At 35.0% G+C, this 72,089-nt stretch overlaps 1 long non-coding RNA gene across 1 annotated transcript; it reads left to right on the top strand.

The window, feature by feature from the left end:
- Nucleotides 1–54,852: 54,852 nt before the first annotated feature.
- On the top strand, nucleotides 54,853–55,385 carry LOC142224339 (uncharacterized). Its single transcript, XR_012719122.1, has 3 exons — nucleotides 54,853–54,940; nucleotides 55,008–55,100; nucleotides 55,152–55,385. It is a non-coding gene; the product is annotated as an uncharacterized LOC142224339 (long non-coding RNA).
- Nucleotides 55,386–72,089: the final 16,704 nt, after the last annotated feature.

The raw sequence follows: 72,089 nt of genomic DNA, 5'->3' as shown, positions 1-72,089 counted from the left end.
TTGAAATTTGTAAATTTATATATGTTTACATTCACACATATTATTTTTATGAAATATTCATGCCCCAAACATAATATATTCTAATATATTAACATATGTGTCCCAAACATTTTGTGTTAGTTTAGGAACATTACATGTTTGTACTTAAATGTATTGTGTTTAAAAATTGTGCCCGAAACACATTTTGTTTATATCGGAACATATGAAAAACATATTTTTCTAACAGTGTGAAGGGTATAAATATGGAAAATATTTAAATTGCATAAAATTTCGCAAATCTGCATTTATGATTTATAGGTCGATTTATACGAATCAGTGTATAGGTAAATTTTAATAATTTTTGCGAGTTTTCGACTTAACAGTGACGATTTTACACAAAACATGTGGGCCATATTTGATAAAACCGGACTAACATATATATGGAGGCTTTATCTAATTCTGAACCGATTTGGATAAAATTTGACACACATTGCTAAAATTTTAATTGACCTCTCAGTGCAAAACTTCGAAATGAGACTTTTGCTTCCGTGGTCATATGAATCTAAATCGGACGAATGCATATGAAAGTTATATCTAAATCTGAACCGATTTTGACCAAATTAGGCATGTGTAGCAAGAATGTTAGTCCTACTATGTGTGCAAAACCTCAAGTAAGTCGGAGTTAAATTTTGACCTCTGGGGCCATATTGGACGAAAGATATATATAGCAGCTGATAATTCCCCGGTCTGACACATAGATAGTGTCGCTAGTATTAAGTGCATATTATTTTTATATAGCACCAACCTTCAAATGATTCGTGTCAAAATTTGACGTCTGTAAGTCATTGATTGTTATGCAAAATTCAAGCGTGGTGAAATGAGCACGGAGGACGGTGAACACAGTGGACGCCCGAAAGAGGTGGTTACCGACGAAAACATCAAAAAAATCCAAAAAATTATTTTGAATGACCGTAAAATGAAGTTGATCGAGATAGCAGAGGTCTTAAAGATATCAAAGGAACGTGTTGGTATATCATTCATCAATATTTGGATATGAGGAAGCTCTCTGCAAAATGGGTGCCGCGCGAGCTCACATTTTACCAAAAACAACAACGTGTTGATGATTCTGAGCGGCGTTTGCAGCTGTTAACTCGTAATACACCCGAGTTTTCCCCTCGATATGTGACAATGGATGAAACATGGCTCCATCACTACACTCATGAGTCCAATCGACAGTCGGCTGAGTGGACAGCGACCGATGAACCGTCTCCGAAGCGTGGAAAGACTCAAAAGTCCCCTGGCAAAGTAATGGCCTCTGTTTTTTGGGATGCGCATGGAATAATTTTTATCGATTATCTTGAGAAGGGAAAAACCATCAACAGTGACTATTATATGGCGTTATTAGAGCATTTGAAGGTCGAAATCGCGGCAAAACGGCCCCATATGAAGAAGAAACAAGTATATACGGCCGCAAGTTCGGCCAGGCCGAATCTTATGTACCTACCACCATGGATTGCGTAGAAACTTCTACGAAAGACTGTCATCCACAATCGAATTATTTGGGTTGTGGTATCTTAAAACTTCTTATTCCTGCATGGTTGTTGGATACCATATGCTAACATCACGTACCAAATTTCAACCGAATGTGAAGAATTTTGCCCTTCCAAGGGACTCTGGAGATCAAATCTGGGATCGGTTTATATGGGGCCTATATATAATTATGGACCGATATCGACCAATTTTTGCATGGGAGTTTGAGGCCATATATTAACACCACGTACCAAATTTCAACTGAATCAGATGAATTTTGGTCTTCCAAGAGGTTCCGGAGGTCAAATCTGGTGATCGGTTTATATGGGGGCTATATATAATTGTGAACCAATGTGGACCAATTTTTGCATGGTTGTTAGAGACCATATACCAACACCATGTACCAAATTTCAGCCGGATCGGATGAAATTTGCTTCTATTAGAGGCCTCGCAAGCCAAATCGGGGGATCGGTTTATATGGGGGCTATATATAATTAAGGACCGATGTGGACCAATTTTTGCATGGTTCTTAGAGACCATATACTGACACCATGTACCAAATTTCAGCCGGATCGGATGAAATTTGCTTCTCTTAGAGGCCTCGCAAGCCAAATCGGGGGATCGGTTTATATGGGGGCTATATATAATTATGGACCGATGTGGACCAGTTTTTGCATGGTTGTTCGAGACCATATACCAACACCATGTACCAAATTTCAGCCGGATCGGATGAAATTTGCTTCTCTTAGAGGCCTCGCAAGCCAAATCGGGGGATCGGTTTATATGGGGGCTATATATAATTAAGGACCGATGTGGACCAATTTTTGCATGGTTCTTAGAGACCATATACTGACACCATGTACCAAATTTCAGCCGGATCGGATGAAATTTGCTTCTCTTAGGGGCCTCGCAAGCAAAATCGGGGGATCGGTTTATATGGGGGCTATATATAATTATGGACCGATGTGGACCAATTTTTGCATGGTTGTTAGAGACCATACACTAACACCATGTACCAAATTTCAGCCGGATCGGATGAAATTTGCTCCTCTTAGGGGCCTCGCAAACCAAATCGGGGGATCGGTTTATATGGGGGCTATATATAATTATGGACCGATGTGGACCAATTTTTTCATGGTTGTTAGAGACCATATACTAACACCATGTACCAAATTTCAGCCGGATCGGATGAAATTTGCTTCTCTTAGAGGCCTCGCAAGCCAAATTTTGGGGTCCGTTTATATGGGGGCTATACGTAAAAGTGGACCGATATGGCCCATTTGCAATACCATCCGACCTACATCAATAACAACTACTTGTGCTAAGTTTCAAGTCGATAGCTTGTTTCGTTCGGAAGTTAGCGTGATTTCAACAGACGGACGGACGGACATGCTCAGATCGACTCAGAATTTCACCACGACCCAGAATATATATACTTTATGGGGTCTTAGAGCAATATTTCGATGTGTTACAAACGGAATGACGAAGTTAATATACCCCCCATCCTATGGTGGTGGGTATAAAAAGTGTTGTTCCACCAAGACAACGCACCGTGCCACAAGTCAATGAGAACGTTGGCAAAAATTCATGAATTGGGCTTCGAATTGCTTCCCCACCCACCGTATTCTTCAGATCTGGCCCTCAGCGAATTTTTTTTTTGTTCTCGGACCTCAAAAGGATGCTCGCAGGGAAAAAATTAGGCTGCAATGAAGAGGTGATCGCTGAAACTGAGGCCTATTTTGAGGCAAAACCGAAGGAGTACTACCAAAATGGTATCAAAAAATTGGAAGGTCGTTATAATCGTTGTATCGCTATTGAAGGGAATGAATAATAAAAACGAATTTTGACAAAAAAAAATGTGTTTTTCTTTGATAGACCGGGAACTTTTCAGCCAACCTGTTATTATACCCAGTATCACAGTAGTGGTGAAGGGTATAATAAAGAAAATTTCGTTGAACTGGGTAAAATTTCTTAATATTTTCTCATAAAAATAACAAGGGACTTTTTACTGTGTAGTTTAAATATTAGTAATATAGTTTCGAATTTCATAAGTGCCATTAGTATCAGTAATGCATGAAGTACACTCAATTTAATTGCGATTAGTTTTCTATGTAATAGTTGCTACTTTAATAATCCAGCAATTTATTTATTATTTACCAAGGATCCATATCGTAACATAAATATCTACTCCACCTATCAACCACCATTCGGAGATTTACATATAACGAATTTAAATAATTCCATTTTCCCATTAATCTTTGTTCGATGCCTCAAGGTTATACTACTCAAATAGTTTGTTTTTGTTTATTAAAAACATTTTCACATTTGCCATGGTAAAATACATTAATTAAAAACCATCAATGATTATTTCAGCAAATGATAATATATGTTTACGATAGCTAGCATAACCCAGCGAAGTATTTGGGTTATTGCTATTTATGTTTGCCTATAATGGCGAGAAGAGAAAGATAATATAATAATATTTTAGAAGAATTTGAGAAAGGATCAGGTAAAATCCACCAACTGGAAAAGGATCAGCCCCAGTGCAAGGATCTGTCCCGGTTTTGGTCAAAACGTATAGAAGTGACTGATCACTTTAACATGGGGTTGTCATTGACATACAAAATTTATACTTTACGACATGACTTGGACCAAATTCCAAAGTACACGTCCTGGAATTAGTCATTAGACAGGTCGCCATCACCTCTCCAGTACCTGTTTTATATGTGTTTCTCATTTCAAAAGTAGACTATCGATTTCTTTCACAATCGATGTTCGACTCTAATTCGTTGACAACATACTCCTCCTTCAAACCTAACTCCTCAACTTCAAACCAAACTCCTTGTTGATGTTTCTCACTTATTTTACTGGGTTACTACTTGACCACTGTAAGATACAGCAATGACCAATAAGTGAGGATATGTTGCCCCTGTTTCGTATGATGATATATTTATTGAATATGGATAAATGTGAATACTCGTATGTATAAGTAGTAGTTGGTTGGAAAATTTGTACTTGTAACCTGAAACGTTTTATCCCCCGAACGGAGTAAATTGTGGAAGTAGCAGGAGCCACATTTCTGTTTTTGCACTGATTGCTGGCTGGCAGGCAGGCAGTCAGGATAGCAAGGCTTTCTGTCCATACGAATGCTATATTTTCTACTTCATCTTCTGGTGGTGTTTTGCAATTTATTTAATTTGTTTGGTTTCTTTGGCTCTCCAAATGAATGTCTCCACTATCATTTGTGGCTACGGAACCTGCGGTTGTGTTTACAATCATTTAAGCAATTAATTCCTTTTTCAATTTCATTCCGCAAAAAAAAAACGACAACGAAATAAAAGAAACTACATCTGCAACAAAAAAATGACAACAAAAGATATTCCAATGTACTGAATGGTCATGGGGGCCATCCTACCACATTGAAATTTATAGTGCACGTTTTTTACATTTTCAGTTTTTTTTTTCTGTCGATACTGATGACTGTTTGTATTTTTTTAGTTATTTCTTCGTTAACTCAAAAAAGGTGTATACGAGGAGTAACCTTTTAAATGTCCATTTACTTGCCATTTTCCATGTTACTGTATCATTTATTTTGCCAATTGACAACTCAATGATATTACAAGCGATGATCTCGATGAAATTTTTCGAATTGATGAAGATATTATATTGTTATTTTATGCACTGAATATTCTTTAATTAAAACACAAAACAAAAATTGTGAAAATTATCCAAAAACTTTTTTTTTTTTATAATGACCTCAATATGTAAAATAATAATTAAATTGTTTATTTTAATTTAGGTGGATCAATCCAATAAATCACAGAAAAACTAGTAATTATTGCAACAAAGTGGGAAATGCGTGGGATGTTAGGACGCACGGACGAAATTTAAAAATTTTACCACCAGCAAAAATGAATTGGGACATAATACAGGTTCGTAGAGTTCTTTTTCCACAGAGGTACCAGTACTAAAAAACCCGCAGGCCCTGTTTCAAAGACTTTGTCTTTACAATAATGATTTTGGTACTGACTCTGAGCCAATGAAGCGAAAAATTGAAGTTATGACACATTTAAGATACAATTTTATTTTAAGTCTGAATTTTGCGCAATTGATTCTAGGAAACAAATTTTTGATTCATTCGTGTTTTTAGTTTATTGCTTAATGTGCTATCAAGGTCATCTAAAAGAGTGTTAACGACAACTTAAATTTCCAAATTTGACTTCAAGTAAAAATTATGTTATGTTTCAAGTAAAAACGTCTTTATGATAAAGTATTGCAAAGCATCTCCTATTTTGAAACGCTTTTTTCTTTCAAGTCAAACAACAAAAGGCAAGAAATTTAAAGACGATTTAAATAAATTAAAAGTGTTACAGACTTTTGTACAAGGAAACAACTTAACAGGTTGGCTGATAAGTCCCCGGTCTGACACATAGATGGCGTCGCTAGTATTAAATGCATATTATTTTTATATAGTACCAACCTTCAAATGATTCGTGTCAAAATTTGACGTCTGTAAGTCAATTAGTTTGTGAGATAGAGCGTCTTTTGTGAAGCAACTTTTGTCATTGTGAAAAAAATGGAAAAAAGGAATTTCGTCTTTTTATAAAATACGGGTTTCTGAAGGGAAAAAATACGGCGGAAGCAAAAACTTGGCTTTATAATGAGTTTCCGGACTCTACCCCAGGGAAATCAACAATAATTGATTGGTATGCAAAATTCAAGCGTGGTGAAATGAGCACGGAGGATGGTGGACGCCCGAAAGAGGTGGTTACCGACGAAAACATAAAAAAAAAATCCTCAAAAAGGACTTTGAATGACCGTAAAATGAAGTTGATCGGGATAGCAGAGGCCTTAAAGATATCAAAGGAACGTGTTGGTCATATAATTCATCAATATTTGGGTATGCGGAAACTCTGTGCGAAATGGGTGCCGCGCGAGCTCACATTTGACCAAAAACAACGTGCTGATGATTCTGAGCGGTGTTTGCAGCTGTTAACTCGTAATACACCCGAGTTTTTCAGTCGATGTGTGACAATGGATGAAACATGGCTCCATCACTACTCTCCTGAGTCCAATCGACAGTAGTCTGTGTGGACAGCGACCGGTGAAACGTCTCCGAAGCTTGGAAAAAATCAAAAGTCTGCTGGCAAAGTAATGGCCTCTTTTTTTTTGGGATGCGCATGGAATAATTTTTATCGATTATCTTGAGAAGGGAAAAACCATCAACAGTGACTATTATATGGCGTTATTGGAGCCTTTGAAGGTCGAAATCGCGGCAAAACGGCCCCATATGAATAAGAAAAAAGTGTTGTTCCACCAAGACAACGCACCGTGCCACAAGCCATTGAAAACGATGGCAAAAATTCGTGAATCGGGCTTCGAATTGCTACCCCACCCACCGTATTCTACAGATCTGGCCCCCAGCGACTTTTTCTTGTTCTCAGAGCTCAAAAGGATGCTCGTAGGGAAAACATTTGCGTGCAATGAAGAGGTGATCGCCTATTTTGAAGCAAAACCGAAGGAGGACTACCAAAATGGTATCAAAAAATTGGAAGGTCGTTACAATCGTTGTATCGCTCTTGAAGGGAACTATGTTGAATAAAAAAACGAATTTTGACAAAAAATGTGTTTTTCTTTGTTAGACCGGGGACTTATCAGCCAACCTGTTAAGGTCAGAAAAATGCGTTGAGCAAAATTCCCATTCGTATTTTAAGGACATGAAATCTTTGGCATCACGAAAATATTTTTTTTTTTCATAAAAAGGTCTTCACTGAAGCGATGATAAAAGAATATCATCATTGCAAAAAAATAAGAGATATGGAGGAGTAAGAACGAAAGGATGGACGGAATAGGACGATTCAAACTTCCCAACAATCAAGAATAGATAGGGTCGTAACGTACGTTCGTAGAGTTTTGTCCACAGAGGTACCCATATTCCAAGTTTTTGATAAATAAACAAGTAAGGAAAGTCTAAAGTCGGGCGGGGCAGACTATATTATACCCTGCACCACTTTATAGATCTAAATTTCGATACCATATCACATCCGTCAAATGTGTTGGGGGCTATATATAAAGGTTTGTCCCAAATACATACATTTAAATATAACTCGATCTGGAAGAATTTGATAGACTTCTACAAAATCTATATACTCAAAATTTAAGTCGGCTAATGCACTTGGGTGGAACACAATTTTAGTAAAAAAATATGTGAAACATTTAAATCTGAAGCAATTTTAATGAAACTTCGCAAAAGTTTATTTATGATATATATGTATTAGAAGTTTAGGAAAATTAGGGTCATTTTTACAACTTTTCGACTAAGCATTGGCGATTTTACAAGGAAAATTTTGGTATTTTGACCATTTTTGTCGAAATCAGAAAAACATATATATGGGAGCTATATCTAAATCTGAACCGATTTCAACCAAATTTTGCACGCATAGCTACAATGCTAATTCTACTCCCTGTGCAAAATTTCAACTAAATCGGAGCAAAAAATTAGCCTCTGTGGTCATATGAGTGTAAATCGGGCGAAAGCTATTTATGGGAGCTATATCTAAATCTGAACCGATTTCCACCAAATTTGGCACGCATAGCTACAATGCTAATTCTACTCCCTGTGCAAAATTTCAATCAAATTGGGGTAAAACTCTGGCTTCTGGGACCGTTTTAGTCCATATCGGGTGAAAGATATATATGGGAGCTATATCTAATTCTGAACCGATTTCAATAAAATTTGGCACACTTGACTATACTACTAATTGTTCTTTTTGTGCAAAATTTTAAGTAAATTAGGGTAAAACTCTGGCTTCTGGGGCCATATAAGTCCATATCGGGCGAAATATATATATGGGAGTAACATCTAAATCTGAGCCAAAACACATACTTGTGCCAAATTTGAAGTCGATTGGACTAAAACTGCGACCTAGACTTTGATGACAAAAATGTGTTCACGGACAGACGGACATGGCTATATCGACTCAGGAGCCCACCCTGAGCATTTTTGCCAAAGACACCATGTGTCTATCTCGTCTCCTTCTGGGTGTTGCAAACATATGCACTAACTTATAATACCCTGTTCCACAGTGTGGAGCAGGGTATAAAAATTTTGACAAAAATGGGTATAGAAATAAAATTTTGATAAAAATTGTCTATAACAATAAAATTTTGACAAAATTTTCTATTGAAATAAAATTTTGATAGATTATTTTTGGGGATCGACTATATATAACTATAGACCGATATGGGCCAATTCTGGCAAGGTTGTTAGTGGCCATATACTGGCGCAATATACCAAATTTCAACCGGGTCGGATGAATTTTGCTCCTCCAATAGCTCCGGAGGTCAGATCTGGGGATCGATTTAAATGGGGCTTATATATAATTAAGACCAGTGTGGACCAATTTTTGCATGTTTGTTATAGACCTTGTACTAACACCATGTACCAAATTTCAGCAGATCGGATGAAATTTGCTTCTCTTAGAGGCTCCGCAAACCAAATCTGGGGATCGGTTTATATGGGGGCTATATATAATTATGGACCGATTTGAACCAATTTTGTGGGAGACCATATAAAACACTATGTACCAAATTTCAACCGGATCGGATGAATTTTGCTCCTCCAAGAGGCTCCGCAAGCCAAATCTGGGGATCGGTTTATATAGGGGCTATACGTAACAGTCGTCCGATATGGCCCATTTTCAATACCATCTGACCTACAATAACAACTACTTGTGCCAAGTTTTAAGTCGATAGCTTGTTTCGTTCGGAAGTTAGCGTGATTTCAAAAGACGGACGGACGGACGGACAAGCTTAGATCGACTCAGAATTTCACCACGACCTAGAATATATATACTTTATGGGGTCTTAGAGCAATATTTCGATGTGTTACAAACGGAATGAAAAAGTTAATATACCCCCCATCCTATGATGGAGGGTATAAAAACCCAGGGACCCATCATTCGAATAAATAAGTTCTCACTCACCAAACAAAAGTTAAAAATTCTTCACAATATTTTTATGTCGTCGGAGATCATTGCTTCGATGTGTTATTAAGTTCATATGCCATCCTGATTGACGGTATTCTTTTACCCGAATTTTATATTTTTCATATATAGAGTGCTAAATCCATGCATCCAAATTCCAAAGACCACACACATCGGGTTATAGCATATTAAACATTTTAGTGCTTCCTTTTTTTAATTTCTCCATTAATACTCTCAACTTCATATGTCTCGCCAGAAGTCATAAAACTTCAATAGCACCATTGCAGTGTTTTTTTTTAATTATCATTTCATCACCATCAGTGCCATGAACCAAGAGGGAGGCATCCTTCTGGGAATACCGTATACATGTTATAAGCAATGCATCTGTGAAGGCTAACACTTTCACTTAGAGTAATTTTTCCACCAAAAAAAAAAAACATTTAGATACGGCCGAAAGTTCGGTCAAGTCGAATCTCTTATATACGCTATACCATAGATTGCGTTCAAAGTATAAGTAAAGGCTATTATCCATAATCTATTTTCGCACTACAATTAGAGAGTCAAATTTCAAAGGAATAAAATTAAATGGGTTCTTCCATGAGGCTACCGAAGTCAAATTTTGGCGATCGGTTTATATGGGGGCTACATATAATTTTGAACCGAAATGGACAAATTTTTACATGATTAGTAGTAAGCATAAAGGGTGATACGGTCAAAATTTGGCCAATATAAACTTGACGTATTTCTTTCAATTTTGCATTTAAAAAACCTGAACGCCCCTCATTTTGAAGGTGTGTGTGTGTGTAGAATGTTGCTCCTATTTTGATTTTGGAATTCACTATTCAGTTGTCAAAATGCCGTCCAAGCAAGAAGAGCAGCGTATCAAAAATTTGCTCGCGCATCGCGAAAATCCGAGCTACTCGCACGCAAAGCTGGCAAAAAGTTGCCAAATCAACCGTTACAAATGTAATTAAAGTGTTTGGGGAACGTTTGTCGACAGCCAGGAAGTCTGGATCGGGGGGAAATCGAAAACCGGAAGCCGCTGAGACGACAAAGAGAGTTGCCGGTAGTTTCAAGCGAAACCCTAACCTCTCTCTCCGAGATGCCGCAAATAAGCTGGGTGTATCGTCTACAAACGTGCATCGAGCCAAAAAACGAGCAGGACTATCGACTTACAAGAAGGTAGTGACTCCAAATCGCGATAATAAACAAAATACGACGGCCAAAACGCGATCCCGGAGGCTGTACACGACGATGCTGACGAAGTTTGACTGCGTGGTAATGGACTACGAAACCTACGTCAAAGCCGACTACAAGCAGCTTCCGGGACAGGAGTTTTATACGGCAAAAGGAAGGGGAAAGGTAGAAGATATTTTCAAGCACATAAAACTGTAAAGGTTCGCAAAGAAATATCTGGTTTGGCAAGCCATCTGTACCTGTGGCTTGAAAAGCAGCATTTTCATAGCTTCCGGGACTGTCAACCAAGAAATTTACGTGAAAGAGTGTTTGAATAAACGTCTGCTGCCTTTCCTGAAGAAACACGGTTGTTCTGTACTGTTTCGGCCGGATTTGGCATCATGCCATTACGGTAAAAAGGCCATGGAGTGGTACGCCGCCAACAACGTGCAGGTGGTTCTCAAGGACAAGAACCCTCCCAACACTTCAGAGCTCCACCCAATTGAGAAATACTGGGATATTGTCAAGCGGAACCTAAAGAAGACCAAAAAAACTGCTAAGGACGAGCAGCAGTTCAAGGCAAACTGGCTTTCTGGGGCGAAGAAGGTGGACAAGGTGGCTGTACAAAATCTGATGGCAGGTGTCAAGCGTGAGGATTTAGAAAAGCGAAAGCCTAACTGAATATTTTTCCTGATTTTATACTAATTGAACTTGAAAAAGAAATTTAATTTGATTTTTTAAATAAACGATTTCACCGATTTACACGCGTTTTCCCTTGACCAAATTTTAACCGTATCACCCTTTATACTGACATCACGTACCAAATTTCAATCGGATCGAAAAAAATTTGCTTTTCCGGGAGGCTCAAGAAGTAAAATCTGGGCCTAGGTTTATATGAGGGCTATATATACCCATGGACCGATATGGACCAATTTTGGCATGATTTTAGAAAGCATATACAGACATCACATACCAAATTTCCACCGGATCTGATGAATTCTGCTCCTCCAGCAGGCTCCAGAAGTGTGGGATATAGTGGCTATAACCAATTATGAACAGATATGGACAAAAAATAAATTTCGGAATAAGTTCGCTCCCCCAAGAAGTTTCAGAAATCAAATACAAGTGACCTAATATGGCCCAGTTCTAATAGCATTCGACTTACATCAATATCAACTGCTTTGGCCAAGTCCGTCTTGATGACCGTCCATCCGTCTGTGTGTCGATTTGTAACGAATTTAAATTACAAGAGGAATCGACTCTTACTAATTGGAGGAATGTTATAAAGATATTTCGGGCTGACAACTGTAACGAGCCCGACAGTACTAATATTGAGATGAAGGAACTTATTTGATTTCGATACAGTGCCCCATGTTGGGCGTTACTAACTATGTAATGACCCCTTTGCTCGTGCTATATAATCCGCGCGGCTTTATTTTCTTGCTCTGGCTGCGCATAGTATATGCGCGTCAATTATTCAAAGTTTTTAAAAAGTCGAAATGTTGAAGTGTTAACATTTGGAAAAAATCGAAAAGTCAATTGTGATCTAAGTAGGGGACTTCTCTTTGCTGTCCGATTCTATACATAGAAGAATATTAACCTGATATGAAAGACCACGCAATCTAAATTTTAGGATACGCAATTTACAAAATATTACGGATGATTTCTTAAAATAATATAATAAAGAAATTTTAATTAAAAAAGTTCATAATCGTTTTCATTACGAATCGTTGAGTTTTGGTCACCTATTAAACTCTTATGCCTTTAAAGTAATTCAAATTTCTCCTAATTTCAAGAAAAACATCTTTGATTTAAAGAAATATGGCCATATATAAAACAATTTATTGGTAGTTTATCTAATGAATTTATATGGCAAAAGCAGACTTGAAGTTTTCTTTAAATTTTTTGTATAGGGGTTTAAACTTTAAATAAATGGGGGGGGGGGAGATATTGAATCACTTGATTGAAACTAAACAAGTAAGGAAAGTCTAAAGTCGGGCGGGGCCGACTATATTATACCCTGCAACACATTGTAGATCTAAATTTTCGATACCATATCACATCCGTCAAATGTGTTGGGTGCTATATATAAAGGTTTGTCCCAAATACATACATTTAAATATCACTCGATCTAGAAATAATTTGATAGACATCTACAAAATCTATAGACTAAAAATTTAAGTCGGCTAATGCACTAGGGTGGAACACAATTTTAGTAAAAAATGAAAGAAATTAAAAATATGGGAAACATTTAAATCTGAAGCAATTTTAAGGAAACTTCGCAAAAGTTTATTTATCGCTCGAAATATATGTATTAGAAGTTTAGGAAAATTAGAGTCATTTTTACAACTTTTCGACTAAGCAGTGGCGATTTAACAAGGAAAATGTTGGTATTTTGACCATTTCTGTCGAAATCAGAAAAACATATATATATGGGAGCTATATCTAAATCTGAACCGATTTCAATCAAATTTGGCACTCAGGACTATGTTACTAATTGTACTCCTAGTGCAAAATTTTCAACCAAATTCGACCAAAACTCTGGCTTCTGGGGCCATATAAGTCCATATCGGGCGAAAAATATATATGGAAGCTATATCTAAATCTGAGCCGATTTCAATCAAATTTGGTACACATGGCTATACTAGCAATTGTACTCCTTGTGCAAAATTTCAAGCTAATCGGTAAAAAACTCTGGCTGCTGGGTCCATATTAGTGCATATCGGGCGAAAGATATATATGGGAGCTATATCTAAATTTGAATCGATTTCAACCAAATTTGGCATGCATAGCTACAATGCTAAATCTACTCCCTGTGCAAAATTTCAACCAAATTGGGCCAAAACTCGGGCTTTTAGGACCATATTAGTCCATATCGGGCGAATGATATATATGGGAGCTATATCTAAATCTGAACCGATTTCAATCAAATTTTGCACACTTGACTATACTACTAATTGTACTCCTAGTGGAAAATTTAAACCAAATTCGGCCAAAAATCTGGCTTCTGGGGCCATATAAGTCCATATCGGGAGAAAGATATATATGGGAGCTATATCTAAATCTGAACCGATTTCAACCAAATTTTGCACACTTGACTATACTACTAATTGTACTCCTAGTGCAAAATTTCAACCAAATTCGGCCAAAACTCTGGCTTCTGGGGCCATATAAGTCCATATCGGGCGAAAAATATGTATGGAAGCTATATCTAAATCTGATCCGATTTCAATCAAATTTGGCACACATGACTATACTACCAATTGTTCTCCTTGTGCAAAATTCAAAGCTAATCGGTATAAAACTCTTGCTGCTGGGTCCATGTTCCTAATTTGGGTCAGAATAGAACCCTATTGATTTTGGAAGAAATCGGTTCAGATTTAGATATAGCTCCCATATATATCTTTCGCCCGATATGCACTAATATGGACCCAGCAGCTAGAGTTTTATACCGATTAGCTTGAAATTTTGCACAAGGGGAACAATCTTTTCGCCCGATATGCACTAATATGGACCCAGCAGCCAGAGTTTTATGCCGATTAGCTTGAACAATCGATAATAATTATACCGATTAGCCAATTGTTCTCCTTGTGCAAAATTTCAAGCTAATCGGTAAAAAACTCTGGCTGCTGGGTCCATATTAGTGCATATCGGGCGAAAGATATATATGGGAGCTATATCTAAATCTGAACCGATTTCTTCCAAAATCAATAGGGTTCTATTCTGACCCAAATTAGGAACATGTGCCAAATTTGAAGGCGATTGGACTTAAATTGCGACCTAGACTTTGATCACAAAAATGTGTTCATAGACAGACGGACGGACGGACGGACAGACGGACATGGTTATATCGACTCAGGGACCCACCCTGAGCATTATTGCCAAAGACACCATGTGTCTATCTAGTCTCCTTCTGGGTGTTACAAACATATGCACTAACTTATAATACCCTGTTCCACAGTGTGGCCCAGGGTATAAATATGGGAAATATAAACCTAGAGCAATTTTGATGAAATTGTACAAAATAGCATTTATGATTTATCAGGCGATACATATGTATTCGAGATATAAGACAATCTGAGTAATATTTACAATTTTTGCTACTCAGCAGTTGTGATTTTACAAGGATATTGGTTAAATCTCGCCAAGATATGTGGTCAATTGTGGGTTGTGATATATTATTTGGCCAATTCGGGCGATATTTCCACAAGTCGGAGGTTTATTGAAAATTCGACCATTCTGTGGAAAGTTTGGCATTACAGTGTGTATGTTAGGATATGACTACGATATGGGGAAATCATCACAGAATTTTGTGTAAAATGTGGGTATTTTGGACATATTAGATAAAAATATAGCATATTATATGTATTCTCTGTGGAAACTATCGAATCAATTGGAGGAAACTCCCATTGAAAATGGGTTTAAAATATAAAACATTCTACCATATTTCCCCTACTCTGGCGTACATATCTTGGGTGCCGATTTTGACCAAATTTGACATGCATAGTTAGAATAATAATCCTGCTATCTCAGCAAAAAACATAAATGGGGGAATAATTTTGGCCTCCGTGGTCATAGGGGTGAAAGTCGGCCGAAAGATATATATGGGAGCTATTCAACCAAAATTAGCACGCTTAACGATACTACTCCTACGTAATTCTTGTGCAAAATTTGAAGCAAATCATGGCAAACCTCTTGCTTTTGAGGCCATATGAGTCTAAATCGGGCGAAAGATATATATGGGAGCAATATCTAAATCTGAACTGATTTTAACCAAATTTAGCACACTGAATTATACTCTTAAAAGTACTCCTTGTGCAAATCTTTAAGCAAATCAGGGCAAAACTCGGGCTTTTGGGGCCATATTAGTCGAAATCGGACGAAAGATATATATGGGAGCTATATCTAAATCTGAACCGATTTAAACTAAATTTGATACATTTAATGATACTATTAAATGTACTCCTTGAGCAAAATTTTAAGCGATTCAGGGCTAAACTCTGGCTTTTGAGGCCATATAAGTTCAAATCGGACGAAAGATATATATGGGAGCTATATCTAACTCTGAATCGATTTGGCTGATATTTTCCACATCTTACGAGAGCCCCAAAATATTTGGCTGGCCGAAATTTTGAGAAAACGCGTTGATAAATACGTCAATTATGACCAGGTCGGTGATAAATATATATGACAGCTATATCTAAATCTGAACCGATTTTTTCCAAAATCAATAGCGATTTTCTTTGAGCCAATGTAAAACTCTGTGCCAAATTTGAGGACGATCGGACTTAAACTGCGAGCTGTACTTTGCACACAAAATTACATATACAGACAGACAGACAGACAGGCGGACATCGCTAAATCGTCTCAGAATTTAATTCTAAGACGATCGGTATACTAAACGATGGGTCGCAAACTTTTCCTTCTTGGCGTTACATACAAATGCACAATCTTATTATACCCTATACCACAGTAGTGGTGAAGGGTAGAAAAACACATCTTTGGAGCGGAATTAATACAAAATCCTTAAGGGAAGGTCACAATTGTTTGGATCCACGAATATGTTGTTTTGAGGGCAAGTTGCTCTTAAAATAAAATCTGGCATTCGAGTTTTATATGCCGCGTTCTATAATTATGGATCGATAGATTTGTTTTTCAGAGTTTCTAGAGGTTGGTCATTCTACAAACCTGGTTCTAATTGTTTTTTATCCATATTCCAAAGAAATTCAAATAAGACGACCTTTTATCACTTCGAGTAGAGCGCTCAATTGTATGATTATCTTTTTGACAATCACTTGAATCTTTAACCCTAGAAAGCTTATCCTACTGAAAGTCACGGATAAGCTAATTATACGTCTGTGGGACGTATCATAGTTTGTCATCATGTGGATAAAATTTGCGGACTTTTGTTTTAAATTTTTGTACTTACACAGATTCTATATTCAAATCCTTATCATTTAAATTCGTTTTTGGCTAAACTTTTATTTATAGTGTAACAAAAAACTCATATTTTCAGTACTCATTTTCATGAGGGGAGAGCGAAAAACTAAAAAACCCATTCGTCTCTCAGACATAGATAAGCTGTTTGGGTTAAAAAATATTATTGTAAAAATTTCGTATTTTTATGAGTGTTATCCTAGTCTCATCGACATCATCTTCATCATTGGTTCGCTTTACATGCTGAAGATTTTCTTTTGATCTTTTTCTGATTTGAGTAACGGTTGTAGATTTTTTGCTTGATGACTTTTTATATACAAACATCAAGTTTACAATTTAATAATTTGCAATGACTTGGTGTATTTTACCAGTAAAAAAAGCAAAACAAATAATAAATCAAGCTGCGTTTCATGTCCAATTTTAAACTGGCGCCCAGAGCTAAATTCGCCTACAGCCGAAGCAACAGAAAAAAATGCAATGTAATTTTGGCATTTACCCCCATTGCTTTATGGGAACCGGTTTAGGTTGGCTTTTAATTAAAACTAATGTAGCAATCGCAACGAATGTTGAAATTTAATTGAAGATTTGTTGTGCGATAATTGATATATATTTCTTATCATAAAATGACCGCGAATGACCGCTCCAAATGAGGAGAAGTTAATTGGAAATTTAACTTCAAATAAATAAGACAAGGAAAGAGTTACGCGAAGTATTTATATGATACCGTACTCTAGTCATTCGGAATTCGTGCAGTACCAACGATTATTCTAAATATGACTATATTGCCAAAATCTAATAATTAACCTTATTAAAATTTGTCATAAACCTATATTTTATTGTACGTACAAAAATGTCAGCTTCAGCTTTTCCGATTTTAGTATAGCTTTCCAGCTTCTTATTTACTCTACACCAAGAATTGCGTACAAAATTCTACTAAAGATTGTCTATCTAAATTGTAAGTTAGACAAAGTGGCAGATAATATATCTATATAAGTAACTTTCGTTTTATATACGAATGAAATTTTTTCCTACATCACACTAAATAAGTGAAGTTCGGGGATCGTTTTATATGGGTTTACATATAATTATGGTCCGATATGAAAAATCGTTCCAACGGTTACTACAGGACATATAGGCAGGCACTGTGGTGAAATCGTTAGCATTACCGTTTTGCATGCAAACGGTTATGGGAACATCCCTAGATTCGACCAAACGTAGTTTTTCAGGTTTTTTTTTACACAATTTGACAATCGGTAAAAAAGCGCTTGTGTCGATTGGTCTAAAAATACGATGGCAGTGCTGCCAAACACGTGACAAAAAAAAACTTGATTTATTCTATAGACAGTTTTGTAAAAATTTTATTGCTACACGGACGAAAAATATTGTTTTCATATGTTTGCGTGTAAAAATTATATGTTTGGAACTCAATTTTTTTTAACACAATATTTTTAAGTGCAAGCATATGTTCATAAACTAGCATAACATGTTGGGGATATATATGTTAATATGTTAGAACATATTATGTTTGGGACATAAAATGATTGTAAATGTAATATGCTTCGATGCAAACATATATTAATTTAGAAATATCCTATAAACATATATGTGTTTAGAAAGAGAGACCAAGAGAGTAAGCTGCAAGTAAAATAATGGAAGTAACAAATTAGCGCCTTAAAAATATATCCACACGAAGAAAATTTCATTAAAATTTGTTTCTACCAGTTTATACCCTAAGATGAAACATAATATGTTTGAACAATACAAACACTATTTTGTTTGAACCAATCCTGAAAATATATATGCTTGAAGCAAAATGTGTTTTGGGTATATGTTACAGAAGCGATTTTTTTGAAGGTGTATAGAAAATTTTGTTAAAATTTTATTATAGAGAGCCACCGTGGTGCCATTGTTAGTATACCCGCCTTCCATACACAAGGTCATGGGTTCGATTCCTGCTACGACCAAACACCAAAAAGTTTTTCAGCGGTGGATTATCCCACCTCAGTAATGCTGGTGACATTTCTGAGGGTTTCAAAGCTTTTCTAAGTGGTTTCACTGCAATGTGGAACGCCGCTCGGACTCGGCTATAAAAAGGAGGTCCCTTGTCATTGAGCTTAAATATGGAATCGAGCAGCACTCAGTGATATGAGAGAAGTTCACCAATGTGGTATCACAATGGACTGAATAGTCTAAGTGAGCCTGATACATCTGGCTGCCACCTAACCTAGCCTATTATATAGAAAAATTTGTCAAAATGTTATTTCTATAGAAAATGTTGTCAAAATTTTATTTCTATAGAAAATTTTGTCAAAATTTTATTTACGATTTTGTTAAAATTTTTCTTTTTAGAAAAGAAAATTTTATTTCTATAAAAAATTTTTTTAACATTGTATTTCTATAGAAAATGTTTTTAAAACGTCTTTTATATAAAACATTTTTTTTTAATTTTATTTCCATAGAAAGTTTTGTTAAAATTTTATTTTTATAGAAAATTTTGTAAAAATGTTATTTCTATAGAAAATTTTATAAAAATGTTATTTCTATACAAAATTTTGTCTAAAGTTTAATTCTATAGAAAATTTTGTTGAAATTTTATTTCTATAGAAAATTTTGTCAAAATTTTATTTATATAAAACACTTTTTAAAATTTCGTGTCATTGACAATTTAGGTAAAATTTTAGTTCTATAGAAAACTTTGTCAAAATTTTGTTGCTGTAGAAAATTTTGTCATAATTTTATTTCTAATGATTATTTCTATAGAAAATTTTGCCAAAATTTTATTTCTATAGAAAATTTTGTTAAAATATTATTTCTATAGAAAATTTTGTCAAAATTTTACTGCTGTAGAAAATTGTGTCAAAATTTTATTTCTATAGAAAATTTTGTCATAATTTTATTTCTAATGAAAATTTTGTAAAAATTTTATTTCTATAGAAAATGTTGTCAAAATTTTATTTCTGTAGAAAATGTTGTCAAAACTTTATTTCCATAGAAAATTTGGTCAGAGTTATATTTCCATAGAAAATTTTCTCAAAATTAAATTTCCATGGAAATTTTTGTCAAAATTTTATTTGCATAGAACATTTTATCCACATTTTATTTATATAGAATATTTTGTCAAAATTTTATTCTTATTTTATTGTCAAAATTTTATTTCTATAGAAAATTTTGTCAAAATTTTATTTCTATAGATAATTTGGTCAACATTTTATTTCCTTAGAAAATTTTGTCAAAATTTTATTTCCATAGAAAATTTTTTCAAAATTTTATTTCCATGGAAGAATTTGTCAAAATTTTATTTCTATAGAAAATTTTGTCAAAATTTTATTTCTATAGAAAATTTTGTCAACATTTTATTTCTATAGAAAATTTTGTCAACATTTTATTTCTATAGAAAATTTGGTAAAAATTTTATTTCCATAGAATATTTTGTCAAAATTTTATGTCCATAGAAATTTTTCTCAAAATTTTATTTCCATCGAAAATTTTATCGAAATTTTAGTTCTATAGAAAATTTTGTCAATATTTTATTTCTATAGAAAATTTTGTCAACATTTTATTTCTGTAGAAACTTTTGTCAAAATTTTATTTCTATAGACAAGTTTGTAAAAATTTTATTTCTACAGAAAATGTTATCAAAATTTTACTTCCATAGAAAATTTTGTCAAAATTTTATTTCTATAGAAAATTTTGTCAAAATTTTATTTCATTCGTTTTGTTTTGTTATTGTTCGTTTCCTTCTTTAATCATTGTTTTTGTTTTTGATTTCAGCTTAAAACCATGTATTGACTAAACTACAAGTGTAGCTTAACCAACAGAAGAAAAGAATGTTTGTTTATTGAACTGCCTGAATTTATTCTAATAATTAGTTGATAGTTTCGCTCCAAGTAGAGGATGCTGATGATGAATATTGTAATTCCGAAACGTGCGTCCATCCAACCAACTTGCAGTCTATAGGGATTTGTCCAAATGAATTTGACCAACATTCTTTTCTTCTGTTGGTTAAGCTACACTTGTAGTGTAGTCAATACATGGTTTTAAGCTGAAATCAAAAACAACAACAATTTTATTTCTATTGAAGATTTTGTCAAGATTTTATTTCTATAGAATATATAGTCAAAATTTTATTTCTATAGAAAATTTTGTCAAAATTTTATTTCCTTAGAAAATTTTGTTAAAATATTATATCTACAGAAAATTTTGTCAAAATATTATAACTATAGAAAATTTTGTCAAAATATTATATCTATAGAAAATTTTGTCAAAATTTTATATCTATAGAAAATTTTGTCAAAATTTTATATCTGTAGAAAATGTTGTCAAAATTTTATTTCTATAGAAAATTTTGTTAAAATATTATATATACAGAAAATTTTGTCAAAATATTATATCTATAGAAAATTTTGTCAAAATTTTATTTCTATTGAAAATTGTGTCAGAATTTTATTACCATAGAAAATTTTCTCAAAATTTTATTTCCATGGAAATATTTGTCAAAATTTTATTTCTATAGAAAATTTTGTCAACATTTTATTTCTATAGAAAATTTGGTAAAAATTTTATTTCCATAGAAAATTATGTCAAAATTTTATTTCTATAGAAAATTTTGTCAAAATTTCATTTCCATAGAAAATTTTCTCAGAATTTTAGTTCCATTGAAAATTTTGTCAAAATTTTATTCTTATATAAATATTGTAAAAATTTTATTTCTATAGAAAATTTTGTAAAAATTTTATTTCTATAGAAAATGTTGTAAAAATTTTGTTTATATAAAACTTTTCTCAAAATTTAATTTTATTTCTATAGAAAATTTTGTAAAAATTTTATTTCTAGAGAAAATTTGTTTACTATTTATTTCCATAGAAAATTTTGTCAAAATTTTATTTCTATAGGAAATTTTGTCAAAATTTTATTTCTATAAAAAATTTTGTCAAAATTGTATTTCTATAGAAAACTTTATTTCTATTTCTTATTTGAATATCTACCAAAGCATCAAGAATTTAACCAATCTACCAAAAAGCAAAAAAATCACCATTTATGGCAGAATTCTAACAACTATGGCAACAGTGCTCAGAATTTCACGACAAATGTACTCTATGGATTCTGAGACCAATATTTCGGATTGATTTTGGAGGATATAAAAAAACGGGCTGCCACTATACCTAAGCTAACTTAACGAAAAGGCCATATACAGAGACCCCATATTAAATTTTAACCGGTTAAGATGATATTTGCTCCTCCAAGAGAGCCTGTAAATCAAAACAAAGTCAATAGTATACCGTTCAGAAAGAAGCTCACCTAAATTCCTTCAGATATCAATTTCTCTGTTCACATATATATCTGAAGGACCAGCTTGCGCTCGTCATGACGTTATTGAAAATAAATTTAATCAAAATGGCCATTAGAATCACACATTAGTTTATCCATTTAGAAAGAAAATAAATGAAAAATTTCTCCATAATAATTTTTTAATGAAATTGTATATGTTTTCTAACTTTTCATCTTTAAATCCAATTAAATTTCCCAACACTTTGCAACAAGCCAAACCCACAATGTGATTGTCTTAAACGGTTATATTGCCAAATGACAATGCACTATTGAGTAAATCTTTCATTTTTTATTTCCTCACAATTCTTTTTTCCCTCCCTGAAGATGATTCGGCAGTTTAGCTCAATCACTGCACTCACACACACACACTAAAAGTGTTAAACAATCACATAAATTATTGATGGATGGATATACTGACGGAATCAGCCCACAACAATCGAACGTTTACCTGTTTGTTTCTATTGCTAAAATGACTCTAACGTTGTGTCTTAAAAACGGTAATGGCAAAGTAACCGTTCGCAGAGACGCCTCTTCGCTACTTTCCTTTGGTAGAGCGTGAAGTTTGTGGCTGATGCAGGACATGTGGGTGTGAGAATATTGGCCCCCAGTGGTAACTTGATCCGAACACCGCCCAGTAAGTATACAAAACCATGACAAAATGCATTTCGTTGTACGTTTAAGAGAAATATATCTGTCTGTATTTTCTAGATGGTTGTATGTGAGTGATATGCTTTAACTTGGATGATTCTTTCGCAGCCATGATTGCAAGGCACAAAATATATTCAATGTATGGGATTTTATGGATCGGGATTAAGTTAGATACTCATACGGCTGACAGTAAACTTCTCATACCATTACGTGATGAACAGTGAATTTAATATATCCTGGAAATTTATATTCGATGACAAATGATGAGGGAAAGATAATCAAAATACATCAAAATGATCAAAATTCTTGGTAAAAAAATGATTTGATTTCAAATAATTTATTTTATTATACCCTCCACCATAGGATGAGGGTATATTGACTTTGTCATTCCGTTTGTAACACATCAAAATATTGCTCTAAGACCCCATAAAGTATATGTATTCTGGGTCGTGATGAAATTTAGAGTCGACCCAAGCATGTCCGTCCGTCCGTCTGTTCAAATCACGCAAACTTTCGAACGAAACAAGCTATCGACTTCAAACTTGGCACAAGCAGTCGTTATTGATGTAGGTCGGATGGTATGCAAATGGGCCATATCGGTCCACTTTTACGTATAGCCCCCATATAAACGGTCCCCCAGATTTGGCTTGCGGAGCCTCCAAGAGTAGTAATCCGATCTGGCTGAAATTTGGTACATGGTATTAGTATATGGTCTCTAACTACCATGCAAAAATTGGTCCATAATTATATATAGCCCCAATATAAACCGATCCCTAGATTTAACCTCCGGAGCCTCTTAGAGGAGCAAAATTCATCCGATCCGGTTGAAATTTGGAACATTGTGTTAATATATGGGAGCCACCGTGGTGCAATGGTTAGCATGCCCGCCTTGCATACACAATGTCGTGGGTTCGATTCCTGCTTCGACCGAACACCAAAAAGCTTTGGTGTTCGGTGGATTATCCCACCTCAGTAATGCTGGTAACATTTCTGAGGGTTTCAAAGCTTCTCTAAATGGTTTCATTGCAATGTGGAACGCCGTTCGGACTCGGCTATAAAAAGGAGGTCCCTTGTCATTGAGCTTAACATGGAATCGGGCAGTACTCAGTGATAAGAGAGAAGTACACCAATGTGGTATCACAATGGACTGAATAGTCTAGGTGAGCCTGATACATCGGGCTGCCACCTTACCTAACCTCACCTAACCTAGTATATAGTCTCCAACAACCATGCAAGAATTGGTCCATATTGGACCATAATTATATAGCCCCCATATAAACCGTTCCCCAGATTTGATCTCAGCAGCCTCTTGTAGGAGCAAAATTCATCCGATCCGGTTGAAATTTGGAACGTGGTGTTAGTATATGGCCGCTAATAACCATGCCAAAATTGGTCCATATAGGTCTGTAGTTATATATAGCTCCCATATAAACCGTTCCCCAGTTTTGATCTCAGCAGCCTCTTGCAGGAGCAAAATTCATCCGATCCGGTTGAAATTTGGAACGTGGTGTTAGTATATGGCTCCTAAGAACCATGCCAAAATTGGTCTATAGTTATTTATAGCTGATCCCCAATCCATATCGGTTCATAATCATAGTTGCCACTCGAGCCAAAAATAATCTACCAACATTTTATTTCTATAGAAAATTTTGGTAAAATGTTATTTCTATAGAAAATGTTGTAAAAAATTTTAATTCTATAGAAAATGTTGTCAAAATTTTAATTCTATAGAGAATGTTGTCAAAATTTTAATTCTATTGAAAATTTTGTCAAAATTTTATTTCTATAGAAAATTTTGTCAAGATTTTATTTCTATAGAAAATTTTGTCAAAATTTTATTTCTATAGAAAATTCTTTATCAAAATTTTATATCTATAGAAAATTTTGTAAAAATTTTATTTCTATAGAAAATTTTGTCAATATTTTATTTCTATATAACATTTTGTCAGATCTTTATTTCTATAGAAAATTTTGTCAAAATGTTATTTCTATAGAAAATTATGTCTAATATTTACTTCTATAGAAAATGTTGTCAAAATGTTATTTCTATAGAAAATTTAAAAAAAAAATAATTATATACGTATTTAATCGGCCTTTTTTAGTTTAATATATACCACGTATGGACTACCTTGAAATTTAGAAGACGGTGTTAGGAAGTTTTAAGATACCTTGCCATCCGCAAGTGTTACCGCAACCCAAGTAACTCGATTGTGGATGACAGTCGTCGGTAGAAGTTTCTACGCAATCCATGGTGGAGAGTACATAAGCTTCGGCCTGGCCGAACTGACGGCCGTACATACTTGTCTAATTAACAATTTAATTAATTTTGATTGAAAACTCAATTATTTTTTTATAATCAATTATTTAATCAAATTGAACTCATTTTCAATAATTTTTATACCCCCACCATGGACCTAACTATGTCATTCAGTTTGTAACACATCGAAATATCAATTTTTGACTATATAATGTATATATATTCTTGATCAGTGAGATATTCTAAGACTTTATAGTGATTAACGTCTGTCTGTCAGGATGTCTGTTGTAATCACGCTGCATCCTTCAATAATGAAGCTATCTTGCTTAATTTTTGCATAAGCTCGTTGCTTATCTCCAAGCAGGTCAAGTTCGAAGATGGGCTATATCGGTCCAGGTTTTCATGTATGTGGAAAATCGGTGCCACCGCTCATTTTATATCGGTATACCTGGTATATGGGAGCTACGTTTGAATCTGAACCGATTTCGATGAAATTTTACACACGAAGAAGGGTGGTGAATTAGATTACTTTGTATCTAATTTGACAACGATCTGTTGGTAAAAAAGCGCAATGTTATCAAATTTGTCGAAATCCGGTTATACATACAGGGTGAAGCCAAACCGAGTGCAGGTTTTCACTTTTTGCAATCTTTTTAACTAGAAAATCTCTAGTTAAGCCCACAACGATTGGACCATTGATGACTGAAAATGAAACAAAACTAAACCATTTTTCATTCGATGCAAAATATCATTATTGGTAACGACCTCCAAATATTACTGGTACTCACCTTTTTTTGTGGAGCGATGAGATCTAGAGCCAAGTTCAACACAATTAGTCCGATATTCCAAAAGAAATAATAAAAAACTAAGCAGAAAGTATGACAAAACGAGCTAAACCCGTAATTAGAAACAAATAAAGCATGCTTCAATGTGGTCAATATGCACTCGGTTTTGCTCCCCACTGTATATATGGGAGCTACATTTAAAGTTGATCCGATTTTTCAAAAGCTTTCGCCCTTGTGCCAAAAAAACACCAAATTGCATCAAAATCGGTTAATAAATGCGATCGGAATCCTGCGAACACCAAATCCATGGACGGACGAACACCAAGGCAAGATCGACTTAGGATGTGATTTTGAATTCTCTATAGATTTTATGGGATCTAAAATCAATATTTCTGGTAGGCACATTTTTTGGCAGTGGTTTGGAGTATAATAATGTTTAATTGAAGCCGTCAATAAGCTTTCAGCTTTTGAAGTTGTAACTATTTGTGTAAACATTTTCTGTATTTTAGAAATCCCCTAAAATTCTTATTCCCAAAATTCATGGTGAAGTTTTGAGTCCATTTTAACATGTCCGTCCGTCAGTCCGTTTAAATCTCGAAAATGCCCATATGAATAGAGGTATGGACTTGAAACTCTACACACAAGTAGAGAAATAGCCAGTATATAAGCTTGAAAGCTTATTTTGTGTAGAGTTGGTATTGACTATCTATCAAGCAGATAGCTCCATATTAAACGATTTACTTCAATCGATCGATGTTGAGGTAAACACTGTGCAACTTTCTAGAAAGACAGACAGACAGACAGAAATCAATAACCAAGCCAACCAATGTTATTTTTATTTGTCTTGACAGAAGTTCGAGTGTGTGTGTGTGTGTGTAGTTCAAATCCAGCAGGACAACTAAGGATGAACTGTTTAGATTTCACTCTTAAGGTGGGTATTAAGTTCGAGTTAAGCCGCTAAAAACGTCATTTTTTCACGATTACTTTTCTTTAATAATCCATTTTAAGAAATACAAACTTTGTGAAAATTTGCTTTGGGCTTTTCCCCATCAAGTTATAATAAAATTTTGCAACAAATATGTATAATTTCATGCATTTTTCTTACTGATTTAGTTTTCACTTTAGCGATTTTAGCGGCTAAACTCGAACTTAATACTCACCTTTAATGAGTGATTAGAAGAGGCAGATGACTTCTTCAAAAGATTAGCTAAAAGTAGCAGCCCGATTTATTATACCTTCCACCATAGGACGGTATAATAAGAGGATCGAACTATTGCTCTAAGACCCCATAAAGCATATATATTCTGGGTTGTGGTGAAATTCTGAGTCGATCTAGCGATGTCCGTCGGTCTGTTGAAATCACACTAACTTCCGAACGAAACAAGCTATCAACTTGAAACTTGGCACAAGTAGTTGCTTTTGATGTATGTCCCAATAAACCGACCCCCAGATTTGGCTTGCGGATCCTCTTGAAGGAGCCAATTTCATTCGATCCGGTTGAAATTTGGTACTTGGTGTAAGTATATGGTCTCTAACAACCATTCAAAAATTGGTCAAAATCGGTCCATAATTATATATAGCCCCAATATAAACCGATCCCCGGATTTGACCACCGGAGCCACTTGGAGGAGTAAAATTAATACGATACGATTGTAATTTGGTACGTGATTTTAGTATATAGTATCTAACACCCATGCGAAAATTGGTACATATCGGTCCATAATCATATATAGGCCCCATATAAACCGATCCCCAGATTAGGCTTTCGAAGCCTCTTGTAGAAGCAAAATTCATCCGATTCAGTTGAAATTTTGTATGTAGTGTTACTATATGAACACTAACGACCACGTAAAAATTAATCAATATCGCATCATAATTATATATATAACCGATATAAACCGATCCCCAGATTTAACCTCTGGAGCCACTTGGAGGAGTAAAATTCATCCGATTCGGTTAAAATTTGGTACGTTGTGCAAGGATATGGTTTACATCAAGCACTCTTCTTTTCTGACTTTAAGTCTTTAATAAGACACATTTTACAGTTCATAGTAAGAATTTAATATAGTAGTATGTAATGTACATCATATTTTAGGAATCTTCCGAACATATCTGGAATATATGTAAAAAAATAAAACTTTTTGGTGTTTGGTCGAAGCAGTGATCGAACCCACGATCCTTGGCATGCAAGGCGGACGTAACAACCACTACTCCACGGTGCCCAATTAAATGTATGTCTCTGTTAAATAAAGTTTGTTTAATCGGCACGTGGGCGCCGCTAGCTATGCTATATAAATATAACTTATATGGATAATTGTCTATTGGTGACAAAAATGTATAAAAATCGAATAATTTCATTTACATTGTTTGTATTACAGAAAAAGGTGCTAAGAACTAAAAAACCTCGTGGAAGTAAGAAAGATGTGAGGCAAAATGCAATTAGGCAAAAAAAGGTTTTTATACCCTCCACCATACGATGGGGGGTATATTAACTTTGTCATTCCGTTTGCAACACATCGAAATATTGCTCTAAGACCCCATAAAGTATATATATTCTGGGTCGTGGTGGAATTCTGAGTCGATCTGAGCATGTCTGTCCGCCCGTCCGTCTGTCCGTTGAAATCACGCTAACTTCCGAACGAAACAAGCTATCGACTTGAAACTTAGCACAAGTAGTTGTTATTCATGTAGGTCGGATGGTATTGCAAATGGGCCATATCGGTCCACTTTTACGTATAGCCCCCATATAAACCGATCCCACGATATGGCTTGGGGAGCCTCTAAGAGAAGCAAATTGCATCCGATCCGGCTGAAATTTGGTACATGGTGTTAGTATATGGTATCTAACAACCATGCAAAAATTGGTCCACAACGGTCCATAATTATATATAGCCCCCATCATTAGCGTAGCTAGACAATTTTCCTAGGGGGGGGCTATAGCCCCCCTAGCTAAATAGTTATATTTCATTTATTTATATATCAATTAATGTTTTATTTCATAAAAATGAATAAAAAAAATTAGACATCAAAATAAATCGAAAATTAATTTATAATAAAGCAACTAAAAGTAGTTCCACACATTTCCCAGCAAAAAAATTTGGAAGTTCTTCCAAAGGCACAACTTTAAAAGCACTTCCAGAAGATGTACTCCCAATGATGTTATTTATTTTAACTACTCAGGAAGTTCTTTAAATTCAATTTTTATAACTTGGTGTTTTCATACTTTTAATGGGAAATTTTAACTGTTTTGTTTCAAATACCTTAAAAACGAAGTAAGAACTCATAAAATGGTACAAATAATTTAAATTTTGTCAAAAAAAAATTCTAAATCCAATCTGAAAAACTTGTGAATTTTTGAAAATATTTGATGTCAAACGTTTCCGACAAGCATTAGAATCCATTAAAAATTATAAAAATTATTTATTTGACAAAATATAACAGAATTTTTATACCCTTCACCACTACTGTGGTACAGGGTATAATAAGTTTGTGCATTTGTATGTAACGCCAAGAAGGAAACGTCTGAGACCCATCGTTTAGTATACCGATCGTCTTAGAATTAAATTCTGAGTCGATTTAGCGATGTCCGTCTGTCTGTCTGTCTGTCTGTCTGTCTGTCTGTCTGTCTGTCCGTCTGTCTGTCTGTTGATGTATTTTTGTGTGCAAAGTACAGCTCGCAGTTTTAGTCCGATTGTCCTAAAATTTGGTATAGGGTCCTGTCTCGGCTCAAAGACGATCCCTATTGATTTTGGAAAAAATCGGTTCAGATTTAGATATAGCTGCCATATATATTTTTCACCGATCTGGTCATAATTGGCGTGTATATCAACCGATCTTCCTAAAATTCCGTACATCCGAATATTTTATGAGTTTCGAAAAACTTGCAAAATATCAGCCAAATCGGTTCAGATTTAGATATAGCTCCCATATATAACTTTCGCCCGATGTGCACTCATTTGCCCACAGAGGCCAATTGTTTGATCCGATTTAGTTGAAATTTTGCACAGGGAGTAGAATTAGCATTGTAGCTATGCGTGCCAAATTTGGTTGAAATCGGTTCAGATTTAGATATAGCTCCCATATATAGTTTTCGCCCGATTTACACTCATATGACCACAGAGGTCAAATTTTAACTCCGATTTAGTTGAAATTTTGCACAGGGAGTAGAATTATCATTGTAGCTATACGTGCCAAATTTGGTTGAAATCGGTTCAGATTTAGATATATCTCCCATATATAGCTTTCGCCCGATTTACACTCATATGACCACAGAGGCCAATTTTTAACTCCGATTTAGTTGAAATTTTGCACAGGGAGTAGAATTAGCATTGTAGCTATGCGTGCCAAATTTGATTGAAATCGGTTCAGATTTAGATATAGCTCCCATATATATGTTTTTAAGATTTCGACAAAAATGGTCAAAATACCAACATTTTCCTTGTAAAATCGCCACTGCTTAGTCCAAAAGTTGTAAAAATGACTCTAATTTTCCTAAACTTCTAATACATATATATCGAGCGATAAATCATAAATAAACTTTTGCGAAGTTTCCTTAAAATTTCTTCAGATTTTAATGTTTCCCATATTTTTTACTAACATTGTGTTCCACCCTAGTGCATTAGCCGACTTAAATTTTGAGTCTATAGATTTGTAGAAGTCTATCAAATCCTGTCCAGATCGAGTGATATTTAAATGTATGTATTTGGGACAAACCTTTATATATAGCCCCCAACACATTTGACGGATGTGATATGGTATCGAAAATTTAGATCTACAAAGTGGTGCAGGGTATAATATAGTCGGCCCAGCCCGACTTTTGACTTTCCTTACTTGTTTAATTTGCATTCAAAACATTGAATTCGGATCACACCTAAAGAAGTGATGCAAATTCAGTGCAACGGCTGTTGAAATGGAGGACTTCCGTCCTATGACAAGCCCATATTAAATTCATCGCTTCTCCGCCAATTTTGCACCACTTTCGGATCCAAAAAGATCATTTTCATTACTTTTTTGGCGACGCTTTTTTGGCTGGGCTTGTTTATTTTTTATAAAAATGGAAAATCGTAAATAGGTTTTCAAATTCTGGGGGGGGCTAAAATTCTTCTGGGGGTCTAAGCCCCCTCCCCAGAGGCCTTCCTACGCTTATGGCCCCCATATAAACCGATCCCCCGATTTGGCTTGCGGAGCCTCTAAGAGAAGCAAATTTCATCCGATCCGGCTGAAATTTGGTACGTGGTATTAGTATATTGTCACTAACAACCATGCCAAAAGTGGTCCATATCGGTCCGTAATTATATATAGCCCCATATTAGCCGATCCCCAGGTTTGACCTCCGGAGCCTCTTAGATGAGCAAAATTCAGCCGATCAGGTTGAAATTTGGTACATGGTGTTAGTATATGGTCTCTAACAACCATACAAAAATTGGTCCATATCGGTCCATAATTATATATAGCCCCCATATAAATCGATCCCCAGATTTGTCCTCCGGAGCCTCTTGGAGGAGCAAGTTATCCGATCCGGTTGAAATTTGGAACATGGTGTTAGAATGTGGTCTCTAACAAACACGCAAGAGTTTGTTTATATCGGTCCATAATTATATATAGCCCCCATATAAACCGTTCCCCAGATTTGATCTCCGGAGCCTCTTGGAGGAGTAAAATTCATCCGATCCGGTTGAAATTTGCAACGTGGTGTTAGTATAAGGCCGCTTATAACCATGCCATAATTGGTCCATATCGGTCTATAGTTATATATAGCCGATCCCCAATCACACAAAAATTGGTCCATATCGGTTCATAATCATTGTTGCCACTCGAGCCAAAAATAATCTACCAAATTTTTTTTTTTATAGAAAATATTGTCAAAGTGTTATTTCTATAGAAAAATTTGTCAAACTTTTATTTCTATAGAAAATTTTGTCAAAATTTTATTTCTATAGAAAATTTTGTCAAAATTTTATTTCTATAGAAAATTTTGTCAAAATTTTATTTCTATAGAAAATTTTGTCAAAATTTTATTTCTATAGAAAATTTTGTCAAAATTTTATTTCTATAGAAAATTTTGTCAAAATTTTATTTCTATATACAATTATTTCCAAATTTTATTTCTATAGAAAATTTTGTCAAATTTTTATTTCTATAGAAAAATTTTTCCAAATTTTATTTCTATAGAAAATTGTTTCCAAATTTTATTTGTATAGAAAATGTTGTCAAAATTTTATTTCTATAGAAACTTTAAACTTAATTATATACGTATTTAATCGGCCTTTTTTAGTCGAATATATACCACGTATGGACTATGTGGTATATATTACCGTGTTAGGAAGTTTTAAGATACCTTGCCATCGGCAAGTGTTACCGCCACCCAAGTAATTCGATTGTGGATGACAGTCTTCATTAGAAGTTTCTACGCAATCCATGGTGGAGGGTACATAAGCTTCGGCCTGGCCGAACTTACGGCCGTATATACTTGTTTTTTTTTTTTAGTTCGTCTTTATGAAATTCTTTTTACATCCTGGAAAAGAATAAATGTTTATCACAAAAAGTATATACTTTTCTTCCAAATAAACTTCCTTACAGCAAAAAGCAAATGAGAAACGAACTTTGTTTGTCTAAAATTTCGTTTGGGAGGAAAGAATTATTTTTTTTTTGCGTGTATAGATCGATCTCCATATTTGATTACTCAAGGGACATAGATTTCAATCATTTCCCCTAAAAACATAGCCCGATATATAGCGATCACCAGATTTGACATTTTGTACTTCCTTAAAGTCTATATTGGCCCATAATTACCCTTAAAGGAACCACATGCTCCCATATGGACCAATCGCCAGATTTGGCCTCTTGAGGCAAAATTTTCTCTGATGCTATCTTAACATAGATATTCAAGCCTCCACAAATTTCCCTCTCGTTGTTAACACATTATTAAGTGCAAATGTATGCGATTGTGTGGTTATTTGTGTGGAATTGACTAAATGTATTTGTGAAAACGTATGTATGTACGTCTGTGGCTGTCCGTGTATAAAACTCGTTGGCAATGGATGAGTTTATTTAGCAAATATTGTTGCTGTCAATAATGATAGGAATTGTATGTTTACTCTATGAGAGATTGCATGTATGAGTATATAACTGTATGTGAGTATATGTGTGCCTGTGTGTCTATATGTTTGCATTCCTAATGTTATAGAGCCATCAAATTTGAAAATAAAGGATTGGATATTGCAATTAGTTTGGCATATTAAATTTCATAAAGACAAATATACAACCGAAATGAAATGAAATGTAATTAATTCTTACTGTTTCCGTGAGTGTATGTGTATGTGTGTTACCTTGCATTTTGCTCCGGGGCTCACACAAATTGGACTCTAAACATTGTTTAACTGAGGATTTTGTGGGAAACGAAAATTACACCGATTTCAAAATAATATTATGTTACATCCTTGTTTTCAACGGGGGAATGAGTAGTAAATTGTTCCCTATCCTCTATTAAATATCGTTAGCATTTGTAATTGAAACGAGTTGGAGATTAAATAAATGTCCCATAGTTCATAACGAATAGATGATAATGTTTTGAAGTTTAAACGAATTGTAGTACGGGTGCATTTGAAATCAATAAAATCCACTACTAACTCTGCTGCTAACTAAATATTAATTTCTGGCTATGTAAAATATATAATCTTAATTTGGGAGAAATGTGAGACAATGTAACGTCCAGCCGTCTGTGTATCTGTCTTTTGAAATCACGTTACAGCCTTCAGTAATAAAACTATGGTGCTGAAATTTTATACAAAGTCTTTTTTGTCTGCCGGTAGGCCAAGTCTGAAGTTTATGTTTAAATATTCCCACAAAAAAATGAGCAAAAGTTGCTTCTACTTTTATCTGATTTTCATGAAATAAAAAACAAAACAAGTAAGGAACGTCTAAAGTCGGGCGGGGCCGACTATGTTATACCCTGCTACACTTTGTAAATCGAAATTTTCGATACTATATCAAATCCGTCAAATGTGTTGGGTGCTATATACAAAGGTTTTTGTCCCAAATACATACATTTAAATCTGACTCCATCTGAACAAAATTTATAATCTATAGACTTAATATTAAAGTCGGCTAATGCCCTGGGATGGTACACTATGTTAGTAAAAAACAAGTATATACAGCAGTAAGTTCGGCCGGGCCGAATCTTAAATACCCACCACCATGAACCAAATATTAGGGTTTCCTTTGAAGTGCCAGGAGGGATTGAGGACACTTCCCGAAGATAAATTTAAGGATTTCACCTATGAGGACTATATCAGATTCTGGATTTATAAGAACCATTTTTGTTCGAGTTTTAGAGGAATCGTTAACATCTCTTGTAAGTGTGCAAGAAAATTATAAAATAACGTCTTGATTTGAAATCTTAAATCTGTAGAAGTAAAATCTGGAAATTTTACATTGAGTTTCAAGCAATTTTCATGACCTTCTACACCCTCAAGAAGTGAAGTCGGTCTATATGGAGGCATTACCAAATGGACCGATAAAAACTTAATCCGATACACGTTTTTGTGAGCCTAAAATACCAGAATACTTACAATTTCAGGCAAATCAGATAAAAACTACGGTTTCTAGAAACCCAAGGAGTCAAATCGGGAGATCGTTCTTATGGGGGCTATACTAAAATATGGACCGATACTCACCGTTTTCGGCACACCTCTTTATGACCCGAAAATACCTCTAGATTTCCAATTTCAGGCAAATAGGATAAAAACTTCGGATTCTAGAAGCTCAAGAAATAAAATCGGGAAATCGGTCTATATGGGGGCTATACCAAAATATGGAACGATACTCACCATTTGCGGCACACCTCTTTATGGTCCTAAAATACCTCTAGATTTCCAATTTCAAACAATTTGGATAAAAGCTACGGTTTCTATAAGCTCAAGACCCCAAATCGGGACGTCTTTTTATATGGAGACCATACCAAAACATGGACCGATACTAACAATTTTTGGCACACATATTTGTGGTCCTACAATACCTCTAGATTTCCAATTTCAGGTAAATTGAATAAAAACTGCGGTTTCTATAAGCCCAAGAAGTAAAATCGGGAGATTATAAAATAACGTCTTGATTTGAAATCTTAAATCTGTAGAAGTAAAATCTGGAAATTTTACATTGAGTTTCAAGCAATTTTCATGACCTTCTACACCCTCAAGAAGTGAAGTCGGTCTATATGGAGGCATTACCAAATGGACCGATAAAAACTTAATCCGATACATGTTTTTGTGAGCCTAAAATACCAGAATACTTACAATTTCAGGCAAATCAGATAAAAACTACGGTTTCTAGAAACCCAAGGAGTCAAATCGGGAGATCGTTCTTATGGGGGCTATACTAAAATATGGACCGATACTCACCGTTTTCGGCACACCTCTTTATGACCCGAAAATACCTCTAGATTTCCAATTTCAGGCAAATAGGATAAAAACTTCGGATTCTAGAAGCTCAAGAAATAAAATCGGGAAATCGGTCTATATGGGGGCTATACCAAAATATGGAACGATACTCACCATTTGCGGCACACCTCTTTATGGTCCTAAAATACCTCTAGATTTCCAATTTCAAACAATTTGGATAAAAGCTACGGTTTCTATAAGCTCAAGACCCCAAATCGGGACGTCTTTTTATATGGAGACCATACCAAAACATGGACCGATACTAACAATTTTTGGCACTCATATTTGTGGTCCTACAATACCTCTAGATTTCCAATTTCAGGTAAATTGAATAAAAACTGCGGTTTCTATAAGCCCAAGAAGTAAAATCGGGAGATGGGTCTATATGGGGGCTATACCAAAATATGGACCGATACTCACAATTTTTGGCACACGTATTTGTGGTCCTACTGTACCTCTAGATTTCCAATTTCAGGTAAATTGAATAAAAACTTCGGTTTCTATAAGCCCAAGAAGTAAAATCGGGAGATGGGTCTATATGGGGGCTATACCAAAATATGGACCGATACTCACAATTTTTGGCACACGTATTTGTGGTCCTACAGTACCTCTAGATTTCCAATTTCAGGTAAATTGAATAAAAACTGCGGTTTCTATAAGCCCAAGAAGTAAAATCGGGAGATCGGTCTATATGGGGGCTATATCAAAACATGGACCGATAATCACCATTTTTGGCACACCTCTTTATGGTCATAAAATACCTCTAGATTTCAAATTTCAGGCAAATTGGATAAAAACTACGATTTCTGTAAGCACAAGACCCCAAATCGGGAGGTCGGTTTATATGGGGACTATATCAAAACCTGGACCGATATAGCCTATCTTCGAACTTGACCTGCCTGCAGACAAAAGACGAGTTTGTGCAATATTTCAGTACGATTGCTTCATTATTGAAGACTGTAGCGTGATTACAACAGACAGACAGACAGACAGACAGACAGACAGACGGACAGACGGACATCGTTATATCGTCTTAGAATTTCTCCCTGATCAAGAATATATATACTTTATATAGTCGGAAATCTATATTTCGATGTGTTACAAACGGAATGACAAACTTATTATACCCCCGTCACCATTCTATGGTGGTGGGTATAACAAGTAAGGAAAGTCTAATGTCGGGCGGGGCCGACTATATTATACCCTGCACGACTTTATAGATCTAAATTTCGATACCATATCACATCCGTCAAATGTGTTGGGGCTATATATAAAGGTTTGTCCCAAATACATACATTTAAATATCACTCGATCTGGACAGAATTTGATAGACTTCTACAAAATCTATAGACTCAATATTTAAGTCGGCTAATGCACTAGGGTGGAACACAATGTTAGTAAAAAACAAGTAAGAAAAGTCTAAAGTCGAGCGAGGCCGACTATATTATACCCTGCAACACTTTGTAGATCTAAATTTTCGATACCATATCACATCCGTCAAATGTGTTGGGTGCTATATATAAAGGTTTGTCCCAAATACATACATTTAAATATCACTCGATTTGGACAGAATTTGATAGACTTTTACAAAATCTATAGACCCAAAATTTAAGTTGGCTAATGCACTAGGCTGGAACACAATTTTAGAAAAAACAAGTAAGGAAAGTCTAAAGTCGGGCGGGGCCGACTATATTATACCCTGCACCACTTTGTAGATCTAAATTTTCGATACCATATAACATCCGTCAAATGTGTTGGGGGCTATATATAAAGGTTTATCCCAAATACATACATTTAAATATCACTCGATTTGGACAGAATTTGATAGACTTTTACAAAATCTATAGACTCAAAATTTAAGTTGGCTAATGCACTAGGGTGGTTGGCTAATGCACTAGGGTGGTGTTTTGACCATTTTTGTCGATATCAGAAAAACATATATATGGGAGCTATATCTAACTCTGAACCGATTTCAATCAAATATGGCACACATAACTATATTACTAATTGTACTCCTAGTGCAAAATTTCAACCAAATTGGGCCAAAACTCCGGCTTCTGGGGCCATATAAGTCCATATCGGGCGAAAAATATATAAGGAAGCTATATCTAAATCTGAATCGAATTTGGCACACATGACTATACTACCAATTGTACTCCTTGTGCAAAATTTCAAGCTAATTGCGCCGAAACTCTGGCTTTTAGGACCATATTTGCCCATTCCGGCTAAAGATATATATGGGAGCTATATCGAAATCTGCAAAATTTCAACCAAATTCGGTCAAAAATCTGACTTCTGGGGCCATATAAGTCCATATCGGGCGAAAGATATATATGAGGGCTATATCTAAATCTGAACCGATTTCAATCAAATTTTGCACACTTGACTATACGACTAAGTGTTATGTTTGTACAAAATTTCAAGCAAATCGGTATAAAACTCTGGCTGCTGGGTCCATATTAGAGCATATCGGGCGAAAGATATATATGGGAGCTATATCTAAATCTGCACCGATTTCTTCCAAAATTAATAGGGTTCTATTCTGAGCCAAAACACATACTTCTGCCAAATTTGAAGACTATTGGACTAAAACTGCGACCTGGACTTTGATCACAAAAATGTGTTCACGGACAGACGGACATGGGTATATCGACTCAGGAGCCCACCCTAAGCATTTTTGCCAAAGACACCATGTGTCTATCTGGTCAGCTTCTGGGTGTTGCAAACATATGCACTAACTTATAATACCCTGTTCCACAGTGTGGCGCAGGGTATAATTAACTACCCTATTTGAACTGCAAACCTCACCGCACAATCAATCCCAGCAAAAAAATTTGGAAGTTCTTCCAAAGGCACATTTTTAAAAGCACTTCCAGAAGACGTACTCCCAATGATGTTCTTTATTTTAACTACCCAGGAAGTTCTTTTAATTCACTTTTTTATATATGGGTTTTTTCATACTTTTTATTTGAAATTTTAACTTTGTTTCAAATAGGTTAAAAACAGAGTAAGAATTCAAAAATCGGTACCAATCATTTAAATTTTGCCACGGCTGAGGAATGGAGGACATCCGTCCTATGACAAACCCATGTTAAATTCATCGCTTCTGCGTCAATTTTGCACCACTTCCGGATCCAAGCAGAACATTTTCATTACTTTTTTGGCGACGCTTTTTTTGATGGGATGTCAATTACCAAATAAATCGCGGTTAAAGAGGAGCCCTTCCTTCTCGCCCAATTATCAAATAAATAATTTTTGAAGTTTTGTCTACATAATACGTTGATAATAATAATATGTATTATAATTCCGTAACTTACCTGAGAATTTAAGTTCAATTTTCAACTTGTATCTAGAGCGTCACCATTCGGGAATAATTTCTGTCGCAAATAACTGAGATACTTTCTATGACAATTTTTGCGTAATAACCTGCAATTGCAAATAAAGTTTAGTTAGCAAAATATTTTCCAATAAAAATTTGCTATTTCCTAAATATATAATTCGAACACCTGCTTGGATTGCAATTAAATAACCGTAAAAAATACACAAATTTTTGCAATAGTTATCAATAATCATTGGTCATAAACAACTTTTTATGCTACAATGGTTCAGTGGAAATTGTTGTCATAAAATAATCAACATTTTCAAGATCACGCAAATCATGACGACTTAATGTCCACTGCCACGTCGTTCAATTAGTCTCAATTAGTGCTCTATAAAACTACCAAATCGTAACACTACACCAAACTCCAACCAAGAAATCCTTTTGAGGCCTATATGGATGCCTATGCAGTTTCGAATTGAATTCCAAATGGCATGAATATTTTCACACCAAAACCTAAAGAAACAGGTTTCCTTGTTTGTTGGCTAGGCCAACTCTTTGGACGAAAGCTTTGTCGGATTTTATGTCTTAGTGCATCGAATATAGCTCTTAACATATACATGTTGGCTTGCTTTATTGCTCATGGAAGAGCTTAGATCTCTTGTGGTCATTTTTACAACATCTTTGGGGTTGCTTTTACGATTTTTAACGCTTTTCTCAAGATGTCTCATAAACTATACCATTTTATCATATTTCCATATTCAAACGTTGTACTAACCAATTGCGTACATACAGGCCTCAATGGTTAAGTGTCTTCTAACACTTTGGCCAGGGCAATTCGTAAAAAGATTAGAAATAATGGTGTCGGAATTGCAATAATAATTTCTGCATTAACTCAACTCATGGTGAACACATTTGTTAATGGGATATTTGCAACAGACACAAATGAATTTGGATTAAATTTATATTGATTTGCGATTGCACTCTCCGTTGGAGTTGAACAACGTAACTGGTTTTGTCTATTTCTTGTAATAGTTGTACAACTAGGCATAGAAATTTGTTAGATATTAGAGAAGGCATTTAGAGGAGAATTTCAGAATGAAATGGATGACAGAACTCCCGTTGAGCCAATATTATATGAGCTTAGTGTCAACTACTGAACCATTTTAACCAACAAATTCCCATATAGTGATAAAAATGTCACCGAGGAAGTGAGGATCACAGACATTGACATTTAATGACTGATATTGGGAATATTTATATGAGGATGTTAAGACAAAAACATAAAAACTAAATTTTTATAATTTTGAGAGGATGAAAAGAAATATGGTGACATTTTCTAGATTACATTTACTAGATTCTTAATAGAGAGATTAGTATTCAAATGATTTTCTTGTATGTAGCTTATGAAATGCATGTAAAGTGAAGTATTAACAAAATTAACTACGAGCTTTTCGGGTTAAGAAAACAAAAATAAATATTAATCATCAACAAGTATATACGGCCAGGCCGAAGCTTATGTACCCTCCATCATGGATTGCGTAGAAACTTCTTCTAAACACTGCCATCCACAATCGAATTACTTAATTTGCAGTAACGCTTGCCGATGGCAAGGTATCTTAAAACCTCCTAACACCATCTTCTAAATTGTATGTATGTCCATACGTGGGATATATTAAATCAAAAAAAAAAAAAAAGACGATCCAATGCGTATATAATTCAGTTTGACAAAGTAGACATAAAATTTTGACAACATTTTCTACAGAAATAAAATTTTAACAAAATTTTCTATAGAAACAAAATTTTCACAAAATTTTCTATAGAAATAAAAATTTTCACAAAATTTTCTATAGAAAGAAAATTTTGACAAAAATTTCTACAGAAATAAAATTTTGACAAAATTTTCTATAGAAATAAAATTTTGACAAAATTTTCTCTAGAAATAAAATTTTGGTAGATTATTTTTGGCTCTAGTGGCAACCATGATTATGAACCGATATGGACCAATTTTGGTATGGTTGTTAGCGACAATATACTAACACCACGTTCCTAATTTGAACCGGATCGGATGAATTTTGCTCCTCCAAGAGGCTCCGGAGGTCAAATCTGGAGAACGTTTTATATGGGGGCTATATATAATTATGGACCGATATGGACCAATTGTGGCACGGTTGTTAAAGACCATATACTAACACTATGTTCCAAATTACAACCAGATTGGATGAAATTTGCTTCTCTTGGAGACTTCGCAAGCCAAATCTGGGGATCGGTTTATATGGGGGCTATATATAATTATGAACCGATGTGGACCAATTTTTGCACGGTTGTTAGAGACCATATACCAACATCATGTACCAAATTTCAGGCGGATCGGATGAAATTTGTTTCTCTTTGACGCTCCGCAACCCAAATCTGGGGATCGGTTTATATGGGGGCTATATATAATTAAGGACCGATATGGACCAATTTTTGCATGGTTGTTAGAGACCAAATACCAACATCATGTACCAAATTTCAGCCGGATTGGATGAAATTTTCTTCTCTTTGAGGCTCCGCAAGCCAAATCTTGGGATCGGTTTATATGGGGGCTATATAAAATTATAAACCGATGTGAACCAATTTTTGCATGGTTGTTAGAGACCATATACCAACACCATGTACCAAATTTCAGGCGGATCGGATGAAATTTGCTTCTCTTTTAGGCTCCGCAAGCCAAATCTGGGGATCGGTTTATATGGGGGCTTTATATATAATTATGGACCGATGTGGACCAATTTTTGCATGGTTGTTAGGGACCATATACAAACACCATATACCAAATTTCAGCCGGATCGGATGAAATATGCTTCTGTTAGAGGCTCCACAAGCCAAATCTGAGGGTCCCGTTATATGGGGGCTATACGTAAAAGTGGACCGATATGGCCCATTCTCAATACCATCCGACCTACATCGATAACAACTACTTGTGCCAAGTTTCAAGTCGATAGCTTGTTTCGTTCGGAAGTTAGCGTGATTTCAACAGACGGACGGACGAACGGACGGACATGCTTAGATCGACTCAGAATTTCACCACGACCCAGAATATATATACTTTATGGGGTCTTAGAGCAATATTTCGATGTGTTACAAACGGAATGACAAAGTTAATATACCCCCATCCTATGATGGAGGGTATAAAAATGTCGTAGCTTTATTGGTTTTCAAAATATTCCCTATTAAGATCTATACATTTTTGGATGCGTTTGAACAAACTGTCGCAGCACTTTTCCACTCTGATTAAGGTATCTACAAAACATGCATTCTGAACGCATCAACCGCTTCATCAGGTGTCGGAAAACGTTAACATCTCATTTTATTTTTTACGTACGGGAATAAAAAGAAGTTATTCAGTGCCGTTCAATTTTTTTGGAGTGCCCAAAAATGGTGTTGTTTGAACCAGGGCTGTGGAGTCGGAGCCGAAGTCTTGGAATCGGAGTCTGAAGATTTTGCTGGAGTCGGAGCCGGAGTCGTATAAATGTTGCTCGACTCCAACTCCGGCGAAACAAAATTTGAAAAACGCTTCATATCTTCGTAACAAAAGAAATATTTCAACAAATTAGATTCGATTGGGGTTTTTAATCGAACAACGAAAAACGAAGTACTGGATTTCAGGCCATTCAAAGTGTATTTATATGGGTGAAATTTCACGGTGATATATAGAGTATGCTTTACTAGAATATGGGCTGAATTGATCAATTGTATAGTCCATTTTTAACATATTAAACTATCAATTTTTAAGCCTATAAATACTCTTGATAAAGGTACGATTTTAAGGCAGTAGAGCCTAACGTTCTGAATTTTTGGCAGGCATGTTGAGTTCGAAGATGGGTCATACCCATCTCTGATTTGTTTTAAGAAAATTTTCCCAGTCATTATTGTTGTTTTTGATTTCAGCTTAAAACCATGCATTGACTAAACTACAAGTGTAGCTTAACCAATAGAGGAAAAGTATGCTTGTCAAATTTATTTGGGCAAAACCCTATAGACTGCAAGATGGTTGGATGTACAGCTGTTTCGGAATTACCACATTCCTCATCAGCATCCTCTACTTGCAGCAAAACTATCAAGCAATTATCATAATAAATTCGGGTAATTCACTCAACCCAAAGTGAACTACACTTGAACCTTCCGAAAAAAAGGTTTGATAGTCGGCTACTGCCTAAACAAATTTGCAAGCATATCTCTTTTCATTTGCCAAACTCAAATCATCGATTTGAATGTAGTTGGCTGGGTTTGCTTTTGATTTCAGCTTAAGACCATGCATTGCCTAAAATTTTCATAAGATTTGTTAGAAATTTTGAGTTATTTGAGATCCATAAATAAATGCGGAAATTTCCCGTCGGCCCGGATTTTGTATATGGAGACAATTATTTGACAAATCTCCATATACACCCAATGTTCTTGGAGGCTGTAATTTTAAATTAAACCTCTGCCAATGTGCCATCTGAGGCGGACTTTTGGGAGAAAGTTTGTTTCATCAATGTCACTCAAAATTCTTTACATTAAATTAATGGCCTCTAATGTGCATAACTGATAGACCATTTATAAATCGATGTTTCACAATTTTACTTCTATAAAAAAAATACTCGTAACTGTACAGCTTTGCTGTCATCTGTTGTATGGTAGTGGTTATTTAAAATTCCGCCCGTCGTAATTTATGACAGTTTATGTTTGTTTTATATATGCGACACATTACATTTTTTAACATCTAAACTTTCTATCTGATTAGCCCAAAATTTTAATTTTTGTGTATTTTATACCCTTGGGTTCTTGGGCTTATAAAAACTGTACTTTTCATCCAATTTGCCTGAGATTGGAAATCTAGAGGTAATTTGGGACTGTCAAAAAGTGTACCGAAAATGGTGCCTATCGGTCCATGTTTTGGTATAGCCCCCATATGGACCGATTTCCCGATTTTACTTCTTGGGCGTCTAGAAAGTGTATTTTCTATCCGATTTGCCTGAAATTGGAAATCTAGAGGTATTTTAGAACCATAAGGAGGGGTGCCGAAAATGGGGTGTAAAGGGTGATACGGTCAAAATTTGGTCAATATAAACTTGACGTATTTCTTTCAATTTTGCATTCAAAAAACCTGAACACCCCTCATTTTGAAGGTGTGTGTGTGTGTGTAGAATGTTGCTCCTATTTTGATTTTGGAATTCACTCTTCAGTTGTCAAAATGCCGTCCAAGCAAGAAGAGCAGCGTATCAAAATTTTGCTAGCGCATCGCGAAAATCTGAGCTACTCGCACGCAAAGCTGACAAAATCGCTAAAAGTTGCCAAATCAACCGTTACAAATGTAATTAAAGTGTTTGGGGAACGTTTGTCGACAGCCAGGAAGTCTGGATCGGGGGGAAATCGAAAACCGGAAGCCGCTGAGACGACAAAGAGAGTTGCCGGTAGTTTCAAGCGAAACCCTAACCTCTCTCTCTCCGAGATGCCGCAAATAAGCTGGGTGTATCGTCTACAACTGTTCATCGAGCCAAAAAAAACGAGCCGGACTATCGACTTACAAGAAGGTAGTGGCTCCAAATCGCGATGATAAACAAAATAGGACGGCCAAAGCGCGATCCCGGAGGCTATACACGACGATGCTGACGAAGTTTGACTGCGTGGTAATGGACGACGAAACCTACGTCAAAGCCGTCTACAAGCAACTTCCGGGACAGGAGTTTTATACGGCAAAAGGAAGGGGAAAGGTAGCAGATATTTTCAAGCACATAAAACTGTCAAAGTTCGCAAAGAAATATCTGGTTTGGCAAGCCATCTGTACCTGTGGCTTGAAAAGCAGCATTTTCATAGCTTCCGGGACTGTCAACCAAGAAATTTACGTGAAAGATTGTTTGAATAAACGTCTGCTACCTTTCCTGAAGAAACACGGTTGTTCCGTGCTGTTTTGGCCGGATTTGCCGTTACGGTAAAAAGGCCATGGAGTGGTACGCCGCCAACAACGTGCAGGTGGTTCCCAAGGACAAGAACACTCCCAACACGCCAGAGCTCAGGCCAATTGAGAAATACTGGGCTATTGTCAAGCGGAACCTAAAGAAGACAAAAAAAACTGCTAAGGACAAGCAGCAGTTCAAGGCAAACTGGCTTTCTGCGGCGAAGAAGGTGGACAAAGTGGCTGTACAAAATCTGATGGCAGGTGCCAAGCGTGAGGCCCGGCAATTCGGATTTGGAAAAGCGAAAGCCTAACTGAATATTTTTCCTGAATTTTATACTAATTGAACTTGAAAAAGAAATTTAATTTGATTTTTTATATAAACGATTTCACCGATTTACACGCGTTTTCCCTTGACCAAATTTTGACCGTAGCACCCTTTATCGGTCCTTGTTTTGATATATACCCCATTTAGACCGATCTCCCGATTTTACTTCGTGGGCTTCTAAAATCCGTAGTTTTAATCCTATTTACCTGAAATTTTAAATCTGGAGGTACTCAAGCCCCTAAAGATGTGTACCGAAAATGGTGAGTACCGGTCCATGTTTTGATATAGCCACCATATAGACCGATCTCCAGATTTTATTTCTTGGTCTTCTAGAATCCGTACTTTTTACCCAATTTGCCTCAAATCGGAAATCTAGAGGTATTCTAGGACCTTAAAGAGGTGTTCCGAAAATGGTGAGTATTGGTCCATGTTTTGATATAGCCCCCATATAGACCGATCTCCCGATTTTATTTCTTGGGCTTCTAGAATCCCTAGTTTTTATCCAATTTGCCTGAAATTTGAAATCTAGAGGTATTCTACAACCATAAAGACGTGTGTCGAAAATGGTGAGTACCGGTCCACGTTTTGATATAGCCCCCATATAGACCGATCTCCCGATTTTACTTCTTGGGCTTCTAGAATCCGTAGTTTTTACCCAATTTGCCTGAAATTGGAAATCTGGAGGTATTTTAGGAAAATAAAGAGATGTGCGAAAATGGTGATCATCGGCCTATGTTTTGATATAGCCCCTATATAGACCGATCTCCCGATTTTACTTCTTGGGCTTCCAGAATCCGTAGTTTTTACCCAATTTGCCTAAAATTGGAAATCAAGAGGTATTCTAGAAAAATAAAGAGATGTGCCGAAAATGGTGATTATCGGACCATGTTTCGATAGTGCCGAATATATTGTGTATCGGTACAATTTTTGATATAGCCCCCTTATAAACCGGCCCTCCGATTTGGCGTCTAGATTCTAGAACTACAATTAGATGTGCTGAATACTGTGTGTATCCTTTCATGTTTTGGTATAGCCCCCATTATATCAAACTCCCGATTTAACTCCTAGGATTTCTAGAAATTGTAGTTTTTATCCGATTTGCCACAAATTGAAAATATACTGGCATTTTAGACCCATAACAAAGTGTATATGTTTTAGTTTATCGGTCCGATTTCACTTATTGAGGGTATAGAAGGCGCACTGGTCATGAAAATTGCTTGAAACAGAATGCATAATTTCCAGATTTTACTTCTCGTAGTCATTTAAATAAATGGAATGAAAATTCACAGATTTTAGATTTCAAATTAAGGCGTTATTTCATCATTTTCTTGCACTTACAAGAGATGTTTCTTATAAAATTCAGACAAAAAATGTTATAATGTTATAAATTCAGAATCTGATATAGTCTTCATAGGTAAAAACTTTACATTTATCTGTGGGAAGCATACTGCTTGAACTGATCTGCTTGGGTAAATATCTGTCATCAAACTCCCTTGAAATTTGCAAAGGAAACTATTATATTTGATTCATGGTGGTGGGTATTCAAGATTCGGCCCGGCTGAACTTACTACTGTATATGCTTGTTCTTTTTTATATAGATTTAGTTTTTATAAAAGGCCTATATAGACAAATACCAGGATTTTACTTCTAAAACATCTGGAAGCCTTATTATTTTTAGAAATTTTGTGTTTTTATAAATTCATATTCTGGAGATTGTTGTTATATACCCATATTTTTATTGGCCTGAAATTAAAATGTAGAGTTATTTACATTCTTAAAATGCTGAGATTTGTCCTCGAGTCGCTGGAGTCGAAGCCGGAGTCGAGCAAAATTGACTCGACTCCACAGCCCTGGTTTGAACCAATGTGCGAGAGCTGTAACGCCTTCAGAACTCCTTCCCAATGTTCGAAACATTTTCTTATGAATAATCTTATTCGACTAAATTACTCTTTCAATGTGAACTATACCTCGCACTCCTGCGCTAATTTATGTTACCCTAGTATACATCCGATTTTTCTCAGATAGTTCTGATTTAACTTCCAGGCATCAAACTCAATATTGACATAGAATAAATCTGAATCAGCTACAGTTCATATATATGTATAATGTCCTCCTATAATAACCGAACATTTTTTAAAGTTTTATAGTTTTTCCAGAACTCTAGCTTCCTCAATTTGTTTCACTTTCCACGATGAGACATTAAATTATTGCAGATTTAAATTGTATGCTCCATGTCAAATGTCGTTTAAATCTTTATGCAGAATGATAATATCGACTCGAACACTCGTGCATAAATAATACATTCATGAGAGTAGACCTTTGTCGAACTGAAAGGATAACAGAGTGAAATATAGCATTTACCAGAGAGATATTCATATGTGAATGTGAATGCCATTCATATCGTCAGCAACCTGAATGGGATTCTATTCATTATCATATCCTCGTGTATGCTATCCTAGCGACCGACCGACAGACAACCAACAACACCCAACACCGAAAGACAGACAGCATGAAATCACTTTTACCTGTCGTAGGGAGAGTGAACGAAAGAAATTCAAGGACTTACTTTACTTTCGGCTAATGCTTTAAGTCTTCCTCACATCCGCTCATACCGCATCCGTATCCAAATGCCACCATGCACCATCTATGCGAGGATGAAAAACTTTGACTTTTATCGAGAGCTGCAGCTACTGCAGCATTCATTTAGTGTTGAGTAAAAGTAAGTGCACGGTAACAACAGGATACGGATCCATAGATTCCCATGAGTGTTTTCATATCCTGCTAGTTTTGTTGTTCTACGAGACGAGAGATGGAAAGCAAAAGCAACATTATTATTATCATCATCATATATGTATATCGTATGCGTCATCATACCACTACTCATGTTGGGTATTCATTATGGCGTTGTCGTCCTTGTCATCATCTTCATCATCATCGTCATCATGGTCCCCATCAACGATTGCAATATCGTTTGTATCGTTATCGTTGAACCCTTACCAATTTTTTGCAGCATCTTCATCAACATACCTATGAGCTTCATACCTCATTTAAATCTAAGCATAAGATGAAAAGTAATACTTAAGACGGATATGCTGCCTGGTTTATCATTCTATTGGATACGTAGTACAATCCTGGTGATCATATTTAACGAGCAAACTTATACATTTGAGACTATTATCACGAGGAGAATATAGTATTCTCACCCCAAACATGTTCGATTGGTAAATATTAGATCAATAAAAGACCGACATTCACATTGAACATCAGAGTAACATAAGTTTGCTGGTGGATTTATCCAATTTAGAATTACGACGAGCAAAATAATAACATTATGGCATTATTTTGAAAATGGAACATTGACAATATTCTTTTATCGAACACAATGTTAGCCTGAGCAGTTGTGCTGCCGAAGTTGCAACAGACTGTTTGGGTAATAAGACCCACAGGTTTCAATCTCAGTTCGACCGAACACCAAAAAGTTTTGCAGCGTTGTTTTTCCCATCTCAGTAAAGCTGGTGAAATTTCTGAGTGTATTCACTAATACAAAAAATTGCGTTTCACAATCGTGAACGGACGTTGTCAAAATGAAACGGAATCGTTCACAAAAAATCAAAACGGAATGTTCACGATTTCGTCCACGGGCGTTCACGATTTCATGAACGGCATTCGTTTTTCATTGGCCATGAAAAGTCTTAAAATAACCGTTAGCCGTTGTTATGGCAACTCCGCCGTTGGTGCACCGTTGTGCTAAGGCGACTGTTAACGCGTATCGTGCAGGCACCACAGGTTCGATTCACGGTAGCGGAAGTCTTTTTTTTAATTTTGGTTATAAATTCGTAACTATTACGTCTTCAGATCATGAACGCTGGTTGTTGTTTTGACAACGTATGATGTCATTATTACGTTGTCAGATTGACCCCATCTGTTCTCAGTTTGACAACACATGTGTGTTGATTCACTTTCATGAATGGATCGTTTCGAAATGACCACGCCGTTCATGATTTTTTCTATGGGTGTTAAAGCTTCTTTAAGTGGTTTCGCCGAAATGTGAAACGCCGTTCAGACTTGGCTAAACAAGGTGGTCACTTGCAATTGGGCTAAACATCCGATGGCATGGTATACTAAACCTTCTTAACATTGTCTTCTAAATTGTATTTTAGTCCATATGGAAACTATGTTATATCAAACAAGTATATACGGCCGTAAGTTCGGCCAGGCCGAATCTTAAATACCCACCATTATGAATCCAATATTAGGGTTTCCTTTGAAATTTCAGGGGGTTTGAGGATAAATCCAGCAGAACAATTCAACCAGTACACTTCCCGAAGATAAATTTAAAGATTTTACCTATGAAGACTATATCAGATTCTGGATTTGTAAGAACCATTTTTGTTTGAGTTTTAGAGGAATCATTAACATCTCTTGTAAGTGTGCAAGAAAATTATAAAATAACGTCTTGATTTGAACTCTTAAATCTGTAGATTTTCACCCGAGAAGTAAAATCTGGAAATTTTACATTGAGTTTCAAGCAATTTTCATGATCGGTGCGCCTTCTATACCCCCCTGAAGTGAAATCGGGAAATCGTTTATATGGGAGCTATAAAATGGAAAAATTTTGCATGGTTTTTGGAGGGCATATACAAACCAAGAGGCGCCATAAGGCAAATCCACTTTTCTATGGTTTTTGGAGGGCATATAGAAACGTCAAGTACCAAATTTCAACCGGAACTGATGCAATTCGCGTTTCAATGACAAACATCACATTCCAACCGTATCGGATGCAGTTTTCACTCCCAAGGGGCTCTGGAGTTCAAATTTGGGGATCAGTTTATATTGGGGGTTTATATGATTATGGACCGATATGGAACAATTTTTGCATAATTGTTCGAGAGCATATACTAACATCGTACGAGTATACCAAATTTTGAACCGCTTCGGAGGAAATTTGCACTGGCAGGGGGTTCCGCAAACCAAATCTGAGGGTCGGTTTATATGGGGGCTGTATTTAAAAGTGGTCCGACATGGCCCATTTGCAACACCATTCGACCTACATCAATACCAACTACTTCTGCCAACTTTCAAGTGGATAGATTGTTTCGCTCGGAATTTCACCACGACCCAGAATATATATATATATATATATATATATATATATATATATATATATATATATATATATATATAATATATATATATATATATATATATATATATATATATATATATATATATTATATATATATATATATATATATATATATATATATATATATATATATATATATATATATATATATATATATATATATATATATATATATATATATATATATATATATATATATATATATATATATATATATATATATATATATATATATATATATATATATATATATATATATATATATATATATATATTCTTATATATATATATATTCTTGATCAGGGAGAAATTCTAAGACGATATATAGCGATGTCCGTCTGTCTGTCTGTCTGTTGTAATCACGCTCAAGTCTTCAATAATGAAGCACTCGTGCTGAAATTTTGCACAAACTCGTCTTTTGTTTGCAGGCAGGTCATGTTCGAAGATGGGCTATATCGGTCCAGGTTTTGATATAGTCCCCATATAAACCGACCTCCCGATTCGGGGTCTTGGGCTTATAGAAATCGTAATTTGCCTGAAATTTTTAAATCTAGAGGTATTTTATGACCATAAAGAGGTGTGCCAAAAATGGTGAGTATCGGTTCATGTTTTGGTATAGCCCCCATATAGACCGATCTCCCGATTTTACTTCTTGGGCTTATAGAAACCGCAGTTTTTATTCAATTTACCTGAAATTGGAAACCTAGAGGTATTGTAGGACCACAAATAAGTGTGCCAAAAATTGTGAGTATCGGTCCATATTTTGGTATAGCCCATATATAAACCGATTTCCCGATTTTATTTCTTGGGCTTATAGAAACCGCAGTTTTTATCCAATTTACCTGAAATTTGATATCGAGAGGTACTTTAGAACCGTACAGAGGTGTGCCAAAAATGGTGAGCATCAGTCCATGTTTTGGTATGGTCCCCATATAGACCGACCTCCCGATTTGGGGTATTGGGCTTATAGAAACCGTAGTTGCCTGAAATTGAAAATCTAGAGGTACTTGAGGACCATCAAAAGGTGTGCCGAAAATGGTCCGTATCGTTCCATGTTTTGGTACAGCCCCCATATAGACCGATCTCCCGATTTTACATCTTGGGTTTATAGAATCCGTAGTTTATATACAATTTGCCTGAAATTGGAAATTTATAGGTACTTTAGGACCATAAAGAGGTTTGCCACAAATGGTGAGTATCGGTCCTTGTTTTGATATAGCCCCCATATAGACCGATATCCCGATTTTACTTCTTGGGCTTCTAGAATCCGGAGTTTTTATCCAATTTGCCTGAAATTAGAAATCTAGAGGTATTTTCGGGCCATAAAGAGGTGTGCCGAAAACGGTGAATATCGGTCCATATTTTAGTATAGCCCCCCATAAGAACGATCTCCCGATTTAACTCCTTGGGTTTCTAGAAACCGTAGTTTTTATCCGATTTGCTTGAAATTGTAAATATTCTGGTATGTTAGGCTCACAAAACCGTGTATCGGATTAAGTTTTTATCGGTCCATTTGGTAATGCCTCCATATAGACCGACGCACTGATCATGGAAATTGCTTGAAACTCAATGTAAAATTTCCAGGTTTTACTTCTCGGGTGAAAATCTACAGATTTAAGATTTCAAATCAAGACATTATTTTATAATTTTCTTGCACACTTACAAGAGATGCTAATGATTCCTCTAAAACTCAAACAAAAATGGTTCTTATAAATCCAGAATCTTATATAGTCCTCATAGGTGAAATTTTTAAATTTATCTTCGGGAAGTGTCCTCAAGCCCTCCTGAAATTTCAAAGGAAACCCTAATATTTGGTTCATGGTGGTGGGTATTTAAGATTCGCCCCGGCCGAACTTACTGCTGTATGTACTTGTTATAATTTAAAGATACATTCTACTTATAATGGGAAAATACATTTCGTTGTGTCACAATTTTTGTAATTGTTTAAAAATGTAGTGACTCGGTTTTCCTTTTGTTTCCAAATATCGAATCCTGTTTCTAGTTAATCGGCTAGACGAAGAGGTAAAACTAACATTTTCCTAAAAACTCGTCGGGTTTCATTCGTTGTTATAATTGATATTGCTACATCAGAACCAGCATCCCTTCGGACGCACATCGTCAAAGGGGTTGGTTTCAGCCCAAAGACATTTGAATTTATAAATGGAAAAACAGGATCATAGTTTCTATACCCTGCGCCACACTGTCGGAGAGGGTGCTTTAAGTTAGTGCATATGTTTTCAACACCCAAAAGGATACGAGATAGACACATAGTGTCTTTAGCAATAATGCTGAGAGTGGGCCCCTGAGTCGATCTAACCGTGTCCGATCTAACCGTGTCCGATCTAACCGTGTCCGATCTAACCGTGTCCGATCTAACCGTGTCCGTCCGCCTGTCTGTGAACACACTCTTGGGATCAAGTTGCAGCTTTAGTCCAATCGACTTCAAATTTGGTACAAGTATGTATTTTGGTTCAGAATAGAACCCTGTTAATTGTGGAAGAAATCTGTTCAGATTTACATATAGCTCTCATATACATCTTTCGCACGATATGAACTTATATTGCCTAAGAAGCTAGAGTTTTATTCTGATGTCCGTGAAATTTTGCACAGGGGCCATGCGTGCCATATTTGGTAGAAATCGGTTATGATTTAGATATATAGACATTAACATTTTAGAAATGTGTGCCACATCTCAGTCATTCCAAATTTTCCATTTATGTCAAAAATTTTATTGTGTCTTTTCTTAATGAGCCAAAGACTTCAACTTTTTTTTTGTCCTAGAATGTCTAAATACGCCTCTTAGTTCGTTCTCTCATTCTAATGTATTTTACATGTCGACTAGAGCCTGATATAGGTTTCAGCAAAAGTTTTTGGAGTGTGGCGTAATTTAAGCTTTCAACAGGAATATTGAATTAAATGCAATTCCTTTTGTGAGACCAAAGTCACTCATATGAATGATGAGAGCTACAGAGATGATAATAATCACGACACGACATACACACCTATAGTAATACCACTACTTGCAAAATTTATGTTACCCAATGTTTTCACACATACACAAACACATAGGTAGACACTCATGAATGACATATGAATTATACGCTCTAGAACCGAACAAACACAAAAAGTAAATCACATAGACGCATCAACACACACATATAGATTATTCCCAACATTTCGTGGGAATGAGAGATTTTCATCATTTTCATTTTCTAAAGGATGTCTATGCATTACAAGGTTTCCTATCAAAAATAAACCATAGATATTGAGGAATCCTTTCACATTATAGTACATATTCAGAAATTTGTGCGTTTTCAGCAGAGAACATAATGAATTTCCGACGGAAATATAATCACACTACAATCCCCTTTAATGGCAATAAGTATGCATGTGTAATTTGTATTCTATTTATTTAACACACAGAAAAAAAGGTGTCTTGTTAATTTTAGGACCAGTTTAACTTCCACATAGTTCAAAAAATTTACTGTAATATAGTTCATTTTTCGTAACCACTGCGAAAATTAACTTAGCTAAAGGAAAACTTATAAAACTTCAGTAAATGTTTTTTAGTTCACTAACTACGAAATGGGACGGATTTTTCCTTAAATAAATTTCCAATACAATAGTTAATGCATCGTTGATTGTATTATAAAAAGACATAGGCAATATAAAAATCTTACTACGAAATGTGGACAATTTACTAAGAAAAATTTTTGTATGGAAAAAAATTTTTGTAGTAAAAATTAACTTAACCACAGTACCGATTCGTATGATGGCTTCCTACAGCTTATTTCGGCTTTTACTATAAGTTGGAGGATATTTATTCACATTGAAAATTTTAGATAAAGTAGAATAAAAAGTAGTTAATTTAATCCTTGACGGGTGTATATAATTTTTTATGGATTCCTCGTAAATTTTGAATATATTTTACCTTATCCTATAAATAGAATACCAACTAATCAATAAACGTGATACTGGAAATTGAAGTGAGAAGAAATTATGAAATTATTGCATCATCTTTTTTTGTTTGTGTTTGTTATTGCGATGATGTTATGGAATGTGTGTTGTTGGTATCTTTTGTGGTGATAGTTGCTTTGTTGCAATAGCGAGATCAGAAAGGGATCATGTGTGTGTGTGGAGTTGTTTTTCTTTACATATGTGTCCTTTATGACTATTTGTGTCTTTGAGTTTTATTGGTGCATTCAGTTCTGTTGATGCATTTATGAAGCGCACACGTGGTGCGCTTGCGTGCGGTATTTGTGTTTATTAATAAAAATACATTTATTTCGTAACATTTTAGAAACTGATAAGTGAATGGTGTGATGTTAGAGAAAACAAAAACACTTTATATTGATAAAAAATAAATAACTCTAAAATAAATCACATATTAAGAAACTGTATATTTCTATTAATAATTTAAAATAAGTGCGGTTTTAAATTGGTTTACATAAAAATATTCATAATGAGTGGTAATAAAATGATCTATATTTACTCTACATCTGGATCACAGTACAATTTTTTGAGTCTATATTTTTATGTTATAGCGAGTCCTTAAGGTGTGTACTAAGTTCGAGTTTAGGCGCTAAAATCAGAAATAAATCAGTAAGAAAAGTATAAAATTATACGCCTTCGATGCAAATTTAAATATAACTTGATGGAGAATAACTCGAAACAAGTTTTTTATTAAGTTTATATTCTTTAAATGGATTACACGATTAAGAACAGAAAATCGTTTTTAAGCTTATGTAGAACGCTGTTTTTTTAATTTAATATGATGAATTGTTTTCAAGTTATTCCAATATATATAGCGGAAGTGCCTTAATTTTGAACATAACCGTATATCTCAAAAAGTCGAGCTCTTAAATTTGGATTCAGCGACCTCAAATTACTAAAAATTTGATATAAATTTTAAATGAACACAAAAACGGTTCAATTTTGTTCCCATGTATTTCTAAAGAAAACTAATCATGAAAAATTGGGATTTTAGCCACTAAACTCGAACTTAATATCCACCAGAAATACTAAATGCTATATTGACAAGTGGAAATTATATCTAATTTTATAATATTTTTATTTCATTTATATTCTGAGAAGGATTTCAAAAATGTCCCATTTGTGCATGGATATGATTCCACTAATGTAGTAATTGGATGACTTTTTTCAATGTGGTAAGGTTTTCGTCCATTTGTAATAAAGCCAAAATTTCTATTTATTAAAAATAATTTTCATTTGCAGGATGACAGCAAATCTAATGGTATTTTTTGGAATCTTCTTACTGTTTAATGCTAACTAAGCTGATATCCCTATTGGCTCTAAGAAAATTCTCTTGTAAGAGAATTTGATAATATTTTTATATTTTATATACCTTTTTAACATCAGAGGCTTATGACGCAAATCCACACAACAAAAACTAGCGAAATCGGTGAAATTGGACAAAAATGAAATGAAAATAGCAACTTATGGCATATATCTTTCATATGGATAGAAAATGGAAATTGATATTAATTAGTTTCATTCTACTAACATAGAATATTACTCTTTTGAAGAAGCAATTAGTAACTACCGAAAAGTAACAGCATACAGCGTACGAATAAAAACATTTCTTTTATTGTATATCATAAGCCATAGTTTTATGTAATATAATAATAATTTTTTGAAATAAAATACTGGTAGTTATGAAAAATTGTCTTATATTGTACGAAAAATTTCTTAGTTGTATACAGGCTTGTTGTACCTTTAATTCCTCAATTTATTATTTTCTTTGAAAATTATATTGATAAACAGTTTATTTGAAACCAATTTCTAAATATAGGATTCCCAAAAACTTGTTCATTTTTCCGGATAGCAGGAATATTTTGAATGAGTGTAAGTACATTCTTCCCACAGCGTAGTAAGAATGAACTAAAATACGATGCAATACATAAACTTATTTATAAGAAAATCATGAACTTATCTAGATGAAAAAAATCGTTGGCGCCAAATCATGGTCATTCTTACTATGGGTTAGTTCATTTTTCGTAAACAATAGTATACTTTTTTTTCGGTGCAGATAGATGCAAGGTTTTATTAAAGAATTTCACAAAATTAACTATTGTCTATATATATGAGGATAAGATATATAGCGGAGAGATATAGCGTTCAATAATAAATGTCGATCGATGGCAGTGTTGCCAGTATTGGGGATTTGTCCCAAAATTGGAGAAATTTTAAGTGGTTGGGGACCAAATTGAAGCTGGGGATTTGGGGGTTTGGCAGGGAATTTCTATAAATTTAGGGATTTTTGTGAGATATTTTCGCTTCAGTGTAGTAAGTAAGGTTTAGAGAAATTCTTTTTTATACCCTCCACCATAGGATGGGGGCTATATAAACTTTGTCATACCGTTTGTAACACATCGAACTATTGCTCTAAGACCCCATAAAGTATATATTCTGGGTCATGGTGAAGTTCAGAGTCGATCTAAGCATGTCCGACCGTCTATTGAAATCACGCTAACTTCCGAACGAAACAAGCTATGTATGTCGTATGTTGATGTATGTCGGATGGTATTGCAAATGGGCCATATTGGACCACTGTTACGTATAGCCCCCATATAAACAGACCCAAAGATTTGGTTTGCGGAGCCTCTAAGAGAAGCATATTTCATCCGATCAGGTTGAAATTTGGTATATGGTGTTAGTATATGGAATCTAATAACCATGCAAAAATTGGTCCATATCGGTCCATATTTATATATAGCCCCCCTATAAACCGATCCCCAGATTTGGCTTGCGGAGCCTCTAAGAGAAGCAAATTTCATCCGATCCGACTGAAATTTGGTACATGGTGTTAGTATATGGTCTCTAACAACCGTGCAAAAATTGGTTCACATCAGTCCATAATTATATATAGCCCCATATAAACCGATCCCCAGATTTGGCTTGCGGAGCCTCTAAGAGAAGCAAATTTCATCCGATCCGGCAGAAATTATATGGTCTCTAACAACCATGTCAGAATTGGTCCATATCGGTCCATAATTATATATAGCCCTTATATAAACCGATCCCCAGATTTGACTTGCGGAGGCTCTAAGAGAAGCAAATTTCATCCGATCCGGTTGAAATTTGGTACTTGGTGGTAGTATAGGGTCTCTAACAACCATGCAAACATTGATCCACATCGGTTCATAGTTATATATAGCACCCATATAAACCAATCCCCAGGCTTGCGGAGCATCTAAGAGAAGCAAATTTCATCCGATCCGGTTGAGATTTGGTACGTGGTGGTAGTATATGGTCTCTAACAACCATGCCAGAATTGGTCCATATCAGTCCATAATTATATATAGCCCCTATATAAACCGATCCCCAGATTTGGCTTGCGGAGACTCCAAGAGAAGCAAATTTCATCCGATCCGTTTGAAATTTGGTTCGTGGTGGTAGTATATGGTCTATAACAACCATGAAAAAAATGGTCATAATTATATATAGCCCCCATATAAACCGATCCCCAGATTTGACCTCCGGAGATCTTGGAGGAGCAAAATTCGTCCGATCCTGTTGAAATTTGGTACGTGGTGAAATTTGGTAAATTGAGCTAGTACCTGGCCGCTAACAACCATGCCAAAATTGGTCCGTATCGGTCTATAGTTATATATAGCCGATCCACAAAAATAATCTTCCAAAATTTTATTTCTATAGAAAATTTTGTCAAAATTGTACTACTATAGAAAATTTTGTCAAAATTTTATTATTATTGAAAATTTTGTCAAAATTTTATTTATAAAGAAAATGTTGTCAAAATATTATTTCTATAGAAAATTTTGTCAAAAAATTGTTCAAAATTTTATTAATATATAAAATTTTGTCAACATTTGATTTCTATAGAAAATTTTATTAAAATATTATTACGATAGAAAATTTTGTCGAAATTTTATTATTATAGAAAATTTTGTCAAGATTTTATTTCTGTAGAAAATGTTGTCAAAATTTTATTTCTATAGAAAAATTTGTCACACTGAATTTAATATTTAATATTTCTTTTTATTTAATATATACCCCGTATGGACTAACTTACAATTGAGAAGATGGTGTTAAGAAGTATTAAGATACCTTGCCATCAGCAAGTGTTACCGCAACCCAATTACTTCGATTGTGGATGACAGTCTTTAGTACAAGTTTCTATGCAATGTATGGTGAAGGGTACATAAGATTCGGCCTGGCTGAACTTACGGCCGTATATACTTGTTATACCCTCCACCATAGGATGGGGGGTATATTAACTTTGTCATTCCGTTTGTAACACATCGAAATAATGCTCTAAGACCCCATAAAGTATATATATTCTGGGTCGTGGTGAAATTCTGAGTCGATCTGAGCATGTCCGTCCGTCCGTCCGTCTGTTGAAATCACGCTAACTTCCGAACGAAACAAGCTATCGATTTGAAACTTTGCACAAGTAGTTGCTATTGATGTAGGTCGGATAGTATTGCAAATGGGCCATATCGGTCCACTTTTACGTATAGCCCCCATATAAACCGATCCCCCGATTTGGCTTGCAGAGCCTCTAAGAGAAACAATTTTCATCCGATCCGGCTGAAATTTGGTACATGGTGTAAGTATATGGTCTTTAACAACCATGCAAAAATTGGTTCACATCGGTCCATAATTATATATAGCCCCCATATAAACCGATCACCCGATTTGGCTTGCGGAGCCTTTAAGAGAAGCTAATTTCATCCGATCCGGCTGAAATTTGGTACATTGTGTTAGTATATGGTCTCTAACAACCATGTAAAAATTGGTCCATATCGGTCCATAATTATAAATAGCCCCCATATAAACCGATCACCCGATTTGGCTTGCGGAGCCTTTAAGAGAAGCTAATTTCATCCGATCCGGCTGAAATTTGGTACATGGTGTTAGTATATGGTCTCTAACAACCATGTAAAAATTGGTCCATATCAGTCCATAAATATATATAGCCCCCATATAAACCTATCACCAGATTTAACCTCCGGAGCCTCTTGGAAGACCAAAATTCATCTGATTGAGTTGAAATTTGGTACGTGATGTTAATATATGGTCTCTAATGACCATGCAAACATTGGTCGATATCGGTCCATAATTATATATATGCCCCATATAAACCGATCCCCAGATTTGACCTCCGGAGCACCTTGGAAGAGCAAAATTCTTCCCATTCGGTTGAAATTTGGTACGTGATGTTAGTATAGGGTATCAAACAACCATACAGGAATTGGTTCCTATCAGTCCATAATAATATATAGCTCCCATATAAACCGATCCCCAGATTTGACCTCCGGTACCCTTTGGAGGAGCAAAATTCATCCGATCTGGTTGAAATTTGGTACGTGGTGGTAGTATATGATATTTAACAACCATGTGAGTTGAAATTTGTGGATGACAGTCTTTCGTAGAAGTTTCTACGCAATCCATGGTGGAGGGTACATAAGATTCGGCCTGGCCGAACTTACGCCCGTAAATACTTGTTTTATTTTTGTTTTATTAATTTTCTACTTTTTTGTAAAATTGAATTGTCCAAAACTTAAATTTGAACTTAAAATCGCCTAATTGCGTACTTTCATTCGGGAATCCCAAGATGCGTTTTAGAATAAATGTTTGTGAACTTGTCCAAAAGGACTGCATCGGAAAAAAATCGACGGCCATATTTAACTTCCGGCTCTCTAAGTAACGACCCCCAACTTCTGGCTCTCTAATTATTTACACGCAAAGAAAAAAAATGTTTGGAAAACGTGTACCGAAAACGATTTTCTTTTGTTAGAGTTTTTTGAATTGCTTCGAAAATTTTAAACTTTTATCACCAAAAAAATTCGTTTGTTTCAAAATTTTTATTTTTTCAATAAAAAGAGTTATTTTTGAAACAACAACACAGTCCATTTCGTTTATATCAAACACTGTTCTTTTCTGACTTTAGGTCTTTAATAAGACACATTTTACAGTTCAAAATTTAATATACTACAATGTAATGTTGAACATGTTTTCGGAATTTTCCGAACATATCGGGAATATATGTACAAAAAAAAAAAAAAAACTTTGGTCGAAGCAGGGATCGAACCCACGACCCTTGGCATGCAAGTCGGACGTAGCAACCACTGTTCCACGGTGCCAAACTAAATGTTTGTTTCTGTTAAATAAACTTTGTTTATTCGGTTCGTGGGCGCCGCAAGCTATGCTATATAAATATAACTTATATGGATATTTATCTATTGATGACCATAACAGGTACATAGCTCAGTGGTTAGTGTGTTGGCTTACAAAGTGCATGGTCCGCGGTTCGTTTCTCCGTCCAGGCGAAAGGTAAAAAATTTATAAAATTGTATAATTTCTTCTACATTGTTGGTATTACAGGAAAAGGTGTTAAGAACTAAAAAACCTCGTGGATGTGAGAAAGATGTGAGGGAAAATGCAATTAGCAAGAAAACAATGTTTTTTTTGTGAGTTAGTCTTTATGAAATTGTTTTTACATCTTGGAAAAGAATAAACGTTTATCACAAAAAGTATATACTTTTCTTCCAAATACACTTCCTTACAGCGAAAAGCAAATGAGAAACGAACTTTGTTTGTCGAAAATTTCGTTTGGGAGGAAAGAATTATTTTTTTGCGTGTATAGACTCCCCTATGTATATCAGTCAAGAACCGAATTAATTGGCCTTTTTATCTAATATGGTATATATTAGATAAAAAGGCTAACTTACAATTTAGAAGAAGATTTTAAGAAGTTGTAAGATAACTTGCCATCGGCAAGTTTACCACAACCCAAGTAATTCGTTTGTGGATGACAGTCTTTGGTAGATGTTTCTAGTCAATCCGTGGTGGAGGCTACATAATATTTCTAATTAATTCTGTAATTGATACTTCAAATTTTGGTGATTGAACCAATGAGTCCATTAATTTCGTATTTGAAACATTTTTTTCTGTGTCCAGTCTATTAAATGTCATTAAATCGTGTTGTCTTAGAATTGACAACGAAATTCAAATGTTTTCAAAAATATGTAGACTGAGAAAGTTTTTATTTTTCAAAAGCAAACAGCAACCTCTTGTTGCTTGTTGCGAATGATTTTCTAGCACTCCTATGAGTTCAACCATAATAGAGTCATAGAACAGTATCAGCATCATCAGTATCATCACAACTGGGGAAACCATTGGCAGCACCAGTACCAACGTTTCATTCAAATGACTCTATGGCCTTTGTCTAGATGTGTGAATTTTTGGGTGCTGAGTTATGTCTGTGATGCTTTTGTTTTATAATCCATGATCCGGTTGAATGATTTGTATAGAAAAACGTTTAAAATTCATGCATTCACATTCATGTTGAGTAGAGTTTTACTTTACGCAGAGGACTCTAGAGAGGACGAGCAAATAGAATGAACTTTTATCAGTTGAGTTCAGGCGTCTGCGGTTTTCTTTTTTGTTTTTGTTTTTTCCAAATCCATTGTATTGTTTTATTACGGGATGGATTGAGTATAGGACCAAAATTAAATTAGTTGCAATTAAGAGACGGACATAATTCGATTAGTACCATTTGTTATGGCACCTGCAAATTTCTCAACATATTCATTTTCAATCACGGACAACAAAATAATAGAGATAATTCACTGTTGTGTCAGTGTCCTCGATGATAAAAGCTTAGGTACACTGAAAAAACAGTGAACCCACCAGGAAGAAAAATTTCGGTTAATTTTAGAAAATTTTGAATATTTTTAGAAAATTTTAACTAAACAGTACAACAAACGCTGGCATCACGCCGATGTCATAAAAATAAGTTAATATTTCTCGACAAATTCAAGAAAATTTATTAGACATAATTAAGTTTTTTCACTTGTTAAAGAAAATTTTGTAGTTTGAAGGAAAAAATTGGAGTTCAAAATTGCAAGAATGTCTTTAGTGACATACGAAGTTCATGATGAACGTATTTGTAGTAAAATTTACAAATTTAAAGAAATATTGAACTATTTTGTGGAAGACACGAATTTAGTTAATCTTTATCCTTCATTTGTGTATATTTTTTTCCTCGGTTTAAGTTAATTTAACTAACGTACACAAAAAATTATTAGAGTAGAGGAAACTTTCTCCAAACATAGTAACTGCATGAACTAAACGAAAGTTAAATTGGCTTTAGTGAAATAGAGAGTTCACTTTTTTTGAGTGTATTATGCTAGGGACACTTTTTAATTCGTATTTTGTTAAATTTAATACTAAAATAAAATTTAAACGCTGGAAAACTTAAATTATTTTTTGGGAAAAATTAAGTACCTCCTGCGAAAATAGAATTAAATTGTGCTCCAATTTCGGAGATTATCACAATGCGATGTAAAAACGATGACATTGTAATGACCTAATATGATATTTACTATTATTTACGAAATTATACCTGAATTACATTTGAATTTTTCTCCTCCCGGAGGCTTCAAAAGTAAATCTTGGGGTCAGTTAATATGGGTCTACATATAATTATGAGTTATGAAAGGAGGCATATATTGACATTACATACAAAATTTATATGAGATCGAATACAATTTTCTCTTTCAAGAGGATCCAATAGTCAAACCTGGGGATCGGTTGATATGGGAGATACATTTAATTATTTGCCGTTATGTACCAATTTTTGTACGATTATGAGAAAGCATATACAGACATCACGTACTAAATATCAACCGAATAGGAAAGAGCTTGCTCTACCATAGGTTCAAATCTGAGTATTAGTGTTGGGAAAGTAACGAGTATTTGATTACAAGTACTCGTTACTGACTAATTTTTTTAGTACTCGTTACTAGTAAATGAGTACTCAATATCTTCAATGCCAGTTTTTTTCTTCTGGCGGTAAGTAAGTTGGCGGTTTGGAAGTAAAATTCTTGACTACTTGGAAAATATTAATTGAAGTTTTCGAAAATCGTTTTATCAGTGAAAATAACACGAAAATGATATATGGCTTCTTCCTTTGAAGAAAGTGAAAAATTTATCTGATTTCTTAAAAACGTTTGCATTTGAAAAAATTTGCATTGGGTGTAGGAGGGAGCTATAATTTAAAGCATCACATGGATCACGTTTCATGCGAATAGTATGAATAATAATGTCGTTGACTTCAGCTGGTTCAATCCAATTGTTTTCAGAGAAGGTACCCAAGCTTATTCAAAAACCCTTGGAAAATTTCAACATTGGGTCTCACGATAAAAATGATCGCTTAATATTTTCATCCACTGTCAATGGTGGAAAATGGTGGATTTAAAAAGTTTGCAAATTGCAAGCATCAGTAATACACAATATACCCTGACGAAAAAATACCAAATAGTGAATACGAAATTGGCTCTAAAAATTTTAATGATTGGTGAAAATCTTTTTCTAACGAGACCCATATATCTACAACACCACATTTTATAACACTAGAATAAAACTGGATAATGTAATTTGCTTTTCTATACTGTTTTTAAATTTAAAAAAGATGAAGATATTATTAAAAAGTGCCCACAATGTATTTTTTAATTTTTTTATAAAAGTAACGAGTAGTAACGAGTACTCAATTCAAAAGTAACGAGTAGTAACGAGTAGTCAAAAGTAATCAAAATTTACAACACTACTGAGTATCAGTTAATATGGGGGTTATACCCAAAATTGGTCCGTTGTGGCCCATTTGCAATATCATTTGATGTAAAGATGTTTCCTCACCATCGTTTGTATTACTGCATTCATTTCTCAGTAATTTTATAGTGAAAAATGTTTCCATAAGAATGTTGTTTCTATAGGACTATGATAAAATAGCAACAAAAAAGTATATACGGCCGTAAGTTCGGCCAGGTCGAATCTTATGTATACTTCATCATGGAATGCATAGAAAGTTCAATGTATATAAAACCTCTTAACATCCCAGCAAAAAAATTTGGAAGTTCTTCCAAAGACACAACTTTAAAAGCACTTCCCGAAGATGCACCCCCAATGATGTTCCTTATTTTAACTACCCAGGAAGTTATTTTATTTCAATTTTTATAACTTTGTTTTTTCATACTTTTAATGGGTAATTTTAACTTTTTTGTTTCAAATAGGTTAAAAACAGAGTAAAATGGGACAAATCATTTAAATTTTGTCGAAAAAATACTAAAAGCAATCTGAAAAAATTGTGAATTTTTGAAAATATTTGAGGTCAAACGTTTCCAACAAGCGTTAGAATCCATTAAAAATTATAAAAAATTATAAAAATTATTTATTTGACAAAATATCACAGAATTTTTAAATTTATATCCAAAACATTGAATTTGGATCACACCTAAAGAAGTAATGCAAATTCAGTGCAACGGCTGTTGAAATGGAGGACTTCCGTCCTATGAAAAGCCCATGTTAAATTCATCGCTTCTGCGTCAATTTTGCACCACTTCCGGATCCAAAAAGAACATTTTCATTACTTTTTTGGCGACGCTTTTTTGCTGGGATTGCCCTCTAAATTATATGTCAGTCCATATAGAGACCAGGTTAGATAAAATCGGCAGAATAAATGCCTATATAAGTCTCTTGATAGTTTTATATAGAAGAGTCTATATAAGAACCGATATGAACCAACTTTCGCATGGTAATAAGAAGGCCAAATTTAAAGTCGATCATATGAAATTTGTTCAGTCCAAAGTTAAATCTTGTGTGGTCGGTTTATATGGAATCTGTATAAATTATTTCTCGGGGGAGGTTGTAACCCCTAGAGAACGCGTCGCAGGTGGCGGATAGCGAATGCCTCCCAGATATGGGTGGTAGGAGGGAAATGAAATACCTCCCGCGGACCAAACAACCCGGAGAGATTACTTCGTAACAAAACCGAACTAAGCTGCGTCTGTCTTATAGTAAGCGGCAGCAAAGAAGCGTCTGTACTCCATACGAGCGGCTTGTAACATAGAAGGAAAACTTTTAAACCCTTCAGAAGGCAACGGGAAACCACTGAAGTATATTTTTCCTAGAAAACCAAACAGTTTATGGAGTTAGAGAACAACATATGGCCCTCAATCTCCGGTACCACGAGGGTGCTAAGAATACCCGGAGGTAAAACAAACCCAAATCTAAATATTGGAACATGGAACGTGCGGAGTCTCTATGAGACTGGTAAACTTGCAAATACTATATCGGAAATGGAAAGACTGAATATCGACATTCTCGGAATAAGTGAGACATGGTGGCCTAATAATGGAGAGTTTATCTCTCAAAACATGAAAATTTACCACTCTGGTAATATTCATCAGAATCATAGGAATGGAGTAGGAATAATCTTAAAAAAACCAGTGGCGCAGTGTGTCACGGGTTTCATCCCGAAATCTGACCGGTCTTTACTTATTAAAATAAACTGCAAGCCGATTGATATAAACATTATTCAAATATATGCACCCACTGCTGATAAAAGCAATGCAGAAATTGAATTTTTCTACGAAGAAGTTGAGGATCTATTAAAAATGACAAAGCCACACGAAATAACTATAATTCAAGGCGACTTTAATGCTAAAGTAGGAAGGGAAAGAGTTCCTGGCATAACAGGAATATACGGACTAGGCGAAAGGAACGAAAGAGGCGACAGACTGATACAGTTCTGTCAAGAACACAAAATGAACATAACAAACACAATGTTCTGTCTCCCCCCAAGAAGACTGTACACTTGGAAGTCACCCCAAGATAGAAGAGGACACATTGTACGCAATCAAATCGATTTTATTTTAATTAACTCCAGATATGGATCATCGGTTCTAAAAACATCAACCTACCCGGGAGCTGACGTTCCATCAGACCACAATCTCCTGATGATGAAACTGCGGACAAAGATTTCTGTAATAAAACAAAGAAAATTTCGTAAAAAGTTCGACATAGCGAAACTCAACGATGCAGCTTTCAAAACTAACATAAAGGAACGGATTAATCAAGAACTAAACGCAATCAACAGAGAAACTGTTGAAGACATATGGAACGATGTAAAGAACAAACTCAAACCTATAGCAGAAGATGCTCTTGGATACTATAAAAGATCTAGGAACAAAGAATGGATGACGCAAGATATACTTAATTTGATGGACCAGAGACGAAAATATAAAAATGTTAATTACGAATTATATTGGGAGCTGAATAGGGAAATTCAAGCATCCATACGTATCGCAAAAAATGAATACTTTAAAGCGCAATGCCTGGAGATTGAAAGATTACAAAAACTACACGACGATTTCAACCTCTACCGAAAATTGAAAGAAACTGCCGGAGCACACCGTAAGACGTCATCAACTGTATTATACAATAGCAACAATAAACCAGTTTTCGACATTGATGAAAAGAAGAGGTTTTTACGGACGACAATAGATCAATCTTTGAACAGCACAACCAACAGTCTCTATCAGGAACAGCAATAAGTAGAATAGAAGTGGAATCTGCAATAAAGTCGCTAAAAGATAAGAAAGCATGTGGCCCAGACGAGATTCCTTCTGAAATCTTAAAATTAATAGATAGTGAAAATATGGATCTATTAACAAAATTATTTAACAACATATATGATACAGGCCAATACCCACAGGAGTGGCTTAAATCGACATTTATTACCATACCTAAAAAAAATCACGCTAAATTCTGTCACGAATTCAGTCTTATGAGCCATGCTCTAAAAATATTTCTTAGAATTATTCATTCGAGAATATATCCTAAATGCGAAAATGTGATGGGAGCGTCTCAGTTCGGTTTCAGAGAGGGCATGGGAATCAGAGAAGCCCTTTTTTCCATACAGACCCTGATACAAAAATGTAGAAACGCCCAAAAAGATGTATTCCTATGTTTCATAGATTATGAAAAAGCGTTTGACAATGTGCTACATGATAGACTGATAGACATTCTGAATTCGATAAATATAGAACAAAAAGAAATACAATGTATAAAGAGTTTATACTGGCACCAAACTGCTCAAGTAGAGATAAACGGATATATGACCGAAAGCATACCAATATCCAAAGGAGTCAGGCAGGGGTGTATACTCTCCACATTGCTTTTTAATATTTATTCCGAGCAAATATTTCGAGAATCGGTCAATAGTATTCGAAATGGTATTGTTGTAAGCAGATCAGTTTTAAATAACATTAGATACGCTGATAACACAACATTAATGACACATAGCATATCTCAACTTCAGAGTCTTGTGGATACACTCGCAACATGCAGTAAAAAATATGGATTAAAAATCAATATCCAGAAAACCAAGTTTATGATTATTAGCAAAAAACAGGAATACAAAAACACGGTATTAAAAATACAAAATTCAAACGTAGAGAGAGTTAAGAGTTTTAAATATCTCGGAGCTACTATTACTGATCAATGGGACTCCTCGAAAGAGATAAGATGCCGAATAGAATTGGCGAGAGATGCATTTTTAAAGTACAAGAAAGTTTTTGTTAGCCATGACATCAATCTTGAAACGAAGATTCGATTTGTCAAAGCATATGTCTGGTCAGTACTACTGTACGCAATGGAGGTGTGGACTATAAAATCTACTGACACAAAAAAGTTGGAAGCCTTTGAAATATGGATATATCGGAGAATATTAAAAATTCCTTGGACTGCCCATGTCTCAAATGCCGAAGTATTAAGAAAAATGCATTGCGAAAGAGAACTCATCGCAGCAATAAAAAGGAGAAAAACTGCGTATTTGGGACATATTATGAGGAATCAAAAATATAAATTATTACAAAACATTACCCGCATAAAAATTGAAGGAAAACCCATTAGAGGAAGAAAAGAGTTAACATGGCTTGACAATATTACGGAATGGACTGGTATCCGAGATGTTACAAATCTATTAAGCATGGCGAGAAACAGGGAGCGTTTTGCGGATCTACTAGAAACATTATGAAGAACAAATTATATGTGTGTTTGAAATGGAATTAAATTGTATTGGTCGCAAATATTCGGAAAACGAATTTGGAAATAAAGAAGAAGAAGTATAAATAATGGACCGGATCGCCAGTAATTTGCTTTTCTAATTGACTCCGTAAGGCAAATCTGGGGATCGGTTTATATACAGGCTATACACGTATATGAATGTGGTCCAATTTTTTCATGATTGTTATAGAACACAGACTAAAATCTCGTACCGCATTTCAACCATATCGGGTGAAATATACTTGTTCAAGAAGTCCCAGATGTGACATCTGGGGATCGTTTTATGTGGGGGCTATTACAATTGTGGAGTAATTTTTGCACGGTTTTTAAAGGAAATATACCAACACCATGTACCAAATTCCAACCGGATCCAAGAGGCTGCGGAGGTAAAATTTGATCGGATGAAATGTGCTCTTCCAAGAGGCTGCGGAAGTCAAATATGGGAATCGATTTATATGGGGGATCGATATGGACCATTTAATGTAAGGTTCTTAGAGAGTATATACTGACATCGTGTACTCGGATAAAATAGCCCACATAAATTGGGTCGTTGATGAAATAAGTTAAATGGACAGAGACACAACAAGCATATACGGCCGTAAGTTAGGCCAGGCCGAAGCTTATGTACCCTCCACCATGGATTTCGTAGAAACTTCTACTGAAGACTGTCATCCACAATCGAATTACATGGGTTGCGGTAACACTTGCCGATGGCAAGGCATCTTAAAACTTCCTAACACCATAATATATACCACATACTCCATACGTGGTATATATTAAACTAAAAAGGCCGATTAAATACGTATATAATTAAGTTTAAAGTTTCTATAGAAATAAAATTTTGACAAAATAAAGTTTTGACAACATTTTCTATAGAAGTAAAATTTGGAAAAAATTTTCCATTGAAATAAAATTTGGATAAAATTTTCTATAGAAATAAAATTCTGACAACATTTTGTATAGAAATAAAATTTTGACAACATTTTCTATAGAAATAACATTTTGACAATGTTTTCCATAAAAATAAGATTTTGATAGATTATTTTTGGCTCGTGTGGCAACCATGAATATGAACCGATATGGCCCAATTTTTGTGTGATTGGGGATCGGCTATATATAACTATAGACCGATATGGACCAATTTTGGCATGGATATAAGCGGCCTTATACTAACACCACGTTGCAAATTTCAACCGGATCGGATTAATTTTGCTCCTCCAAGAGGCTCCGGAGATCAAATCTGGGGAACGGTTTATATGGGGGCTATATATAATTATGGACCGATATGAACCAATACTTGCGTGTTTGTTAGAGACCACATTCTAACACCATGTTCCAAATTTCAACCGGATCGGATGAATTTTGCTCCTCCAAGAGGCTCCAGAGGACAAATCTGGGAACCGATTTATATGGGGGATATATATAATTATGGACCGATATGAACCAATTCTTGTGTGTTTGTTAGAGACCACATTCTAACACCATGTACCAAATTTCAGCCGGATCGGATGAAATTTTCGTTCCTTAGAGGCTCCGCAAGCCAAATCGGGGGATCGATTTATATGGGGGCTATATATAATTATGGACCGATGTGGACCAATTTTTGCATGGTCATTAGAGAACATATACCAATACCATGTACCAAATTTCAGCCGGATCGGATGAAATTTGCTTCTCTTAGAGGCTCCGCAAGCCAAATCGGGGGATCGGTTTATATGGGGGCTATATGTAATTATGGACCGATATGGACCAATTTTTGCATGGTTGCTAGAGACCATATACTAACACCATGTACACCATTTCAGCCGGATCGGAAGAAATTTGCTTCTCTTAGAGTCCCCGCAAGCCAAATTTGGGGGTCCGTTTATATGGGAGCTATACGTAAAAGTGGACCAATATGGCCCATTTGCGATACCATATGACCTACATCAATAACAACTACTTCTGCCAAGTTTCAAGTCGATAGCTTGTTTCGTTCGGAAGTTAGGGTGATATCAACAGACGGACGGACGGACATGCTCAGATCGACTCAGAATTTCACCACGACCCAGAATATACTTTATGGGGTTTTAGAGCAATATTTCGATGTGTTAAAAACGGAATGACAAAGTTAATATACCCCCTTCCTATGGTGGAGGGTATAAGAAACGTTTACTTGGATCCAAAGATTTTGATCTTCTCTTAAGGATTTTGGTATTGATTCCGTGCCAAAGATGCGGCTTCTTTAAAATAAAGACATTTTTAGCGACCTATCTGTCCTTAAATCTAGGATCAATAAAATTAAAATTAGGATTCAGATCTCATTTATCGAATTTTCATTTTTATTTTCGCGGTATATTAATAAACCTATTCACGTACAAACAAATGCCAGTTTATAAATCCAAATTATAGCGGATACCTCAAAGTAAAAATGTTTTCTTAATTCCAAAAACAAAAAATTAAACCAAAAATGCTAAATCCTTAAAATAAGTCTTAGCCTGTGAAGCTTTTTTTATCTTAAATCTAAAGATTCAATATTTCAGTTCATTTAAGGACGATTTTTTTAAATCAAAAATGTGTTTCTTTATTTTAAGGAAAAATTTCCTTAGTTAAAAGACATGTGAGTTTAACGGAGGGTCGCAAATTTAGAAAATTTGTGTCCTAAATTTAATGAAAAAAATTTTGTAAGTAAATATTATAAATTTTGTTTTAATTACAATTTTATTATTTTAAAGAAATTTGTCTTTAATATTTTGTAAATTGCGCATCCTAAAACCTTTAATATGATACATAATCTTTAATATTACGTGAATATTTTTTCAGTGAGGGCTTCAGCTATACATAATCTAGTTATATGTCTGTACACTGAAAAAAATATTATCGTAAGGCCAAAGATTTCATGTCCTTAAAATACGATTGCAAATTTTGCTTAGCGTAGAAGACGAATTTCTCTAATATAAAGTTTTTTCCTTGTCCAAAAGTCAATAAACTTTTCAATGAAGTCCTGTTGTCCTTATAATTAAGTGATTTTACTTAAAAATAGGTATCATAACATGAAAGAAATATTTGGGTATCATAACATGAAAGAAATATTTTTTGGGCTAAACTTGACTCTAATAATTCAGAAAAAATCTTTAAAATTAATGAATTTTCTTTTTAAATTTGTTGCCTTTTTGCATCTTGACTACAAAGCACAAAATCGTTTAAAAATAGGACACGTTTTTCAACACTTTATTTTAAGGACGCTTTTTACTTGAAACACAGCATAATTTCTACTGGAAGTCGTGTCTGAATTTGGAAATAAAAGTTATCGTTAACTTATTTTTAAAGGACTTTTATATCATATGAAGAAAAAAAAGCTGAAAAAGCGAAAAATTAAAATTTGCTTCCTAGCAGCAAGTACACAAAACCCAAATTTAAAAGAGAATTGTGTCTTAAAAGTATCCTAACTTGTATTCTCCGCTTCTTTGGCTCGGAATCAATACCAAAATTGTTAAAGTAAAGACAAAATCTTTGGAACCGGGCATGCTTTTTTTTTAGTGTAGATATTAGGCAAAATAGTTCAGATTTCTCCATGCAAACTAACCTAATTCAAAAAGTTAATGTTGATTGTGGAGTTTCCCTTTCAGTTTATTTATCATGGCCAATTTCATGTTGAACATTTTCTTTTACCTTTTATATGTTCAGAAACCCTCTTCACCATTCTCAAATAGAAATAAATTCATTCATATGTATGAATAAATTACTACAAAATAATATTCCCTCCCTTTTTTGGACTTTTTCTACATCATTTACTCCAATATTTGGTTAAATGGTTCTACGTCCATTTTTTTATGCGCCAAGGCAATTAAAAATTATGACATTATAAATTGGATTTCCCATCAGCAACGTCATAATAATCATTGCCATCCCCATCATTCTGGTGATAGTATTGTACCGAGCTGTAGTCGCAATCTTCATCACCATCATAGCCATGGTCGATGTCGATGAAAGTCTTTGGTTATTTTCTCGCTAAACTGTGCTAAATTGTTTAACCTGGACACTCATAAATCAAGCCATTTCCGCAGCCAAACATTATTGTTTCACTTGCCCTAGCAATGCTGCTGATGTTGGTATGTTTTTTTTTTTGCCTTGGCAATACTTCGTCCGTACCTGTCTAGACAGTCGAAAAAATATGTGTGGTCCGCTTTTTTATTTCCATTCCAGTATACTCGAGCGCAAAGAGACCTACCACAATTAACAACAACAACGGCAGCAAATCGAGGGGAATGACAATGTGCGAGGAAAATGTTTGGAACGGAAAAAACGAAATTACCATTCGGCCTTTTCCAATTTCCACATAACCTTCGACCAACATGCTCCTGTCTATACGCGAGGACTTCTGTAGCTCCATTGCTATGCCATATCTGTCTGCCATTCGCTCTGTAGGAATGGTCAGTATTTATG

This window comes from Haematobia irritans, chromosome 2 (genome assembly GCF_050003625.1).
Source record: "Haematobia irritans isolate KBUSLIRL chromosome 2, ASM5000362v1, whole genome shotgun sequence".
Classification (NCBI taxonomy): domain Eukaryota; kingdom Metazoa; phylum Arthropoda; class Insecta; order Diptera; family Muscidae; genus Haematobia; species Haematobia irritans.
This window is presented reverse-complemented; position numbering and strand designations above follow the sequence as displayed.